Genomic DNA, 55,571 nt, shown 5'->3' on the forward strand with positions numbered 1-55,571 from the left:
ATCTTTTCGATCTCAACACAGTCACAAAATCTTTTATACCTTGCTGGCGAGTTTCGGATATACCTCACTACTCCTCTAATTCAAGAGATAGCTAAATGTTCGTCTTTCCCTTTCAGACCATCCTGCACAATTCAAAATTCTCTTTTGCAAAGTACATTCATCATCAATGAAATGAGCAGTTAGACACATATAGTTCACTTTTTGTATTGATGTCCATGTGTCTGTAGTTATAGAAATTCTTGGACCATGTCGTTTCATAAAAGACATCAACTGCACTTTTTCATTCATGTACAAATTATAAACATCCTTGGTTGTTGTCCTTCGAGATGGAATGTTAAACATTGGACATGCAATTGACATGAAGTGTCTAAAACCTTTGTTCTCAACTGTTTTGAAAGGAAGTTCATCGACAATCAACCAATAAGTTAGTGCCTTTCTTAATTTGTTCTGATCAAATTTCCAAGTACCAATTTGTGCTTCTGTCGGATCATCTTTTGATGGTTGAAAAGAAATCCGAGCTTGATTAGTTGCAACTTCATGAGGTTTTTTTTTACAAGAAGCGAAGTGATTCTGCAAAGGTCGAGTCCCATGTATTTTTGGATCTGCCTTAATCTCTCTACAACAATATTTGCACCTACCTTTTTGCACCTTGTCATTTTCACAATAGAATTTTTCAAAGTGTTCCCAATATTGTGATCTAGAGGTCATATCTTTCCTAGCTCTCTTTTTAGACTCGGGTTTCACTTCATCATTATCACCATCGTGATCTAAATTTTCCACCAAATCAGCATCATCGTTCTTGTTCTCATCAGCATTATCAGCTTCTTCTATTAGATGATCTATTACACTCTCCATTTATACAATAAATTTCTGAAATCCAAAATATTCAATATGATAAGCCAAACAAGTAATTCACATAATTGAATTTATTTGTTAACTCACAAGTAATTCACATTAACAAATCCATTTACACGATAATAATTGCACATGAACAAATCCATATTCAATGAAAAATTCCAGTAATTTACACGATAATAATTGTATTGGAATAAATTGAAACATGAACAATTGCACATTCGCAGAAAAACTTGGCGTGAGAACTGGTCCAATGAAACATATTTTCAGCAAACAAATATATTAAGTTGTAAATTGTATACACACATATTAAAGAGGAAACAAATCCATTTATTTACTCTCCAACTGCTGAAAAATAAAAACTTGAAGGCATATTGGAAACAAGCCAAACAAACTTGAACATCAATGCACCTACAGTTTATCACACCAGACAAGCCACAAATTTCTTCATAATCCTAAAGAGTGATTTCGGGAGGGGAGAGAAGAGCAAAGACTCCTAAATATCAGTTAATTCCCAACAACTAATAATATTTCATCACCCCCAACAAATAATAATATTAGTTTTCGGGAAGAGCATATCAGTCCATGAACTGCTTCAGTTTTCGGGAGGGAATGAGAGAAGGAGGGAAGAGCAACTACAGCAGTTCATCACGATTCACGCCCAACAAAAAATAATATTTCACAATCCTAATAAAACTGAAGCAATTCATTCCCACGTACCAGAAATCATTACACCATGAACAAATGTATACTCACTTTTTCAGTAGGGGTGGCCGACTGAGGGGTGATCGGCTGAGGCGCAGCGTCGGGAAGGAAGACGAGGCGCATCGTCGGGAGGGAAGACTGGAAGAGGGAAGAGTTGAACAGCCGAAGAGTGATTTAGGGAAGGAATACTGAATAGGGATCAACGAAGAGTGATTTAGCCTTTAGGGATTTAGTTTTTTTATTTCTTAATTTAAAATATAAAACAATATAAATATATATATAATATATGTATATATGGAATTTCGGGTACCCGTTTTTTATTTCGGGTAGAAGACTACTACCCGAGACCAACCCGACTTTTTAATATCGGGTTCGGGTTTCTACACGAACAAAAAATTGAGAAAAAAAACCGACCCGATCGGGTAATAACCGATCGGGTCGGGTACCCGATACCCGATCACAAACGCCCACCCCTAACCGTGGGTGCCCTCCAGTATCTCACCATCACAAGACCAGATATTGCATATAGTGTGAATAAAGCTTGTCAGTTCATGCAAAGTCCTTGTCTCTCTCACTAGAAGGCTGTTAAGCGAATTCTTCGATATCTCAATGGAACCTCAAACCATGGGATTCATCTTACAGCTGATTCTCAGCTTTCACTTCATGGCTTTTGTGATGCAGATTGGGCCAATGATCCAGATGACAGACGTTCCACCTCTGGATTCTGCTGGTTTTTAGGAAACTCCCCCATCACTTGGTGTTCTAAGAAACAACCAGTTGTTTCTCGATCGAGTACTGAAGCAGAATATCATAGTCTCGCTAATGCAACTTCATAATTACTTTGGCTTCAGTCTCTACTCACCGAACTTCATGTTTACAGTCGTCCTTCACCCATACTATGGTGTGACAATATCAGTACAATCTCGTTGAGTGCCAATCTTGTCTTACATTCTAAATCTAAGCACTTTGAGTTAGATCTCTTTTTTGTTCGAGAGAAAGTTCTGGCTAAGAAACTCGATGTTCAATTTGTTCCCTCCTCTGATCAAATTGCAGATGTCTTCACAAAACCGTTATCTTCTCCAAACTTTCAAAGGTTTCGATCCAAGCTCAGCATTATGGAAAAATCGATGCTGACCTTGCGGGGGGATGTTAAGTGAAGTCATCAAACTCAAGTGCACAAGAAGCTACATGTTCACATATGCAGTAGATCACATACTCACCATCTAGAAGGCCCTGGATTCTTCTTCTTGCTGTTGCAACAATATAACAAACTATATTCTTATTTTACCTTTTTATCCTTAATGATTGTAAGTATAAATACTTTTGTATTGATCCATTGTAAACAGGGAGATTGGAATATAATTCTACTGAGCTTTTCTTTCCTTCACCGTCTCTTTTATTTTTTCTAACTCAGATTGTCACAAATATGTCGAAAGTATTTCCAAAGGATACTGAAGCTCCTCCTGGAGGTGTCGATGACATGACTAAGTTTTCATATTTGCACGAGCCTGGAGTTCTGCAAAAACTTGTATCAAGATATGAACTTAATGAAATCTATGTGAGTTCTCTATGTCCCTTGTACAATACATGCAAAGATTTGTTTTTTAATAATTCAGTTGACTGACCTTTCTTATATAAACTGACAAATTGACATATTAATTGTAACAAAACATATTTATCATACATAAATATTTTGATTGCAATAAATTCTTTTCAAAGATTGCTTCATCTATATGATACTCACATGATGGAACAATACAAAGGGGCATCACTTGGAGATCTTAGTCCTCACGTTTTTGCAATTGCAGGTGTTTCTTACCGGCGAGTTTGCTGGAAATGTAGACTTAGTTTTTTGTTGGTACCTTGTGGCGGTGGAGCAGCCTAGAGGTTGAGTTATGTTGAGGAACATACATATTTACCTTTTAGGTTTTTCAATCAGGGCAATGATTAATGATGGTAAAAACAACTCATTTCGGTTAGTGGAGAAAGTGGTGCTGGTAAAACAGAGACAACAAAAATGCTAATGCGATAGTTGGCACACTTGGGTGGTCGGTCTGGAGTTGAAGGGCGAACCGTTTTACAAGAAGTTTTAGAAGTAAGATTGAAGTTTATATATATACTGGTTAAATTAATTTTGTTCAGAATAAACAATCTAATACGAAATCTAATGGTCACAAGCTTTTGCTCACCTTGTTTTTCTTTTGGTGATAACTGACAGTCAAACCCGTACTTGAAGCATTTGGAAATGCCAAAACTATCAGGAACAACTACTCTAGGTGAGAGCCTATTTGATCTCCTTTGATGAAAAGTATTTATTGGTACATTTTTGTTTGATCACACTTGGATTTGACCATTTTATTTGTGAGAGTTTAAAGTTAAAAAATGCATGTGCATTGTTTAAGGTTTCTGTGACTTTAAGTATTCGATGGTATTTTACCTATGCAGTCGCTTTGGTAAATTTGTTGATATCCAGTTTGAAAAAAGTGGTAGGATATCTTGAGCAGCTATAAAAACTTTAATAAAAAGTGATTTATGGATTCGGATTTTGTCCTCTCATATGTTGTGTGTGCATCTATATATGCTGATATACCGGTTTGGAAATTAACGCTTAATGGTTTATTGCTGTTGTATATACCAGTTTGGAAACAAATTGATGTTTTTTTGGTGGATGGTGTGAATGTCTACTATCTTACTGCTGTTGTAAATGAATATGGGTGGCGGTTCCACTGCCAATAGGCGGCGGCAGCAGAAGCTCCATGGTGCAACAGTCCTATGTTTGATGTTTTTTTTTTGGATGGTGTGAATGTCGACTATCTTATTGCTGTTGTAAATGAATATGGGTGGTGGTTTCACTGCCAATAGGCGGCAGCAGCAGAAGCTCCATGGTGTAATTCAATCATCGAATATAATGAATTAAAAATCTAAAAACTTACAGTAATCGATTGTTGCTGTTTTTCATAATTATATATCAATTATGGTTGAATCCTTCCCTGAGTTTTTTAATTCTTTGTAAAAAAAAAAAAGCAAAGAGATTAGTCATTAGAGAATAAAACATAATCACTAAGAATAAATATAGAAAATTAAAGAGAGAAAAAATATGCCTTTCTCAAGTATTTCGATTTCAGCCAAATCCTCCTCCACGCATATTGGCTTAGAATCCAACCTTAGCCAATCTTGGCTACATACCAAAGCTTGAACTATTCTAGGAGACAATGAACTTCTAAAACCATCCAAAACACGACCACCTGTGCTAAATGCTGATTCCGAAGCAACAGTGGAGACAGGAATAGCGAAGATATCACGTGCCAATCGAGAAAGAATAGGAAATCTGGGAGAATTGACTTTCCACCACTGAAGGATGTCAAAATTTTCATCATAATCCTCAGGATCCTCACCTAGATATTTCTCCAATTCTGACTTCATATATTGTTTCTTCCCACCAAGTTTGTATTTTCTAAACTCATCTTTCAAGTATGTTCGAGAAGTCATTGAATTGTTAGATTGAGAATCTTTTGAAAATGATGTAGAACCTAATCCAGAACGTACCGGACTTCCTGGAGTTCCATGTGTCACTTTATATTCGAAAAATATTTCTTGCATTCCACTCTTCACTTTTTGCTTCATCATCGCGCTCTTTGTGATATCATCATACATTGTATCAAATGAAAACTCAACAAACTCTAATTTGTGACGAGGATCAAGAATCACTGCATAATACAACATCATGTTCATTTTTTCAATCGAACCCCAATACTTGTCAAACTTATCTTTCATTTTTCTTGACATTTCACTTAGTTGAAAATCATTGCTTACTAACCACTGTTTTAGAAGCATGTCAACGGCACTTATTTCATGAAATATGATGTTCGAAGTGACATATAAAGAGCCAGAAATTGCCAAATTGAGCTTGTATAAGTGTCCAAGAAACTTGACCAACAAACTAGCCCTTTCCCAATCATATTCCGATGGAATCCCATCATACGGTGGTTTCAAGAGATCATTCACGTAGGCAAGATCTAAATTGGCATATGAATCAAATGCTCTTTTCAAAGATATTGCTGACTCTAACATTAGATATGTTGAGTTCCATCTTGTAGGTACATCAAGACTTAACAATTTCTTTGTATCTATCTTTTCGATCTCAACACAGTCACAAAATCTTTTATACCTTGCTGGCGAGTTTCGGATATACCTCACTACTCCTCTAATTCAAGAGATAGCTAAATGTTCGTCTTTCCCTTTCAGACCATCCTGCACAATTCAAAATTCTCTTTTGCAAAGTACATTCATCATCAATGAAATGAGCAGTTAGACACATATAGTTCACTTTTTGTATTGATGTCCATGTGTCTGTAGTTATAGAAATTCTTGGACCATGTCGTTTCATAAAAGACATCAACTGCACTTTTTCATTCATGTACAAATTATAAACATCCTTGGTTGTTGTCCTTCGAGATGGAATGTTAAACATTGGACATGCAATTGACATGAAGTGTCTAAAACCTTTGTTCTCAACTGTTTTGAAAGGAAGTTCATCGACAATCAACCAATAAGTTAGTGCCTTTCTTAATTTGTTCTGATCAAATTTCCAAGTACCAATTTGTGCTTCTGTCGGATCATCTTTTGATGGTTGAAAAGAAATCCGAGCTTGATTAGTTGCAACTTCATGAGGTTTTTTTTTACAAGAAGCGAAGTGATTCTGCAAAGGTCGAGTCCCATGTATTTTTGGATCTGCCTTAATCTCTCTACAACAATATTTGCACCTACCTTTTTGCACCTTGTCATTTTCACAATAGAATTTTTCAAAGTGTTCCCAATATTGTGATCTAGAGGTCATATCTTTCCTAGCTCTCTTTTTAGACTCGGGTTTCACTTCATCATTATCACCATCGTGATCTAAATTTTCCACCAAATCAGCATCATCGTTCTTGTTCTCATCAGCATTATCAGCTTCTTCTATTAGATGATCTATTACACTCTCCATTTATACAATAAATTTCTGAAATCCAAAATATTCAATATGATAAGCCAAACAAGTAATTCACATAATTGAATTTATTTGTTAACTCACAAGTAATTCACATTAACAAATCCATTTACACGATAATAATTGCACATGAACAAATCCATATTCAATGAAAAATTCCAGTAATTTACACGATAATAATTGTATTGGAATAAATTGAAACATGAACAATTGCACATTCGCAGAAAAACTTGGCGTGAGAACTGGTCCAATGAAACATATTTTCAGCAAACAAATATATTAAGTTGTAAATTGTATACACACATATTAAAGAGGAAACAAATCCATTTATTTACTCTCCAACTGCTGAAAAATAAAAACTTGAAGGCATATTGGAAACAAGCCAAACAAACTTGAACATCAATGCACCTACAGTTTATCACACCAGACAAGCCACAAATTTCTTCATAATCCTAAAGAGTGATTTCGGGAGGGGAGAGAAGAGCAAAGACTCCTAAATATCAGTTAATTCCCAACAACTAATAATATTTCATCACCCCCAACAAATAATAATATTAGTTTTCGGGAAGAGCATATCAGTCCATGAACTGCTTCAGTTTTCGGGAGGGAATGAGAGAAGGAGGGAAGAGCAACTACAGCAGTTCATCACGATTCACGCCCAACAAAAAATAATATTTCACAATCCTAATAAAACTGAAGCAATTCATTCCCACGTACCAGAAATCATTACACCATGAACAAATGTATACTCACTTTTTCAGTAGGGGTGGCCGACTGAGGGGTGATCGGCTGAGGCGCAGCGTCGGGAAGGAAGACGAGGCGCATCGTCGGGAGGGAAGACTGGAAGAGGGAAGAGTTGAACAGCCGAAGAGTGATTTAGGGAAGGAATACTGAATAGGGATCAACGAAGAGTGATTTAGCCTTTAGGGATTTAGTTTTTTTATTTCTTAATTTAAAATATAAAACAATATAAATATATATATAATATATGTATATATGGAATTTCGGGTACCCGTTTTTTATTTCGGGTAGAAGACTACTACCCGAGACCAACCCGACTTTTTAATATCGGGTTCGGGTTTCTACACGAACAAAAAATTGAGAAAAAAAACCGACCCGATCGGGTAATAACCGATCGGGTCGGGTACCCGATACCCGATCACAAACGCCCACCCCTAACCGTGGGTGCCCTCCAGTATCTCACCATCACAAGACCAGATATTGCATATAGTGTGAATAAAGCTTGTCAGTTCATGCAAAGTCCTTGTCTCTCTCACTAGAAGGCTGTTAAGCGAATTCTTCGATATCTCAATGGAACCTCAAACCATGGGATTCATCTTACAGCTGCTTCTCGGCTTTCACTTCATGGCTTTTGTGATGCAGATTGGGCCAATGATCCAGATGACAGACGTTCCACCTCTGGATTCTGCTGGTTTTTAGGAAACTCCCCCATCACTTGGTGTTCTAAGAAACAACCAGTTGTTTCTCGATCGAGTACTGAAGCAGAATATCATAGTCTCGCTAATGCAACTTCATAATTACTTTGGCTTCAGTCTCTACTCACCGAACTTCATGTTTACAGTCGTCCTTCACCCATACTATGGTGTGACAATATCAGTACAATCTCGTTGAGTGCCAATCTTGTCTTACATTCTAAATCTAAGCACTTTGAGTTAGATCTCTTTTTTGTTCGAGAGAAAGTTCTGGCTAAGAAACTCGATGTTCAATTTGTTCCCTCCTCTGATCAAATTGCAGATGTCTTCACAAAACCGTTATCTTCTCCAAACTTTCAAAGGTTTCGATCCAAGCTCAGCATTATGGAAAAATCGATGCTGACCTTGCGGGGGGATGTTAAGTGAAGTCATCAAACTCAAGTGCACAAGAAGCTACATGTTCACATATGCAGTAGATCACATACTCACCATCTAGAAGGCCCTGGATTCTTCTTCTTGCTGTTGCAACAATATAACAAACTATATTCTTATTTTACCTTTTTATCCTTAATGATTGTAAGTATAAATACTTTTGTATTGATCCATTGTAAACAGGGAGATTGGAATATAATTCTACTGAGCTTTTCTTTCCTTCACCGTCTCTTTTATTTTTTCTAACTCAGATTGTCACAAATATGTCGAAAGTATTTCCAAAGGATACTGAAGCTCCTCCTGGAGGTGTCGATGACATGACTAAGTTTTCATATTTGCACGAGCCTGGAGTTCTGCAAAAACTTGTATCAAGATATGAACTTAATGAAATCTATGTGAGTTCTCTATGTCCCTTGTACAATACATGCAAAGATTTGTTTTTTAATAATTCAGTTGACTGACCTTTCTTATATAAACTGACAAATTGACATATTAATTGTAACAAAACATATTTATCATACATAAATATTTTGATTGCAATAAATTCTTTTCAAAGATTGCTTCATCTATATGATACTCACATGATGGAACAATACAAAGGGGCATCACTTGGAGATCTTAGTCCTCACGTTTTTGCAATTGCAGGTGTTTCTTACCGGCGAGTTTGCTGGAAATGTAGACTTAGTTTTTTGTTGGTACCTTGTGGCGGTGGAGCCGCCTAGAGGTTGAGTTATGTTGAGGAACATACATATTTACCTTTTAGGTTTTTCAATCAGGGCAATGATTAATGATGGTAAAAACAACTCATTTCGGTTAGTGGAGAAAGTGGTGCTGGTAAAACAGAGACAACAAAAATGCTAATGCGATAGTTGGCACACTTGGGTGGTCGGTCTGGAGTTGAAGGGCGAACCGTTTTACAAGAAGTTTTAGAAGTAAGATTGAAGTTTATATAGATACTGGTTAAATTAATTTTGTTCAGAATAAACAATCTAATACGAAATCTAATGGTCACAAGCTTTTGCTCACCTTGTTTTTCTTTTGGTGATAACTGACAGTCAAACCCGTACTTGAAGCATTTGGAAATGCCAAAACTATCAGGAACAACTACTCTAGGTGAGAGCCTATTTGATCTCCTTTGATGAAAAGTATTTATTGGTACATTTTTGTTTGATCACACTTGGATTTGACCATTTTATTTGTGAGAGTTTAAAGTTAAAAAATGCATGTGCATTGTTTAAGGTTTCTGTGACTTTAAGTATTCGATGGTATTTTACCTAAAGTCGCTTTGGTAAATTTGTTGATATCCAGTTTGAAAAAAGTGGTAGGATATCTTGAGCAGCTATAAAAACTTTAATAAAAAGTGATTTATGGATTCGGATTTTGTCCTCTCATATGTTGTGTGTGCATCTATATATGCTGATATACCGGTTTGGAAATTAACGCTTAATGGTTTATTGCTGTTGTATATACCAGTTTGGAAACAAATTGATGTTTTTTTGTTGGATGGTGTGAATGTCTACTATCTTACTGCTGTTGTAAATGAATATGGGTGGCGGTTCCACTGCCAATAGGCGGCGGCAGCAGAAGCTCCATGGTGCAACAGTCCTATGTTTGATGTTTTTTTTTTGGATGGTGTGAATGTCGACTATCTTATTGCTGTTGTAAATGAATATGGGTGGTGGTTTCACTGCCAATAGGCGGCAGCAGCAAAAGCTCCATGGTGCAACAGTCCTATGTTTGATGATTTTTTATATGACAGATTAGTGGTTTTATGGTTATGTGAGATTACTACTATGATTTTGTTTATTCTGTTATTATAAATCACCTTAATGCATATTAGATAGTTGAGCTTTAACATTGAATATTTTATATTTCATATCAATAAAGAATCAATATTACAGTCAAACTCATTATAATGAAGTAAGAAGTGAATGGAGCGAGTTTGTCTACTCCTACGTGGTTGCTTAGCTGATAATCTACATTATGATAATTTTGTGGGTTGTTCTTGCGGATAAACTTAAGATAAATTCGAGGTTGCCAAACAAGTCTTTAGATAAATTAGTAATTGATACATTTCAATGATTTGATATGATTGATTTTGGATGTACCTATACTATATTTTGGTATGAATGTTTTTGGATGACTAGTACCTATATCATGTCTTGGTTGAATGATTTAATAAATCTAATTCATTTGTATATTTGTTCATTTTGGTGAGGTGGAAAATAATTTTTTAATTCATTAATTTATTTAAAATTGAGTTGTAATCAACAATTATTTCATTAACTTAAATTTTGTTGAAATAAAATATTATCTATTTCTATACTATAATAAATGGTGAAGTAATAAAATAAATATAATTAGCCAAATAAACATTGTTCAAATAATATACAATTAATTATTTCGTTATTTGACAAAAAAAATCGAAGTAAATGCAACTTTTTACTTCACCATAATAACAAAACTGCGAAGTCATGCAACTACGCTATTTCTATAATTGAGTTAAACTTTGAAGTCGTATATATAAATTGCGTTATTAAGTGACGCCACAGAAGTAATAAAGATATATTTTACTTCGTCAATCTATGTTACTTTTCAAGTAATATAATTTATAAAATTCATGAGGTAAAAGATGGATTTACTTCGTTAATCAATGTTATATGTGAAATACTATATAGTCATTCACTTTAATAATTTATAAAATCGACGAAATAAAAGACGTTTTTTACTTCGAAATATGTCCAATTTGAATCAGTTTTGACTTGTTGGCCCGGTTAAATACTTTGGTTTCTTATTGCCTACTACTTCGGTTTTTAGACAAAATAAAAAAAAATACACTTTTACTTCGTGTGCATCTATTCAAGTAATTAGATGTGTACTACTTCCGATAATGTCTGAAGTACATTGCCGAATTTATAAATTAAATTCTTATAAATAAATTAATTGAATCGCCTCCCTCAACTTAAATTTCACCGGCACGACCAAGTAAAGTATTTGCGAGTCCCATACATACAATGTACAGGGTGCATGCACGTTAGCCAATGCAATAAATGAACAAAAAAGAAGGGCATCCAAATCCAATCCTGTACAGCCATACTCCTCCCCCATCCCATTCCACTGCCAAACAAACCTACATTAAGAATGAAAGGCTTTTGTCATTAATATCAAATAAAGCCTTTCCCCCTACATTCTACCATCACCCAACTTGATCTTTTTTCCTACAAAACTATCACAGGATCGAAGATGAATATAATTTGCTATCGATGCTGATTCATTTGCCCGTCTTTAACCCTATAAATGTTGATGATACGGCTAAAAACCCGTCTCACGTTTTGATCGACAATAAGGCCCTGATATCTACGGAAACGCCTAGGATGGTCGGCCAAATCAAAATTATTTATTGAACTCAAGTGGCAAACTCTATATGCGTTGGAATCGTAGTTATTAACAGAGAAGCTGACTGTATCTTCTGGACAGGTCCACTCTTACACCCACCCAAGTAGGAAATATACCCAATTTGCATGAGCTTTTTCAAGAACTTTCTTTCTTGTATTCAATGAACAGTGGTTGTTAATATCTCTTAGCTGTGGTTTTCCAACCCATATGCCCCCATAAAAGTTCGACCAACCATCTCTTTATATCTCTTTACAATACATCACAATGTACCCAAGATATTCTTCACGAACCAAAAAACAATGAAGATTCTATGTGATGTTTGCTGGAAAGAAGAAGCCTCTGCCTTTTGCCCTGCAGATGAGGCTGCCATGTGTCAAAACTGTGATATTCGAGTCCACAGAGCCAACAAACTAGCCGAAAAACACCCTCGGTTCTCTCTTCTCCATTCTCAGTTTCAAGACTCGCCATTATGTGACATATGCCAGGTAACAAACGTGCACATGTTTCATACTTAATAATGTCCATCATTTCATCTAAAAGTTTCAATACTGGAGAAAATAAATGATAATTACATGGTTAGCCTCTAACGTTTACCATTAACTGGTTTTGGTTAGCATGCTTAGCAAATAATAATTTCAGTCTCTTGACTTTTGAAAACAAAACTAATCTGATAGCATGATTTTTCATCGATAATCATTCCCACACTAAACATTTGCCAGAGAAAGAGAGGATATTCTCCCAAATCAGAAATATATTCCTCCTGAGTTTGCTTACTATCACGTATGTATTGGTTCAACAAACAAATTAAGGAAATTGGAAATAATCTGGGAGAATATCTCTTTTCTTGGGCAACAGCAGTCCAGTTATGGTTTTGGGGTAAAATTAGAGCAAAAATAAAACCCAAAGGTTCAATTTCAGGGAAAATAAGGTGGCGCATGTGAAGCATATGACAATAGACAGTACCCATGAAAAAACTAGATCTAGTTTCTTTTATAAGTTGAGGACCAAATCTATAAACCATTAACATGGATGACAAATATACTTAAATGACAAATTTTAGAGACTAAAATGTAAATATCACAAAAATAAACAAGCTAGTTAATATCTTCCCACATTTTCTTGATTGGTTTTCACAGGAAAAGAGAGCACTATTCTTCTGTCAAGAAGACAGAGCATTGCTTTGCAAAGAGTGTGATAGTTCAATACACAGAGCCAATGAACATACAAAGAAGCACAGTAGATTTCTATTTACCGGGGTTAAGCTTTCTGCAGCTGCTGCTTCATTTAATGAGCAAGCCTCATCCAGTGAATCAGGATCAGAAACAAAGATGAAGAATTCAATTACAAGTAAAACTAATTTCCAGCAAAATCTGATGACCGATTGCTCAGAATCATCATCAAATCCTTGGGGAGATAACAATGACTCGAGCAAAGCAGCAAGCATGACAGATCATTTAATGGATACTTTACCCAGTTGGCATGTTGGAGATTTGATGTATCCTTCATCTCATTATGGTTTCTGCAAGGTTTGTAGCATGTTTCTCGGTTTTTGTTTTTATATTTACCAATCCTCAGTTCCTCACTAAGTAAGAGACTAAATCATCTTTACTTGAAGGAGCAAAGGAATTCAAATGGCACATGAACTTTTCAAATCAACCACAATAATATTCAATTAATATTCAAAAATTTCAAACTCAATCTAAATTTGTGTGTGTGCACGCACATTTATTAAAATATTTAAAAAAGAACTTACAACCTCAAGCTTATACATTATAAAACTTGATAATTAAGTTCATACCAAACAAGTCTCATTAGAATTCTAGCTCTCAATCAAACATAAATTATTTCAAATTTCCAGATTCAATGCTGCTAAAAAATTCATGCTCGAGAGGGAATAAGAATATGCGAGTAGGTATTTCTGTATCTAAATCTTAATAACTAATAAGATTAGATATGTAAAAGACTCAACTTCCTATAACCACTTACATTATATAGCGTATCAATTGCAGAAATTATGTGTTGAAGTGCTAATAAATGATACTGAAGTCCCATAAGTTATGATACTAGCAGGAAACAAATCTTTATTATTTTCACTAGTTTATGATACTATATAATCCTTCTATTAAAGTGCTCGTATACTAATTTTGGAGCTAATTGCAGATTTATGACCAGATGTCCCTCTTTACAAACGAAGAATTTGAAGGAAATTTTGATCATTATGCATCCAAAGATTATACTCCAGCTCAAGAACAAAGTTTGGCCAAAGTCACTGAGAAAAAGAAAGTGGTGAAATGTAGGAGTAGTAAATGATGAAAAGAAGGTTTAGCTTGGCGATTGTAGGCTACTGCTCTAATAACTGAACAATTTTTATTACAATCTATTTAAATTGTAATTTCTCCCATTTTTCGACCCGTGAATGAACGTTCTTACCTGTATACTTCATAGAGACCCTCAACTTGGGTGGTAAAAAACCATCTTCTAATAATAATGTGGAGTTACTCCTCAAGAAATACAATTAAAAAAATAATATGATTCTTACATGTTTTCGATAACACAAATCCAGTACACTATGCTCCTTGAAAGTAAAGTATTACTACTACATGCTGGAGAAGATGTTATTGGATCATCGATAGGGGGTGATTAGCTTTTTAGTCCCTCATGCCTGTTTTCAAAACTCATAAAAATTGGCAAAAATCTTGGCTGATTTTAGAAAGCAGAATCGCTGTTCCTGCTCTTTCCAAGAATAACGTCTTTAGCTTCGTTAATTTTAGAAGCAAGATAATGGCTCCCACCTGCATCGGGATGGTTTGCTACCATCACCCGTCTGTGCGCTTCCTTAACCTTATCCGCTGGAGTGCTTTCCCTGAATCGAGTTAAACTGATGTTAAAAATGGGGGGAAAAAATCACACATTATCTTGTTAATATTGGACAGTGGTTGATATATTCATATTACATTGAACCCAGTGCGAATAAAAGGTCAAAGATAAAACAAAGGCTTTAAAACCAACAATAAGAAAAATGCCCATCAATTATTAACCAACTTGAGATAAGGCATATAGTAACATAAAAGAATATAAAATAGAAATCTAATTGGGTCATAGTTAATTGCCAAACGTAACATACTTATGAAATTTAAGTCGCAATATCAATGAAGGTTTTGAATTACCTGACTCCAAGAATAAGAGCTGCTTCCCTCCTAGTCATTTTTGACTGGAAACCTCCTTCATAAAATTTTCGCATTCTAACAGTTGGCGGCCTTGCCTTGAATGCTTGCCAGGCTTGAATTCCATATCTACCAGCATAAGCAGTAGCAGCGACGGCTATTCCTAAAATTAAGGGTGAAGTCTGCTGCGAATTTCAGATTTCAATTTTTTACAAAGTGTGCAATTATTACTTCAAACACCAATAAAAGTATTCGCTATAGATAACCGACCTATTAGTATTTACAAGTGATAAAGTCAAGCGATTGATGATGCAGGAGGTAAAGCAGAGTGATGTGATCCTGACTAAGAATGATGAGCAAATTAATGGAGGATTACTCGCCCACTTTGATGCTAATGAGTGAGGCGAAAACAAGATAACTGGATTTCATTAGAATAAGAAATTAAAATTTCAAGAAAGTAAAGATGTGGAAAGACCGTGCTTGCATATTTAAACTGGAGAAACCAAATTAAAATCCGAGACTGATTTCATTATTAACGGCTGGCTTTTCTCATCCTAACATAAATAGGCAGTTACTCACCATCCAGATTTCTTAGAGATTAAAAGATTTACTCCCACAAGCATTGCATCAATAGCCTCATTCCATAGTATCAGACAATAGAAAATGGTCAGTATAATTGTATAACTTATTCTCATCGATTCATAATGCATATACTCATTTTTACACGTCTTATTTACAAACAAACAAACATCAATAGGAGCATGTTGCATGCATCACTCAAACACAAATCAAGAACCAACCAAGATTCTACATCAAATATGGGTGCACACGGATTTTTTTAGACGTATCCACTTGTAACTTCTAAAAACCTACAAATCAAGTATGCAATTAGAAAAATAAAACGAAAACAAGCACTTGATTCATGAAATGGAGAACGGAAAAACGCAGAATGCTTCTCAATACCCTGTTCTTTCATTCACGATCCTTATACAAAAATATATCGATTCAGTAGCGAAAAAATAGTAAAATGGGCGGCGGCATGCATGGACACAATCACATCGATTTTCCTCAAATTTTAGATGTAAATTATGATGAAATAAAGAATTTCAACGGCAAACTCACCATTTTTACTTGAAGACGACTCAGTAATAAAGGTTCAACGCTGTGTGATATCCTGTTCCGGAGTTCAGATACGCTGCCGTGTGGCCCCCCTTTAAACAAAAATTAGGGTTTCGAACTCTGGAGGAACGATATTTCTGTGATTGGAAAAATTATCGAAACATTAATTAATTAATTAATTAAAAATCTTTTAAAAATTATTTTTAAAAAATTTCAGAATATTTTTACAAATCTATTTAAAATATTTAGGTTTTTGTAATTATTAATATAAAACTTTAATTTCGAAAAATTCTCTTATTAATTTATACAAATAGAAGTAGATAAATTATAATAGATAATTAACGAGGAATAAATTAAGAATAATATAATTTTGGTAATATGAATAATAAGGAAGAGGAATATGAATATGGAGTGGTTGTTACATAGATATTTGTGTTTGCATAGGTCTGTCCCGAAATTTGATAAACCAAAAGAATCAATTGTAACGGAAAAATGTAACGTGGAATAGTCTCACCTATTAATTTTGTGAGACAGATCTTCAATCTGATCTGATTATGAAAAAAAATTACGTTACTTTTTAATTTAAATATGAATCAAGATGACCCGTCTCACGAAAAAAATCAATGACACCGTCTTACAAGAGAAATACAACAATTTTAATGAGTTATATTGATTTTGGTGTTGATGTGTTATTTACTATTTACTACTGTTAGTTCAGAGTATGGATATACAATTAAGGCAAAAACTTGTGTGAGACAGGTCACACGGATAGTATTTTGTGAGACAGATCTCTTATTTAGGTCATCCATAAAAAAATAATACTCGTATTACTTTTTATGCTAAGAGTATTACTTTTTATTGTGAATATCGGTATAGTTGACTTGTCTCACAGATAAAGATTCGTGAGACCGAACCTACTCTACAATTAAACGCATTAATTATTTGTAAATTTTATAATAACTCAAAAATTATTTATGATCTTGGTATCATAAAATTCATTCCGATAAAAAAGAAAATTTCATCATTCCTTAAAAAACATTTTATTATTATATTTTATTAATTTTAAAATATTTAATATATCATTAAAAATTAAAATTTTGTAAAAAGTTGTACTTTCTCGTCATTACGATAATCACGAACAGATATATAGTGTATACTATTTTGTCCAAACTTTGGCATCATTAAATGGACCACATAAATAATTAATAACTAGTCGTCGAGGTACACGCGCTGCGTAGTATTATGAATATATTGAACTAATATATTAAACATTCATGATATTACAACATCATGACACCGAAATATTTTGTACTTGAATCATGAAAGACAGTGGAGTCCAAATCTTAAATAAATCTTTCAAACTCAATTTGTTACCATACATGATATAGATTTCGATCATAACTCAAAGACGATTATCTTGGTAGATAATAATAATATATAAATACGCCCCCACTGAAAACTTGGTAGCATGTCAATTGAATTTCATTTATTCTTTTGAACTTATTAAAATATGATAGCTTCCATAAGTCATCAATCCTTAAGAAAATGAGAGTCATCCATGGAATCATAACAAAATTTTTGTTTACCAAAGTAATTAATTGTAATAAATGAAATAAAGAACTTACGAACAATTAGCTCGTACAAGGATTTCTATGTACACACATTCCGGTTCGTCAGTTCGATTTTCGACTATTTCGCCAAATTTAAGTCCTCTGCGATTGTTTATCAGTATAACAATCATGAAACCAGTAAAAGAAGGAAGCCAAAAAAATTTATATGTAACAAATGTGTGTAGCAAGACTGAAGAATAAAATCAACACCAAACCAAGCCCACAAAGCAATGAAATAAATAAATAATTGTATGGAAGAAGACATGTGAAATGGACCTGTTTACTCTTACTTTTATTCAATGGTGCATTCTCGTAAGATGTGGTTGAATTAATTGATAACTCCATCTACTTTACTGCCACCAATGGAGCTAGTGTCGATTTGCGAGGGCCCTGACTGCCTCCCTGTTCTGGCAGGCGAAGGTGGATAAGAAAGCCGTTTCATGGCGGTTCCGGCTGAACCCTTTTCAGGTGTGTTGCCATTGTTGATTCCTAATGGGCTTGGGAGCATCGACTTAGCTTTTGCCGACTTAGTGGAAGCCATGAAACTCGGAACCGACATGGAACTCGCCAAGCTCTCGTCGTCCCTAACTGTTGAACCAGAAATACTATGCCTCCTGTTTCGCTCAGATTGTGCACTTTTAGTACTTTTTGAATCATCATCTTGAGTTATTGCACTCACTTTTGGGCTTGCAGACTTCACTTTTCTTGCAGATATTGAAGACTTAATGGTCTTGGAAGGGGGCGTGGCAGGGGACTGGCGGCCAGAAGGCGTTTTTTTGTTGGATGGCGAAGATGGATTTTCAGGATTTAGCTGATGACGAGCAAAAGATTTCGTAATTTCTCCTCCTGGAGCACTTCCAAGGTTAACACTTTTGATGGATACATTATCCGTGTTGAGATCTTTGTCCACCGAGCTTTGTGTCTCCCACGACCGATCAGCCATCCATCGTTCTAACCAGCTCCAACCCCAGTGATGATTAGTTGGGTCCATGAAAAGTAAGTTCGAAGACCTCGCCGATTTCTTCCAAATTTGCTGTTTTCAGTTTAAATGTAGATAATGGAAAACGATCAATTAAACATCAAGAGAAGGGTATAATTTTAAATTTTCAAACCGTTTCTTTGTACATTGCTGTGCTTTCTTGTATACGCTGGATACCAATGAAGACTCAACTCAATTTTACCTGATGAGTGTATGAATAAGCTAGTGCTCTTTCTCGCCTCATTGTTGCTCCGTACTTCTGAAGCAAGCTCGCCTCGATTTGCTCTTTAGATTGTAAACTGTCATCCCATTCCTCTCCCATCTATAAATGAAGCCTCGAATTAAAAATTGTTGATAATCAAATAATGGATAAATAAAGCTACTCAATGTACAAGGATTTTGCAATGACCCATTGTTTTCAATACATAACCTTATGCATTGTACGTTTAGATGAAAACAACCAACAATTTACGAACATGACCCAAGAAAGAAGAATTAAAATCATAACCAACGAGCTAAATTGCTAAACATTAATCCATAACAGAAAGCTGACTTTAACTTCGTTCTTATTGTAGGACAGAGAAGTGTTTGTTTATTAATAACAGTGCTCCTCAAGTATTTTACAGCATACAGCAGTCGCGATACTAAGCTTTGAACGTTGTGCCATGTTTGACAGCAGGACACTTGTACTTCCCAACGACACCTCCCAAGACTTGCAAATGCGAAATAACACATGATTGTAACTATTATACCAAGCATAAAAAGAAGCTACAGTAGCAGGTGTAAGTTCCTACACTTATTTTTTTCCTGAAATTACCAATGTCGGACTTGTTTATAAAGAAAATGCTGGCATTAGTAAGAGAACTAACTCTCAAGCTATCCAGTTCCTTAGCACGTTTCTGCAAGAGCTGTCTCTGAAGTGCTCGATTCTCATCTAACATTCTGAGCCGCCTTGCTTGAATCTGAGATTGCACACGAGATAAACTTTGCATGCATTTTAGAGTGTTTGCGGTTTGGCGTTTCACAATCGGTCCGTCAACAAGTGATTTCAGTCTTACAAGCCCTCTTAGAGCTCTTAATGCCCTCCTCGCCTGAAAAATAAAAAGACCAATAAAATTTCATAGCAAACTTTGTTACACTCTGATGAACAACAATTCTTTAAGATAAGATAAGATAAGATAAAAAATGAAATGAAATATAAATGATGCTTACACAATTATATAATCTGCCAATCAGAATAATCGTCTAGGACTATGACGAAATGATTCATGCGAATGCTTGAATGCATGAAGTCAGTATCGCTGAGTAATTTGCGACGTTAAATATACTAACAAAATTTATATACATATATATGACTACAAAATTATTAAATGCTAGTATTTCAGGTTTGGGATAAATTAATCTCAAGTTCTATACAAAAATGAAACCATTTTCAGCCTTCTTGCCGGCACCGCCCACTTTTTATCCTTATGTTTAAGGCTAAATCAACTTCACTTTGAACTATTCTCTAGAAAATATTCGTATCACGTCAATATCCCATAAACTACCATACCAGATAACCACGGAATGCGGTCTGAACTTTGATAGCTGCCACTTCCTCCTCCGATTTTCCTGCAAACCGTGACACTGTTTGGGGCTGGACAACCTCTTCAGCTGCTACATCTTCAACATCTGCATCAACCGAGGCAGTATAAGCATTGTTTAACTCATTCTCTGCCTCTGTTGGCTTCTCATCTTCCAATGGCGGAAGAGGGTGAGGATGAGATGCTTCAACAGTCTCGGGGATCGGAAAACTAGATTCCAATGGCTTTTCTTTCCCGAACCATTTTCGCTTTGACTTATTTGCACTCTGAATACAGAAACCAGAACAGAAATTAATGAAAACAACCAATCATCAAAGTTTTATCACAATACACTGAATCCAATCTGCTTTGCGCACCTTAGCTTTCTTTTCCTCACTATCTGAGCTGAGGGCCTTTTTCACCGACAAAAACCAACCTTTTGTCTTGCCCATCTTCGCTTATTAATCCTCAATCTGTCTATTCTGTAAACAAAGAAACCAATTTATTTCCAAGATTTCATCTCTCCCAAGGGTCAAGATTGTACATGCAAGAGCACAAAAACCTTGATAAGCAATCCAAATAACCAAAAAAACAAACAAATGACGGTTCTTTATAACAAACAAGCATTCAATATGCGACGCCCCAAAGCCAGACAGATGAATTTTCCAGGAGAAAAAAAGCTCAAAATTCTTGGAAAATCATGGGATTCGCAAATTTTACACCAAGAACCTTGCTTTATTAAAATCTCAAGAAAATAAAAGCAGAAAGTCACCTGAAACTGTATCTGCTCAGATCTCATACAATTGCTTCACCCTCCCAATAGATACAGTCGATTTAAGTCTCAGTTCACGCCTGAACTTAAGAAAATCAAGAAAAATACAAAAGATAAGAAATTGGACTCTTCCATTCTTTGTCTAACGACCCAATTGAGCATACGAATTTTGGCAAATGTGTCGAAGATTGGAACCAGATCTTGGTAAACTGAACATTTCGTTAGAGGAAGGAACTTCTAGTGGGGCCCACATTTCCACAATAATACAGGACAGCCAATTTTATTACTTTTAATACTAACATTATTTCTTGTTAATTGCCCTTTTCCTTAAATTTTTTTTCCCCATTTTATTCCATGTTTCGGTTACATGCCAAATTATTTCTAAATTTATTATATATATATATATCTCGTTTTCATTAAATTCTATGACTGGATTAACATAGTTTTAGCTTGAACTTTTTTATGTTGTGTTTAGGATTCCGCATTAGATTTTTGTTTTAACGTATTACCAAAAACGAACCTACGTCTTTCTGTTATTAAAAGAAGTTTATGTATGCGCATCACTAGATCGTTGGCTGATATTAGTTAGACATAGACTAAAATGGTAAAGCAATTAATGCTCTAAACTTATATTTTTTATAAAAATTTGTGTGAGACGGTTTCACGGGTCATATTTTGTGAGACGGATCTCTTATTTGGGTCATTCATGAAAAAATATTACTTTTTATGCTAAGAATATTACTTTTTATTGTGAATATCGGTAGGGTTTAATCATCTCATAGATAAAGATTCGTGAGACCGTCTTACAAGAGACCTACTCTATATTTTTTTGGTAGAGATAAATGAGTAATATTTAGGGGGAGAAAAATTATAGAGAGATATTTGTTGGGTATAATTCCACCTTCGAATTTTCTTACAACTAGTTACTCTGCACACACGTGCGTGTGTACAGTCTTTTTTATAATTATCGAATGACTAAGGTATTATTTGAATTGTTTAAATTAAAATGAAAAAAATAAAAATAAAAATGTCTGTTGAAATTAATTATAAAAAAAACAAAAACGTAATATTTGTATCACATAAGTGCAAAGTTTGAAGAACAAGTTAGTGTCCATTTTTGTATTCATTAGGCCCAACATGTATATATAGTCTAGATAATTGTTGCACACACAACCTATTTACTGCTAATTATACGGAGGAAATAAATAATTGCTGCATTATCAAATATTCAAAATTCAGAAGGCTCTCCCGTTGTATGTATTTTCATTGCGTAAATAATGGGAAAACCTCCATAATTAAAAGAAATGAGATTTGAATGTCAGAAAAAACTATTCACCAATGATGGCATTTATGTAATTTCATCCATTCATCATTTTCAAACCATTGGCAGCTCTCTCATAATTGCAGCAGCTTGGACAAAATCTTCAATTATTGACGTATAATTTAATTTTAAGGCAAAACCGCGTACAATGATAATGAGACGCATCCAATGTAACAACACAAAAATTTATATGAAAATGTGATTATGAAACGCATCCAATGTACAAATAGACAACACAAAAGTTATATGAGATTGTTTTGCTCGTCAATTTTACGAGATATATATTCTATTTGAGTTAAATATAAAAAAAATTTATTTTTATATCGAAAATAATATTTTTTTTATTGTAAATACGATAAAAATATAATGACTTGTTAAAATTCATGCCCGACCAATCCTTGGTAGTGCGAGGAGATCAAGTGATCGACGGGGGAGTCACGGCAAAGTCAAGTCCATTGCCGGCTCCCCAGGGACAGAGGGGATATATTAAGGTGGATAGGATTGGATATGATTAAAAAAAAAAAGAAGAAGTTTGATTGTTAAATTATGAATATTATTTTTTTATTAATAATTAATAAATATATAAAAGATTATCTTTAAATTATGATTTGATTCATACAAAATAATTAATTAATTATTTGATTGAGATGTGATAAAATAAAAATGATAAATAATTTCAACCAAATATTTGATAAAATTGATTTATTTTGACAATTAATCCCATCAAATTACCGAACATATCCTTATAGTTAACTTATGAATCCCATATTTATTAATTTATTATAAAAAAATTATATAAAGCCGAATTTAAATAACAAAAACTCTTATGTGTCTGTTTTACAAGTCAATTTTGTGAGACGGACCTTCTATCTGATCCAAACTATGAAAAAATTTATTTATTTTTATTTCAAATATCTTATTTTTTACTGCATATATAGATCACGTGAACCAGTCTCATGAATATAAATTCGTGAAAACGTCTAATAAAATACTTACTCTATTTAAATATATTTCTAATCACATGAGGAACAAAAACACTATTAGAGCGTGTACAATGGGCGTAGAAATCCTCGCAAAGCGGCAAGAATGTCGCACTAGAGCACCAACAATGGAGGTGTTAAATGGGCATTACCCCTCTCTATTATGAGTGGGCATTATATAGAGAGAGAGGTCTCTCATTTTTATTTTTATTTTTTGGAATTGTTGGCACGCGCCAGATACAAAAGTGCGCCACAAAACGCGTGGGGCAGCCGCCCACGAAGGCCCCATGCGTTTTTTATTTTTATTTTTATTTTTTTCACACGTGCCCCATGCGTATTTGAAATAAACTTTTTTAATTTTTTTAATAGAATTTTCCTTTTTCTTAACGGTTGGATTTGTTTTTTTAAAAAATAATTTTAATTTTTTTTCATTTATAATCATTGCAAATTTTCTATTTTTAATTTTTTTAAAAAATATTTAATTAAATTCGAAATAAATTATAAAAAATCCAAAAAATTTATAACTGCTATTTAACGACTAGTTTCAATTTTATTCTATAAATACCCACAAATGTGCACATATTTTTATTTCAACTCACTACACTCTTCAATTCTACTCACTAATATTCTCCCATCTATTTTTTTTAAGTTCCAAAAATCTTATTTTCTATCCGAAATGGATGAAAATAATAAGACATTTTTTACAAATTTCTTGAATTCTACAAACAACCCGCAAGAATATTCATCTTCCCAAAATCCACAAATTCCATCAAATTATCAATACACACATTCATTTCCAAATATGATGTTTCCTACTCAAAATCTTCAAAATTTCCAAGGTTTTGGAAATTCTATGAATCATCCGAATTATTCCCCTCGAGGTCCATATCAACCGCTTCCAGCCGAATATTGGCAAAACATGAGTCATCTGTATTTTGTGCCGCCGGTTGTTCATGGATATAGTACCCCGCACACAAATGTTATGTCTTTCACATCTCCGATGTCGAATGAACCTGCAACTCTGACTTTTGTCCCGGAGACGCAAATTTCCGATCTTGAATCCCCGATTGAGGTGGTCAATTTAGAAAAAGCGGTTTCAAATGTTGAGGGTTCAAGAAAGCGTTCACGTTAGAGAAAGATTGAAGACGAGGTCTTAACGAGAAGTTTTGTCTCTATCAACGATGATCCAATAATCGGCAATGATCAAAAGGCGGAAGCTTTTTGGGGACGTGTTGCAAGCTACTACAATTAGAATCGTCCCCCAAGTTCAAACACTAGAAATACAAATGTTATACAATCACACTTGCACAATACAATCCAAAAGAAAGAATATCGATTCAATGCAAATTATAATAGTTTTTACAGTTCATATCGAAGTAGTCACATTGACGAAGATACTGAGGTTTGCGTATGAAAAATATCGATCTAAAAACAATGGTGTTGCATTCAATCTCGAGCATGTGTGGAGAATTTTCGAATACCGTCCAATGTTTACTCCACAGTCCACTGATCACTATGTGGCCACAAAGAAGACGAAGACTTCAGAGTCCGGAGCAAACAAGACCTCCTCTAACCAAGAGGTGAGCATAGACCTGGACGATGAAGATACTCGTCCAATGGGACAAAAGGTAGCAAAAAGAAAGGGAAAAGACTGAGTCAAATCGACCATAGAAGATCTGGCAGTAAACTACAGCAATATTTTTGCAAAGTTCACCGAGTATACAAGCATGAAGAAGTCCGAAGTCAATCTGAAACAAAAACAACTCGAAGTAGAGTAGATTAAGGCAAAAGCTGCCATGTCCAGATCTGAAGCTAAGAATTGACGCTTGAAATTGAAGGACTACGAAATCTTGAACAAAGACACCTCGCAGATGACAGAGGATCAGCTTATCATACATGAATGTCTATGCCAGGATATTAGGTCGAGATAGAATATCTAAACTATTTACTCAACGTTCATTTCGACTATTATTATTATATTTTCAAGTGATTGTAATTTTTAATTATTATATTTCTCATTTCGATTAATGTGATTTTCAATTATTATCATTATTTCAAAATTGTTATTGTCAAATATCCGTTAGAAACTAGCCGTTGCAAAGTAGTCGTTGCAAAGTAGCCGGCAAGTAGCCATTGGAAACTACCGTTGCATAAGAAAAACAATATATATAGACACATTGTGCTACGAGAGTTTCATTCGACTAACATATCTTTTTGCAAACACATATAGTAAAACGTGTTTCCTCCAAAAAATTCTCTTTCTACAGGCAGCTCTAGCTCAAATTCTAGCTCGACAAGCGAAGACGAAGTCCATGTTGAAATCGATGAGCAAGCTTATTATCCGGTTGAAGAAATGATGTCATTGGTACTTCAACAACACCAACAACTTATGGAATCATATCAGAGGAGGGAAACACGCAGAAAAATAAGGTTCATCCAAAGAATCGTGAGACCACTAATGAGATGCTCGTCAATGATTATTTCTCTATGAACCCGGTGTATCACGATGAAATATTTCGAAGACGATTTCGAATGCGAAAGAGTTATTCCTCAGCATAGTGAATGCATTAGAGATTCATTCAACGTTTTTTCAACAGAGGGACGATGCTGTGCGAAGAAAAGGGTTCTCACCACTACAAAAATGCACAGCTGCGATTCGTCAACTGGCTTACGGAGTCCCCGCCGACAATCTTGACGAGTACCTACGTATGGGTGAATCAACTGTCATCAAGTGTCTTTTCATGTTCTGCGAATACGTGGTTCAAATATTTGGTGATAGGTACTTGAGAAGACCTAATGCTGATGATGTTCAACGTCTTCTTCAAATGCATGATGATAGACACGACTTCCCTGGCATGTTAGGTAGCCTTGATTGTATGCAATGGAAATGGAAAAATTGTCCAGTTGCTTGGAAAGGTCAATTTACAAGGGGACATGGGTCACCAACAATCGTGCTTGATGCGGTCGCGTCTCATGACTTGTGGATATGGCATGCATTCTTTGGGGTCGTCAGTTCACATAACGATATTAACGTGTTATATGAATCTCCCATATTCAACAACGTCTTGCAAGGAAATGCGCCACAAATTAATTTCACGGTGAACGACACTGCATATACGAAGGGTTGTTATCTAACATATGGAATATATCCTGAGTGGGCTACTTTCGTTAAGGCTTTTCCTTGCCCAGAGGATCCCAAGAGGAAGTTGTTTAAGGAAAGACAGGAGTTCGCAAGAAAAGATGTCGAACGGGCATTTGGAGTGCTTCAATCTCGATGGGCGATTGTCAGAGATCCAGCTCGTTATTGGTATAGGAAAACGTTAAAACAAATCATGTTAGCATGCGTTATTTTGCATAACATGATCGTTGAGAATGATGGAGGTCACGTGACAAATTGGATGAAGGTGACGAACCCGCACAACCTATCCATGGCTCAAATCGAGGATTTCAGGATTATCTTCGGACAAATTCTGAGCTACGTGACACTCAAGTTCATCATCAACTTCGTGCAGACTTAGTTGAGCATATCTGGGGGCAATACAACAACAATCCGTGAATTAGTATTTCACGTCTTGTTTAAATTCTTCTTCCGTCGTGGTATTTCTTTCGAACATTTACTTTATTTAATAAATATATTTAAAAAAACATTTATATTATTTTTTAAAATTAATAAAATTATTTTATTAAAAAATAATATTATTTTAAAAATTAGAATAATGATTAAATAATGTAAAATATATTTAAAACATATTTATTTAATATGAAAAAATTTAAGATAATTGAGTTGACTATAAGACCTATAAATAATGAGTTTTAATATTAAAAGGAATGTGGGTAAAAAAGATATGTTGTTATAATGAGTATGTAGCAATGGACCCCACGATTTTTGATGAGTTGATGGGTGTTATAACACACACCCATTGCGGATGCTCTTACCCACATTGGTGCATTAATGGGTGATTATTAACACCCATTAATATTTATGCACCAATGTGGGTGCATGAATTATTAATCTTGGCTGCCATGTCAGCCAAGAAATTCATCAGAATGAACGGCATTATTTCGCAAATAGCGACGGTTTTTCGTAAACCGTCGCAAATTGAAAAACGTCGCTACTAAAACCGTCACAAATTGAAAAACGTCGCTACTTGCGACGGTTTTTGAAAAAACGTCGCTAGTCAAAACCGTCGCTATGTGCGACGGTTGCGTTAAAACCGTCGCTAAGCGAGGCAAAATAATGTAGAATATAACGGCTAGTTAAATAAAATAATAATAAAAATCACTATAAATACAATTCAATTTCTACAAATTTATTCATTCATCTAACACATTTCTACTCATCAACCACACTAAATATATATTCTCTACCATTCTCATACTTCCAGTTGTAGGTTCAATATTTATTTCTTTAATACTTATTTGTATACAATGTCTCATTCTTCGAGCAGCTCCAGCTCTAGCCCAACAAGCGAAGACGAAGTACAAGTTGAAGTTAATGACGAAATTTATGATCCGGGAGAAGAAATGATGTTATGCATGCTTGAACTAAACAGAAAAATACATGAATCTTCTGAAAGTAGTAACGAGATTCGACGAAGAAGAAGGTTTATCCAAAGAAATCGTAAAGCCGATCACTTGCGGCTCGTCAATGATTATTTTTCCGCGAGCCCAGTGTATGAAGATCATATATTTCGAAGAAGATTTTGTATGCGAAGAGAGTTATTCCTTCACATTGTGAATGCACTTGAGGCTAATTCAATGTATTTTCAACTGAGGAACGATGGTGCTAGAAGGAAAGGATTGTCGCCACTACAAAAATGCACAGCTGGTATACGTCAATTGGCTTATGGAGTCCCTGCCGACCATCTTGATGAGTACCTACGTATAGGTGAATCAACTGCCATCAAGTGTCTTTTCAAATTCAGCCAAAATGTGGTTGAATTATTTGGTGATCGATACCTGAGAAGGCCGAATGCTGATGATATTCAATGTCTTCTTCAAATGCACGAAGAGAAGCACAAATTCCCTGGCATGTTGGGTAGCCTTGATTGTATGCACTGGCAGTGGAAAAATTGTCCAGTTGCTTGGAAAGGGCAGTTTACTAGAGGCCATGGGTCGCCGACAATCGTACTTGAAGCAGTCGCATCTCAAGATCTGTGGATATGGCACGCATTCTTCGGGGTCGCGGGTTCACGTAATGATATTAACATGTTACGAATCTCCCATATTCAACAATATCTTGCAAGGAAATGCCCCGGAGATCAATTTCACAGTTAATGGCACTCATTATACGAAGGGTAACTATCTAACGGATGGAATATATCCGGAATGGGCTACTTTCGTGAAGGCTTTTCCTTGTCCGGAGGATCCTAAGAGGAGGTTGTTAAATGAAAGACAAGAGTCTTCTGCAAGAAAATATGTTGAACGGGCATTTGGAGTGCTCCAATCTAGATGGGCGATTGTTAGAGGTCCAGCTCGTTATTGGTACAGAAAAAAATTAAAATATATTATGTTAACATGCATTATTTTGCACAACATGATTGTTGAGGATGAGGGGTGTAACGTGACAAATTGGTCTAACGACGAAGGTGACGAACCCACACAACCTGTCGAGGGCTCAAACCGAGGATTTCATGATTATCTCCGTAGAAATTCCGAACTACGTGACTCTCAAGTACATCACCAACTTCGTGCCGACTTAGTTGAGCATATTTGGACAGAGTACAACAACAATTAGTGAAGTCAGTTTATTACAAATTTCAAAATGTTTGATTTATATGTTGTTTTTAATTATATTCAACTGTTGTTTCCTATGTGTATGCTTTCAGTCAAATTTGTAATAAATTTTTAAATTTACATAAATGAAACTCGTAAAATAATCAATAAAACTATTAAACATTTGATTTTTCATATTTTAAATAAAAAAGTCCAACATTTTTTTCATTTTTTAATAATATTTTAATGAATATTGAAATTAAGTTATTTTAAAAATAATAATACTATTTATTTTTAATAATATTTGTTGTAAAATTTTAACAAAATTAGAAAGATAATGAATTAATTAAAATTAAAAAAAAGGAGTAAGTGTAATGAAAGTTGATATTAAATGAATGTGAGTGTGTGTTAATAATAAGAAAGTGTTAATGTAATAAATATGTGGCTCGTGGATCCCATAATTTTTGAAGAGATGGAAAGTTAATAACATAGATTAATGTGCACGGATGCGGATGCTCCTAGAATTACTCATCGTGCGTTAATCCAGGCGGGCCCCACGAAAACTCTTTCCGAGCGGTCAAGTTCACTTGCAACATTTAATTTTTTTAATTTTTAATTTTTTAAAAAAAAATTGATTAAATCCAACTAACAAATTAATCTGAACATTTTAAATTATTGAAATTAATAATAAAAAAATTTAGAATAAAATAATCTTAGCTTTTTAAAATAAAAATAGAAAATAGAAAAAAATTGCATAGAAATCTCCAACGGCTATATTCTTCAATCTCATATAAATTCACTTCATTATAGTTTCAAAAAATCAACCTTCTTCCACTTTCATTCTAAAAACAATCCAATTTCTTTCAAACAATTAACAAAATTTCACCAACAATTTGTTTCTAATATCGTACAAGAGTTCTTCTTCATCATCACCATCATTAGATGATAAAATTTTCGATCACATGATTAATCGATTTTTATTTACGACAAGACGACAACCAAACTATAGATTTTTAGAGCGTTACACCGTTTTTTTTTTTTTTTGCATCAAGTGGGAGAGTCAAGCTGCAAACGTGTCTACAAAAAGACGCAAAAAGATTGAGAATGTATTGTCGGGATTGAGAGATTATATAAAAATTACTTCGATGATAGTCTCGTCTACATCGAAAAAGATTTTCGAATGTGATTCGAAAAAATAGATCTTTATTTTTTAGAAATATTGAAGCTTTACAAACCAATGTGCCTTGCTTTGTCCTATGGAGGGGTACAATCAGTATGCTTAAGTTGTCATTACTTCATAAGGTTACAGCTGTAGTTCAATTGCTTGCACTTGATGTAGTGGACAGTGTTGTTGACGACTACTTGAGAATATGTGCATGACAGTGTTGGAATGTTTGAAAACATTTTGCAAGTTGGTATATGATATATTTTTTGAGCAAAAATTTTCATAATATACTTCAAAAAGACTTAATCGAACATACTTGGAGTTTACATAAAAATGAGTAACTAATTACATATTCTCTTAATTATGTGTTTTTTTTATATTCGAGTGTTATTTTTTAATTATATTTTTAAAATTACGTGTAAGGTTCTAAATTTTAATTCTGTGTAATTTTATTTTTTTAAATTATATTCAATTTTATTTTATATCTAGATACTCATATATTTAATAAACCATGTCGTCATTGACATCGACAAACAATGAAGTCACACGAACATTCTCACACCATTTAACATACTCTCATTGAATCATCCCTATATCGTATCAAAAACTATAATAGAGCATAACAAAACATTTCAATTATTACATACATGATATTTTAATAGTTCTGCCAATATTTGCAATTATTTATTTTCAACAATCTTTCCTAATGATTATACCCATTTTCAAATCAACATAGGGAAGAATTTCAACCATACCGTAGTTTTGCAGAATATTCAATTGCAGCATCGATATATTTGATTTGACAATGAATTGTTTTAAGCATATTTATATAGATGCATTACAACATGGAAGAAAATAGCACGCAACTGGGAACACATTCTCTTCTTCCCTCTTTCACAAACACCCCATTTTCTTCTGTGGCTGCGTCTCACAGCGTCCCTATGGGAATGATAAAGATGACACTTACATACATACAATTTTAACTAATTAAAGAATGGCACCTGCCATTTGAGGAAAATAACGAGCAGGTAATTGACGGAGGTACGGTCTCAAATCCCTGCAAAAACAGGTAGAAATGCAAGAAATATTCAGATCACATGAATTGAGACAGCTCCGAATATTTTGAAACCCAAAATTTCAAACTATTTTCAGGACGAATAACAATCAAAATAATTTCGACAAGAGATTACAATTGTCTAGTGTGAGATAAAATTTGCAGAATGAAGCAGGAGCAATGGGATTCACTAGGAGATATCTTCACCTTGAGTTTGAAGGGGAGTCAAGTAAAAGCAAAAATCCTATCTGCGATCTTTGTTCGGCAAATTGGACATTCAGAACATGCAAGAGAACATGATTTACACACTGCAACAAATAAAACTTAGTCGGTACTGTTACAAATGAATTGAAGAGGATTTTATTACATCAAATAAAAAAGGAAACACATTAGGATCCAATAAGGAGTGGAACGTACAGCAAAAATGACGACACGGAAGAAGCATTGCAGCTGTAGGTGATTCAAAACAGACTTTACACACATGATAATTTGCATCTCCATTCCCAGTGTACCTATGTTCTTTGTCCTTCATCTCCTGCATTCGAGCCTGAAGGGTTTTGAAGGAAAGGATAAGAGCATGTAGTTTTTCTTGCCTAATGAATAGCTTGTTAGTAAATCAATTATTCGACTTTTTTTCAAACCTCTCTTTAACTGATAACTAAGAGTGTCAACGTTTACTGAGTCAAGCTAATAAAATTTCACCGTCGGCGGCTTTTAAGTTACTCATTATTTACTAGTATGACCCGACAAAAATAAATCCAAGAAGATAGCTAAAAATAGTGAAAGCTAGTTTCAGGCCACCTCAAGATAACGAGCAACAACATAAAGTAGTAAAAACACAACACCAACAACAAAGATGTTAATGGAGAAGTCAAATGAACAGTTTAAAAAGTGAGGGAGTTACTTTTAACCGGACAACAAGAGGTTCTTCTTTGGGAAAGTCAGAAGCGGGTGTTAAATTATCTTGAGCTTGCCGTTCCTTGAGAACTCGATCCTCACAGTCAACATCATCAACTTCTAGATCTTTTACTTGATTTATATCCCCATTCTGCGTGTCATTAATCTTTGACACTTGAGTAACACTCCCCTCTTTCTTTAGCTGTGCAACCAGCACCCACATGTTTGCCAAATCATTTTCTAGAGCCACCTCCCTCTTCTTTGCCTCTTCAATCATTCTCCGGTATTCATCTTCCTTTACTTCCTTCTCACCCAAGGCAGCATCAAGAGCGGCTTCCCGCTGTTTTCTAGCTTGCAACTCCATTTTCAGATCATCGAGATCAAGATTCCACAGGTCAAAATCGTCATTACCCATACCAGGAACATCATTTGATCGACTAGAAAATCGACCTCTCCGACCAGTTCTTTGGACGTCATTGTGCTTTCGGTTCCCACCATTAACAGCATGAATGTTGAAACTTCTAGGGCTCAAGTCCCTGGCAGCCTGTAATTCTTTTTCTAATTTGGAATTTTGTAATGACAACTTTGTAACCTCACCAGCTAAATTCTTTAGCTCAACCGCAGCGGCAGATGCTAGTTCCTTAGCATAAGAAGCTTCCTCGGATAATTTCTGATTTTGTGAAAGTAACCCACTATGCTCCTCTAGAATCTGAACACGTTCTAGCTTTAGTTTCTGATTCTCAACTTCCTGTTCAGCAGAAAAAAACTTGAATCCAAATTCCAAAAGCGACAGGGAGCACTAGAATGTTGCTCTTTACAAATAAATAAATAATCAATGTTTTGACAAAAAACGAAGACATCTATCAGAAGAAGATGATAGCACATAAACATCAACAGTTGAACAAAGCAACACCATATCATCAAAACCAAGTGTGAGAAATCTTCGCCTGTAATGCTTCAAACATCAATAAACATTCAATCTTAAACTCCAAAAGCGACATGCGAGTGTGAAGAATCAAACAAGCGGAAAAAAAAAGAGAGCTACATTATGATATCCCATCTAACGTGGAATCAAATGGAAAGGACCATTTTATGAACGTTGGTTAAGGAATGCATGCACAACCAAATGATTGAACTATTGGAACTAGTGGGTTAAAGACCTCAATTCAGGTTGCAATAGCTATGTCGCGCAGCAATTTAAGTGTGACTACCAGTATCCTGGTATAAAGTCTGACCGTTGGGAAACATTTGGCATTGAGCTGCAACAGTATTCTAGGGAGGTCCAAAATACTTAAAATAGAGCTACAAAGCCATTATAGTGCAACGAGTGCTGGTTATAACCGTGTCGGTTGTGGGGCTAGATTTGACTCAGTTAATAACCACATTCATAGGACATTTTACCAACCGTGAACTAATTTTCAATAGCAATGAGAAATGTGAACCAAAAGCGACTTGGGTTCATATATGTGGCTTTTAAGCTAATAAATTCAAAAGATAGCTTGTATCAAATACTCTTTCAGAGATTCTTGAGCATCTAATGTTCTCATAAAAGGAACAATTAATGTTGCAGATTTATAATGAAAACTATTTATAATAGATCTAGACGTTCAACTGCAAAACCCACATCACATGATCAAAAGTACACCACTGTCTCATTTGCCAAACAGAAAATTTTCAATAATAATTTAAGCCTTTCCCGACATGACATCAAGCTTGCCATTATTGACATCCAAAATATAGAATACCACAATTATTGCACACACAAAAAAAAATCAAGGAGCATTTTACCTTTGAATGAATTTCCATTCTCAATTCCTCAGCATATTCATCAGATACACCTGGATAAGAGGGGGGTGGAATCTTTTCCACTGAGACAGAAGCTAGTTGCTGCTCTAGGTTTTTAATTTTCTCTAGCAATTCCTCATTTTCGGCACACTGGCAGTAAGAATAGAACCAACTTCATTGAAGGGTACAGAAAAAAGTATTGGTATAACCATCACGGAAGCAATCACAACTAAGTAAAAATAGTTCAAATTTTTTTATGTTTGACCTTGTTCTGCAGCTGCTCTTGAAGCACACGGTTGTCTGCGGATTTAATCTGGCATTTCAAGATTATTAGAGCTTAAGGATTAAGATAATTCGTTGCTCTTGTACAGTAATAAAAGGAAACTGTAAAACAGATATTTCCAGGGAAGAAACAGTAAGAGCAAATGCCAGATGATAGGTGACTACAAAATACATTGCAAAGACAAAATATGATGAAACAGTAAAAAATAATGCAAACCTCTAGCTCAAAACCCTTTTCACTACACTGAGCCATCAACTTCATGACTGTCTGTTAAAGAAAAACAAGCAAATAAATTCGCAATGATATCCAAAAATATAATCAGAGAGTTAAATGGTATGATTCTTTTGAAAGGGGATAATAACCTGCTGCATTTCAACCATCGATGCATTAGCAACAGAAGCCTCACCACTCTCAACTATACGCTGTTCCAAGACCCTCATCTGCTTTCTCTTTTCTTGGATTTCACACTCCAAGTTCTGAATCTGTCCATTAGAAGAAGAAAGTGAAAATTATGTATGCTCCACATCTCATTATCAATCATTATAAAAAAATCCCGCAGGGAATCAAAACAGTGAAACCTCCAAATTGAAGGTGGAATCTACTGAAACGATATTAATCATAATTTTAAAGAATGAGAGAATACCTGAGCTTTTGAACTTTCAGGATCATTAATGGACTGTTCCACCAGCCGCTTTAGGGAACTGGTGCTGAATGCAATTTCTCCAGCAAGCATCTTAACTTGCTCAACAATGAGGTCCATCTGATCTGACATTGTCACTCCATCCTACAAACAATAGGGACAAAAACATCTGCTGAGAAAGTATCAGATTTATCAAGATTTCCTTAATAAACTGCAAAGTCTAACAATGAACTTTAGATGTGAGACAATCATCATTTAATGGTAAAATAAAAAACCAGAATGTCAAAAAGCAATGTGAGACCAAAAGAACAGCTATCGAACAAGTATTGCATGTTATAAATTTAGAAACATAATTACCCGTAGCGACACCACATAAATATATTATACTAATGTAGAAGAAAAAAGTTGGAACATACTATGGGTAGTTTAGTCGCACAGGAAAAACCACTGATTAGTTCACCCGCCTGAGTTGTTTCAGTTATGGTGCTGCCAGCTTGCGATATATCATCGTTCCACTTGCTGGATGATCTTCTGTGTTTATTATCATAAGCATCTGATGTGATAGTTAAAGCAGAAGGTGATAATACACGATTCTGGCTCTGCCCTTCAAGTGTTAAAGACCCATCACGCAGAATATCCAACTTCTGCTAGATAACAACCAGAAAAAGATGTATGAACCATGATACAGAAGCTAATAGTTTTCTTTTATGTTAAGCAGGTGAAGCACTTGGATGCATTGAATTACAGGTTCAAGTCAGTAGTACTCACTGCTACACGTCAAGGATGAACTAGAGACTATTAACTCAGGATTATATTAGAATCACACAGAAGATTATTTGAAACTGTAACATGGTAATCTGGCAAACAGGCCAATATTTATAAATGCTTCGATATGACAGTGGTTTGATGGAAAAATCGAATCAATAACATTACATGAACTGATAAACATGCCTAGAAAAATTCAAACGAGAAAAGCAGAGAAGGCAATGTACGTCATCTTCAGAAGCAGAATGACTTCTTTGATGTGAGGGCATGTCATTCAAGTATACCGGTATACTGTTTTTGGAGGAAACAAGTATTAATTTGGTTAGCCTTTGAATTCTGCTCATTAAAGCAGCTTTGGCATCTTCTTCCTCCTCCAATCTCGATTGCATTTTGACTTGCCCTGCTTCCAACTATAAAGAAAACAAAGATTGCGTAATAATGCAAGTTGTCCAAAAGGTCACACTAAACGCATACTAAAAATCAAGAATACAAATATAAGGCATTAAATTTGCAGGCTGCTCCTAAACCATTCAACTTCCTACCATTTTAAAAGGTAAGAGTCGTAATACCTGTTGTCTTAAGACAATAATTTCTTCATGGTCGACACCAACGAGCACTCCCCTCTTGAGTTGATCGAGTTCTTCTTTGAGACATGATATTTCTCTTTGATACTTCTTGATCAGTGATTTTTCATCAATTATCTAAACATAGAAACAAATATGATTTTATCGAACTTTATTTTTTGTCTAAAATAGGACCAACTACTAAGCAGACAGGTAATATACGCACCCTATTACGTGAGGCGTATATTTCTACACGTTTTGCCCTGCTGGCAAATTTTAACGTGTTGTGGGTTTCCTCCAAATTACTTGAAGCCGGAGTAATAGTACATATAAGCTGGAAAATACAAATAAGAATTAAGATCTCAACGAATAAATAAGTTAAGCTAAGTTTCCCACGAGCATATTCCCATTATAGAAATTTCAAAATAATCGATTGGTTGAGACAACTCATGTACATAAGAAACCATAAGGCGTAAGAAGAAAAGTGTCAAAAAAACATAGTTTCAAAGTAATGAAAACATGAACTAAATAAATGTCACGCGATTCAAACAAAATTAGAATCTGGTTCGGGAAAGAAGTAATACAAAGTCAATTGTTTACTATGCTCACCGATACATGTCCATGACCACTTAGTGAAGATTGTAGAAGTCTTGTAAGCTTTGAATCCCGATAAGGAACGTGTGATGCCCTCCCTTCACTAAGTTTTCCAATTACCTACACATCAGATAAGGCATCAAAACATCAGAGCTTGAGATTGGGAAATTTAAATGTGCAAATATCGTAATTCAGAGGACAAAAATTTTGATGCAGAAATACATGGTTGATGAAAGATTGCTTGTTTGAGTCAGTTGTGTATCAACAAGTGTAGATGTGGTAGAAAAGAGAAAAGTGGAGGTCGAGTTCAGATACTCACGGTTCCAAGAGTCAAAAGACTTTTATTGATGTATGATCCTTCCTTTCTACGTAAGCCGGTTGTTTCAGTTTTTGAGCTTTCAGATCCGGCTAAATCGATGAGGTTCTAAACAAAATAGAACAAACCACTTATACATGAGAAATTTAAGAATCCTCCCGGGCGATATCCCAGACAATGAACATACACATACCAACTGAGAGAATATTACACCATCATACTCATCTCCATGTGCACCACTTTCAATCATCTGCAAGGAAGATAGGTGATTGAAAATTGAACGTCATTCATGAATGTAAATTGCCCCCTTACTGTTATGGGGATATTTGAGTTAAACCACTGATCTCAAAGAAATAAACACCCTTACCAATGTAAAAATTGTATGACTCCTGCTGCTGAACAGATTAAAATTATTTGATCCAACATGTCGATGCTCTGTAATTACATCCGATAAAGGTCAAATAACTTATTAACCATTCAAACAAGCCGTATGTGCTCTAAAGATGTAAAAGAGAGGCAAAAAGAAAAGAAAAAAGAAAATAAATAAGTAACAATGAAAAGAAAACCCTAGTTTTAATTTAAGCCTAAAACTACATTAGAGAAAACACTCTAATGGACTGTCCGTGAAAAAGAAATTATAAAAACAAAAAAACTGTAATAATCACCTTCTCCTGCAGCAATGAATGAAAGAACATGTCCAGGGGACAAAACAACTTCTTCTTTTATACCTTCAACGTAAGTTCCCTGAGCAAATACAACATTATGATAAAAGTCTAAACAAAACTGAGAATTGAGAAAATGCAGATTAATGACCATGGGATAGAGCTATCAGATAAGTGTGAGTTCAAAAGAATCATGTGCTCAAAGCTTCCAAAAATGAATTCGAGCAGATCAAGAAATTCAGGCATAACAAAAAAAAGAAAAGGAAAGAAATTCATGCTTAAGGCAAATAATTCCAAAAGATCATTGGCATCATGTCAAGGATTTATGAAAGTTACACAGAGAGCACTCAAAATAACCATAATGGAAGAGGAGAGACGAGAGCTGTGAAAAGAACCTGTGAATCTTCTCTAACACGCAAATTCTGGCCGGTTGGGTCCAACAAGTCATTAATAACCTAGCACCGGAAAAATGTGAGAAATTTATCATTGGACATGAAGAAACCATATAAAATGTAATTAACCTAACTTAGAACTGATTATTGGATTGTACTCCTCAATGTTGAAATTGACGAGAATGACAAATCTGCACTTCTAGTGTAACATTTACCAATGGTGACAATCATCGCACTAACCTCATTGTAGATTTCAAGATATGACACACGGAGTAAGAATTCACGGCCTGGAGTCTGAAGAAAAATCAATGTCAGCCATCAACTAATAAGGGAATTTCATTGTTTATCAAAAATGGGGCACATGTCGGTGGTATCTCAAATGAAATTAACAGAGTAAAATGTCTAAATATGGTAGCAAGGAAACTTACGTCTTGGATGATGCTGAATACATCCTTTATAGCCAATGGTATGATCCCAGGAGAATTTTGATCTCCCTGACAATAATATTTTTAAAAAATAATGAAATACATAGGAGTGCGTTCAGTCATTCTGTTTTCATAGGTTGAAAATTGTAAAATTTCATTAAGAGACTAGAAAAGCAAACAAAAGAAGACAGATAAAAATATATAAATCGGTAATCATAACCAATGAAGTTTTGTCCCTCATCGAACATCTCATGCTCCTTATTCTAGATGGTAAGACCTTTACACTCATCTACCTATCCATTATAATGACTGGTTCTATGCAGCTTTAAATATATCACACGCCATTTGTTCATCCAGTAAAATCTCAAAAGTCGAACATGAATGAGTGGACAAATGATCAATATAACTAATCGCTATAGTATCACATTGAAATACAGATAAATCAGTGTGACCAGATCACCAGAACAATAAGTGCCAGTTTTGAATTTTATTTCATTCAAATTTTGAGTGGTGAATATAAAGTTTAGAACTCATTATATGGGAGGATACAACTTACATGCATAGTATGGGTCTTTCCACTACTGGTAACACCATAAGCAAACACGGTTCCTGCATATTGACTCAACCAATATTAGATGGAAACAGAACTTGCTACTGCAAGCAGACATCATTTGACACAGAAGAGTACAATAAAGAAGATAATTTAACAATATAAATGTGAACTCTAGCTTATCGTTGATCAATCACCGGTATGGAGTTGTCATCAAAGAAAAAGTATTGACAAGCGCTAGCCCGTTAGTCAACTTACCAATTCATAGTTCAACTTTTAATCAGGAAATTTCAATTTGCAAAAGTAAAATCAAGTTGAACATACCATTCACACCCTCCATCGCAGCCTTAACTACAGGTCGAGCAGCTATATCATACACATCTGGGGTTGCTGTATCAGGCCCGAAGACTTTATCTGTAACAAGAATAATAGAAAAACTTCAGGGGCTCATATTCTCATTAGTTGGACAACAAATATTCCATTCTGAAACTGGTAATTAGTGTTTAGGGTTAACAAATAGGGACAAAATCCCACGCGCCGAGACTTCAAAAAGAAATACTATTCAAGGCTATTGATTTAGCATCATTTCAACTTGAGCATGCCTATGATGATACACTATGTAATGAATGGTTTTGCAGCTCCTAAAAATTCAAATGCAACTTGAAACCATAATCAGACATCAGATTCTGAACAACGTTATCATAATAATTTAAAACGAAAGGAATAATAGCAAAGAAGTTTACCAAATCCATATGCAGTAATGGGATTATATTCATTCCTCACGATTTTGTCGTCATCTGCATACCAAGCGACCTCCTCACCTCTCTGATGTTCTCGTTCACTGCAACGGAAAAAGAAATTCAGACAAATCCAAGTCAATCTCATTTCTCACAAAGGAAAGCAGGCTCTCAATATTTCTTGAAATCCAATGGAACATGCTAGAACTAAATTCAAGTTAGATCTATCGTTTAATTCAAATTCACCTCATAGGCCGAAATCTTATCGTCACCAAAATGCTATCCCCCGATCTTGAAGCATTCTCCAGTGGCTCCCCAATCATCTGCTCTTCCATCGACGGATAGCTAACCGGCGTCCTACTTTGAGAATAATCTCTAGTATTTTGGCTAGGCGTCGTGGATCTGGATCCATATCCACCACCTCCTCCACCACCGTAAAGCGACGTCGCGGAGGAGGAGCTCGATTTCGGTATAAAACGACCATTCATCATTGACGAAGATGAAGATGTAGAGGAGTACGGGCTCGAATGTTTCCCATAATGGAAAGGCGAACTGCTCCTCCCTCTAGAAGTCGACGCCGCCATTCTTGAACGGATCAAAATCGAAAACCAATTCCCCAATCTACAACTCCAATACACACATCCTGATACAGAACCCTTCAAAAATCACATAACGCATACGCGCAAGTCGAGAACACTGCCCGCATTTCAAAATCTTTGATCCACTTCCAGCATAATCCACCGCGCGAAAGAATCTCCACTGCGTCAGAGCGCGTAGTTACACATATTCATCCATGTATGTGTACATTCTGTTGTGTGCGTGTATTCTGTACACACACACGCACGCACACGCGCGCGCGTTTGTGTGAAGAGCTGCGGCTGGAGAGAGAAGCGATGAGAAAACCGGTGACAAGTGAGAACGATGGGTTTTGAATTTAAATGCATTTCGAATTATTAAAAATAGTGGGGGATTTTGAATTGGCAAAATTATTTTAAATTAAGTTACTTTGCCAGAGAATTTTTGCTTCTGTCAGAGTGAATTATTAAAATTTGATATTATGTGTACTGATTATGTTTCCTGTGTTTTTATCGATGAAGTGACACTCATTTATTATATGTGATAAAAATATATCAAAATTGTACATTCATTATGTGAGTTTCATCTCACCATTTGATGGAGAGGGGACAATATATCAAAATTGTGTCTGTATATAGAGTAGGTCTTTTGTGATACGGTCTTTTGTGATACGGTCTCATAAATCTTTATATGTGAGATGGGTCAACCCTACCGACATTCACAATAAAAAATAATATTTTTCGCATAAAAAGTAATATTTGTTCATGGATGACCCAAATAAGAGATATATCTCACAAAATACGATCTGTGAGATCGTCTCACACAAGTTTTTGTCATGTATATATATATATATATATACACATACATAATTAATATATATACACAGGAAATTTTAAATTGTTTTTGTAGCATCAAGTGTGAGTTGTTGGAATTGGCATGATCTTAGAAATGATTTGGGTAACATATTAGACATGTCTAAAAACTTTAATATAAGTTTGATGGTTTATGATTCATTTGGCATCAATATTCCAACTTTGAAATCTCTAAATCCAATTGAAACAAAAAATCTTTCAAACTCAAAAAAATAAATATAATAATGACTTTAATATAAGAATCACTCAAAAAAATATTATACTATCTCATATTGGACACGATCACTCATTGTAAAACACAAACGCAAGGGAGCGACACGACCAAAAACTGGATTTGGTGTAACTCAAGCCTTTACTCAAATTTAGTTCAAATTTTAGTTATTTATCCTCAGTAACCACATTTAAAAAAAAAACAGCAACAATGGTTATGAAATTCAATAGATAATTTGTCAATGCATACCTAAAAATTTCAACCTTAATTATTTTTAAAAATGTGCTAATTCGAGTAGTCTGACATGTACGTGAGTCAAACTCGAACTTGAAATTATTACTCGATCAAGTTCGAGCAGACAAGTTTTAAATCGAATAGTAACACCCGTGATAAAAAGTTAATTTCATAAAATAATGTATCCTATTAAATTAATTGTTCTTAATAATGTATATGTTAGGTACAAATAATTGCAAAGTTTTACCTTTGAACGCATATTTGAAATAGTACGTCTTTTGTTAGACGGTTTCACGAATCTTTATCTGTGAGACGGGTCAATTCTACCGATATTCACAATAAAAAGTAATACTTTTAGCATAAAAAGTGATATTTTTTCATGGATGATCCAAATAAGATATATGTATCACAAAATACGACTTTTGAGACTGTCTCACACAAATTTTTAATGGTACAGGACAACAATAATACAAAAAATGAATTCGACCACATCTAACAAGACAAGTACGATAAAGGTTGTAAAAAGGTGAGAAGTAATTATGAGCTAATAATTGGCATTTTGGGAGGCTATGTTTCCCTTCTGGGAGCCCAAACATAAGCACCTAACTTGTTTTTAGCATAGAAAGCTAAAAGTATTTATTACGGATCGGAGTGTATTGAATTGTAAAAAATTTTATCGAGTATTTTTTTTAAAAAAAAATAGAGATCGTATTAAGGGTATAAACTGTGATTTTTTTAATAAAAATACTAAATTTTGGGATGAGAAATGACATGATTGTTTAAATTTGGATAAAGTTTAGATAGTTTTGTGTACTAATTAATTTACAATTACATAGTTTTTTATCTATGATTTTTATAATGAATAAAATAAGGGTATTTTTTAATTAAATAAAAATACAGACTTATACATTTTAATTTGAAAATTGGCATATTTTTCAATTCATCGCAAATACGATTAAGATACTTATGTGAGATTATCTTATATCCATGAGACATGTCGAAGCTACCGTGTCAAAATCTTATCGTCACCAAAATGGTATCCTCCGATATTGAATAAAATATTTTAAATCATATATATGATATTGCAGAACAATTTGTTTTAGATTTAATACAAAATATAAAACTTTGAGTTTAAAACTAGAACGACTATATTAATATCAATAATTACTACACTTATTTGTATGCTCAAATATTATATATTAGTACCCGATTTATAAGAGTTTATATTTAAAAAATTTTACACATGTTTGGTGACTCATAAATCTCATATTACTAACATATCTGAAACATTCAGTACTCAAATATCATATATTATTATCTGTTTTTCAAGGTTTTGTACCAAATTTTCATCTAAAGAGATGTGTCATTAATATCAAAATTTGTTATACATGTTTGAGTACTCAAAAATTATATATTAGTATCAGATCTAAAACATTTCATTCTGAAATATCATATATTTGTTGAAAGTTTTGTACCGAATTTTCATCCGAAAAAGATGCGTAATTAATATCAAAATTTTTTTATACATGTTTGGTATTAAAAAATCATATATTAGTGTCAAACTTAAAATATTTCGTTCTGAAATATCATATATTTGTTCCAAATTTTCAATATTTTATATCAAATTTCATCTAAAAAACACATGTCAACCCAAGGAGTAGAGAAACATTTTTTGAAGTAATAAGAGATTGCGGAAAAAAAAATCGATCTAACACATAATGAACATATATTTAACCCTTTAGAGTGAGGATGCATAGATCATTTTCTCTTAATTCAAACGAATGATTGCATCAAAATATATTATTAACACACACTGACACACACATATATATATATATACATACACACAAAATATAATATTTAAAAGGGGTACTCTTCTTTATTCATACACCCAAATGCATAAATTTTCAGTCTCAACTATGATTCTTTTACAAAAAAATAAATGTCATATTTACACACAACAAAATCCACATAGATCTCTTTATTTTACAATCTAATTAACTCCTCTTTTTGCCTCAAAATTCATCAGCCCTCCTCCCCATTTTATACTCATATATAAATTTATAAAAAAATAAATTAAAATTAACTTTTATCAGAAAAACCAAATGGTGGATGAGTAGAAGGCAAGAATAGATCCAAATTAATGATTGACATAAATCACTTTTTTTTTTTTTTTGCTTATGAGAGAATGGTCCTATCCGCACGCCATCTACACTAATATATACTCTCTTCTTGTCAATTATAAATTTTTTTTATCTCAAATATATAATTCAATTTCTACATTTAATTACATTATTTGTATTTTATTAATATTAATTAAGTGTTGAAAAACATTTAAATATTTATTCAATAAATTAAATAGAGATAAAATAGGAAGTTTGTATGTAATATGAAAAACGAATGAGCATTTATATTTAGGACAGATGAGTATATATTTTCATTTCGAAATATATATATTTTCTTTCTTTTTTTGGTTATCTCAAATATGCAGTACAGTTTCTATATTCATTAGTATTTTTTCTTGTTTTCTTATTAATATACTCATATTAACTAAGTTTTAGAAAACGCGCAGCTATTTTTTTTAGTGAACCATAGAAGTACAAAATATGAAGTTCATAGTTTTTGTACAAATTCTCGTGAAAAATCAAACAATTTTCTCAATAGTGTGAAGTGGTCACAGTCAATAATATAGTAAGGCTGGGGGCTGAATTTATTACCCTTTTGCCTCAACGAGCGTGCGCTTCCAAGGAGTTCCTTTTTTACACTCCATTTGTGACGTAGGGATTCGAATATAAAAAGTCTTCCAAGTTCATCAAGGAGTATTTTATATGATGGCCATTTTTTTGAAAAGAGACATCAATTTAGCTCTTTAAAATTTGAGTAGGTGTTGTGTGAGAAGGTCTCACGAATCTTTATTTGTGAGACGGGTCAACCCTGCCGATATTCATAATAAAAAGTAATACTCTTAGCATAAAAAGTAATACTCTTTCATTGATGATCCAAATAAGATATATGTATCACAAAATACGACCCGTGAGACTGTCTCACACAAGTTTTTAACTTAAAATTTAATACTCTCCATAAGTCAAGGACCAAAAATAAAGGGATAGAGTAGGAACAACCTCTTGAATGAATAATAATTTTTATCTTGTACTATTTTATACAAAATAAGATGACATCTAACCAACTTTTTTGATCTAATATGATAATGTAATTGTACATAAATATCTCCAAACATCACTGTGAAAGTCACATATTGAAGGGTCAAAATGATAACAAAAAATTGTGCACTTTCTCCACTATTCTTACAAGCCGTAATGAAGTATTTTCTATTATTAAACTCCCCTCAACTTCGGTTTTTCATGTTTTTTTTTTTTAGTCTTCTTCCATTGTACTTATTTTGAAAAATTAGAGTATTTGCAGAAAGTTTAATTAGGTAATTCCGAATTTTTTGTCCAATTTATGCGTAAAATCTTTGTATACGCATGTTACTCTGCCGATCGAAGACTTGAATGTAGCAGTAGAGGAGCGGCTCAAAATATTTGATCTTAGGTGCATTTTGTGAAAGAGATCATTCTTACGCAGATATAGTTGCCTCTTGACCTTACCGACGATCCCAGTTATTTGGAGCAACGCGCGAGGAGTTAACGACCGGACGTACACGCTCCACTGTTACTTGTTATTATTAAAAATTGAAGTTCAGTGTCTCCTAATTTGGTCCACTTCATTTTGGGGTTCGATAAAATGTTTGTTGCCAATTCTTTGTTCGATGAGCCCAATCAGTGGAAAATCGTCCGGACCATAAGTTGTAAAAGCCCAATATAGAAAAACCAAATATTTCTAAACCACATTTTTGTATTCAGTATGCACTCCTATATCAAATAACGACCACTCAGTACTCTCCTCGTGACGGCACTTGAGTTGACTTTACATAATTGAAACCAAACAATGTTAACCACAATACAATATCGTATTGGTAATTGAATCTTGCCATAAACGTAGAAGTAGGTATCTTGTGAGACGGTCTCACAAATCTTGATATGTGAGATTAATCAACCCTAACCGATATTTACAATAAAAAATAATACTCTTAGCATAAAAAGTAATATTTTTTCATGGATGACCCAAATAAGAGATTCATCTCACAAAATACGACCCGTGAAATCGTCTTACATAAGTTTTTGCCTAAGCCTAGATATTGGTATGTCTGTAAGTTTATTTTGGCAAAAACCTCTTGACCTCATGACATGATTTTTTCTTTTACCGAAGAATTAATGTGTTGTAATTTATATTAGCCAATGTATGTATAGAAAAAATACGATAGTATATTTAACCTACCCTACGATAATATATTTAATTTTCACAATTGTACCAAAAAAAATTATACAGTTAAAACACGAACCTCGCATATTTGATTCAATGATATCTATTGAATCCACGAGGGTATTTATCCCAGCGTCGGTACTTAGTAACCACTTTTAGGGTCTCATTCAATTTGGGTTTCCGATTCTGGAGTGAAATCTAGGACAAACAGATATCAATTTACCCTGGAAACGCATGAAATTATCAAGGTTGAATTCACACACATTGAGAACCAATGTCCAAAAATTATGATGAAATTGCGGATTACTATAGTTCAGAGAAGAAAATTTCATGTTATAGAATATCACACATTTTTGCTAAAAAGTGACAGTGAGAGAGCCATGGCTCAAGTCGCCATTTTTTTTTACACATATGAGAATCGAATTCCTGCGCGCTAAGCAACTAACTACAAAAGCTAGCAAAGAAAAGTATAAACCATTTATGAACTACAACCAACCTTCATATTTTTAGTCTAGTATTTAAATTACAGCAATTTCGGGATGCTTCAAGAACTGAGATTGAATTTTGATGGAAACATGATTTGTTTACCATTTATCAACGAGAATTTATGAACCAGTGTGCAAGTTGACAAAGTTACAAACTAATGGGCTATTGACTTCCAATTTACGCAGTTTTCACCTCACCAAGTGGATATCGACTCATATCCTCGGAATAAAGCACACCCTCTGGTGTGGTGAGCCTTCGAAGGGCAATAAGAAACCGAGACTGCCCAGAAACAGGTATTATATCAATTATATGATTTCAATATTTGAGCAATTGGAATGTAATCAGGTTGTAACTTGTAAACTTACCCATTGAAATGCCACAAGTGCGAACCAACACCCCGTCAAACCGTAGCCGCTATTGCGTACGATCTAATGAAATGAGATAAACCATGTGGTCAATGGATTGATTAACTCCGTAAACTGGACAAAAGACTAATCTATAAATGCAACAGACGAAGAAAAGTTTGTATGAACTGCTAGAAGCCACTGGAGAGCTTGCTACATACCAGAAGAAGAAGAGTCCCTGAACAAAAGATCCCAGTCATAGACATGCTGATGAACTTCAAGTCTCTCCCCGCCTACGCAATTTGGAAAAACCTTATAGTGATAAATAACAAAGGGCTAAAACTCCTGAATATATATATTCAACACATTTTAAGTTATTCCGTCGTAAAACTTCAGAGAATAAATAAAAGCAGCTTTCTTATCTCTGATTTTTTTAACAAAAAAAGCCTCCAGCATTTTAAGTTTTCCTATGCGAACAAGACACATTGGGATACCGTACACACATGATAAAATATATAAAAACTAAAAAGAAGAAGTTAAAATAGAGTCAACTTACCAACAATGTACCTTCAAGGCTGTGAGTACTGGGTGTGATGCATAGAGCAATGAAGTAAGGGATCAATACCTTGTGCATCTGCACCAGAGAAGATAAGACAAAAAAGTGACGTTTTCTAAAGCATTTTCACGGAGATTGACTGCGTGATTGCTTCTTAAGAACAATTCTGGATCGAGATTTGACTGAAATCATTCATTGCCACTTAAGCACAATAAAGTGGAGTTATAACCATAAAGCATAACAAACAGAAACAGCATTTAGTTTTTTTATGCAACAAGCGCCATTAAAAAAACGAAATGAATAAATAAAGAATATCTGACCTCCTGTATGACCACAGGATCTGAGGAAAAAATTTTAGGGAATAGCCAGGGAACTAACGTCCCAATAATTCCCAATATCACGCCAGTTACCACGCCGATGATGAACAGTGACTTAAGTAACGTTCGAGCCTGTTCTTCATGGAAAATTTTAGAAAGTAAAGTAAGAGAATGAACAGCAAGAATAATAGAAAAATTGCAGATGGCTTGAGTTTAACTACAAATATTTCACATAGACTGGACTGTGGGAAAAAAGGCCAAAGAGCAGCACCCATTCTGATTTCTGAAAATAAAAACTTCTATACCTGTCACTAGCAACTTGCTGAATGCTCTTCAATATTGTAGCAATCAAAATAATCAACAGAATTAACCTGATGATGATAGGTCTATATCTTCAGAACCACAAACCTTTGCTAAACTTCTATTGGTTCCATACAAAAGCTCGGGCATAAATGACTGGGCTGTTTGAGAAAGTGGTTCACCCCATACAGTGCACATACAGTATACTTGTATCATGACCTAAAAAAAATAGAAAGTTGATTAGGGTCGGCTGGTTTTTGTAAATTTGCAACTATGAGGTGAACTATAAAATACAGTATGACGCCCAACCTGATGAGCAGCAACCGCTTGTGTACCTAATGATGTAGCAAAGTAGACAAGTAGAGAGTAAAAAGCCACCTAAAAAGTCAAACAAACAGAAAAATCATAAGTGAGCAGATGAAGCGGAACACAGAATCACCGAAGGCACCACAAACCTTTGATGTCATTGTCACGAACACTGGTGCTGCGAGCATGAATATCTGAAGGAGTTCGTCAGGTTTTGGAATAGAGATGGAAAATCCATTATAGCCTTTCTTGCTCAAAGCCTCGATCATCATATAAGCAGCGACAACCTACAACACAACCCACAAGTGTGAAATATATACAGAAAGAAGTGATTCAACATGAAATTGAAAATCAATTATATAGTTTTTATTTCCTTTGCATCGAGTTTTTAGGATAACAAATGCTGGATCATCAAACCTGTGACACCATCGTTGCCCATGCTGCTCCAGCGATACCATATCCTAGGAATCTACATAAAACTATATCACCTACGCCATTTACAACAGTTGCAACAGCCAAAGCCTTCAATGGTCCCCATGAATCTTTCATTCCCAAACTGTGAACCAAGAATTGAGACCAAGGCAAGCATATTCAAGGAACTGGTCAATATCAGGGAATAAGTTTGATCAAATAGATTTTCCACCACAGCTTTTCCAAACGAGTGAGTAGATTAGAAGATACAAAATCGATTCAAAAATTCAATATCAACCTAAGTACAGCTCTTCTATTCAAATTGAAGGCTCTCAACACCTGATCCTCTATTTAATGTTTATTTCACCAAGTACAAAGTCATCGTAGGAAAATTATTATAGTTAGAACATAAAATCACCAGGAGAATGATTAAAGGATAATCCACTACCAGCCATAGGGATTAGTATCTTTGTAATCTAGGCTATATTTAGCATGCGTATATTTTATTCTAGGTAAGTTAGCAGTTCCTAATTTTATGGTCTATCAATTAGGGCTAAACTTTATGAGTCAGCTTTTATCCTTCCTGCCAATCTCTGTGTATATATATTCTCTTGGTTTAATCAAAAAAGTAGTAGAAGATTTCCTGATAATTTAAATCTTCATGGTATCAGAGCTACGGCTCTTCTCTCTCAAATCGCAATCTCCTCCCCTATAGCCTCATTCTCGTGTAGCCATCCTCAACCATGGTGAAACATGGCCTGGCTACCGAAACCTCAAAATCAAAAACTCTAAACCCTAGCCCCACCGAAAACAATTCCCTTGTCATCACAAGCCACAAATTAAATGGCCACAATTATCTTCAGTGGTCTAAGTCGGTTAGAATGTTTATTTGCGGTAGAGGGAAGGAGGAGTACTTGATGAGCGAGTCGGCCATCCCAGAGAAGACGGATCCAGGCTTCAAGAAGTGGAACATCGAGAATCACATGATTATGGCGTGTCTTATCAATTCTATGACAGTGGAAATTGGAGAGAATTTCCTGTTATATGAAACAGCCCTTGAGATGTGGCAGGCCGCAAGGGAAACATACTCTAGCTCAGATAATACCTCAGAGCTATTCGCTGTAGAATCGGTACTATATGACTTGCGGCAAGGAGATCAGCCAGTCACTCTATATTACAACGCCCTTGTCCGACAGTGGCAGCAGCTCGATGCATTTGAAAGCCATGAATGGAAGTGTGCCGAGGAAAGTCAGCGATTCCTCAAAATTCAGGAGCAGAAGAGGACATTCAAGTTCTTACTAGGTCTCAACAAAGACTTAGATGAAGTCCGAGGCAGAATAATGGGTGGAAAGCCATTCCTGAACCTGAGAGAAGCATTTGCTGAGGTTCGAAGGGAAGAGAGTAGAAAGCGGGTGATGATGGGCACTCAGAATAGCTCGGTCAGCGTAGAAGGATCTGCACTTGCATCATACGGTGCACATCCTGCCAGCCAACAGGATACTCGTTCTCAGCGCAAAACTCGACCATACTGCGATCATTGTGCCAAGCCAGGCCATACAAAAGACACATGTTGGAAGATTCACGGGAAACCTGCTGATTGGAAGCCTTCTAGATCGTTCAATGAGCGAAACAGCCGAGCAAATTCAGCCACTTCCACGGAAGTCACTTCATTCTCAAAGGAGCAGATCGAGGCCTTACAGAAGGCATTAGCCACCACTCTAACACACCACGATACCACGAGCCAACCTGTCAGTTTGCATGCAAATAAAGGTAACAAGTATTATGCTTTGTCTACTTGGAATACTCTATCTCGTCATTGGATTATTGACTCAGGAGCATCAGACCATATGACGGGAGACCGGTCCCTGTTTCAAGAATACCAACCGAGCCAAACCCAAGTGACCGTGCGGATTGCTGACGGTTCTAAATCCCGAGTTGCCGGGATTGGAAAAATCTGCCTAACCTCAACTCTCACCCTACAATCTGTGTTGCATGTTCCGAAATTAGATTGCAACTTGTTATCAATAAATAAGTTAACATCTGATCATAATTGCTCCGCTGAATTTTTCCAAAATATGTGCATTTTTCAGGAATTGGGATCGAGGAAGATGATTGGCAGTGCTAGGGTGTGCTCAGGACTCTACTTGCTTAACTCGCCAACGGAATCCACATCAAGCCATGTCACCCTTAGTCAGCCTAATCATGAGTCAATCAAATCCAAGGTTTCAAAATCTGTTTTAGTTTCTAGAGTCAATAAGGATACTGAAGTCATGTGTTGGCACTATCGACTAGGACATCCAAGTTTTTATTATCTTGAAAAGTTATTCCCTCAATTGTTTATGAATAAAAGACCACAACATTTTCATTGTGAAATTTGTCAACTTGCAAAGCACACACGCTCAGTTTATCGAAGCATTCCTTACAATCCATCGCAACCCTTCACTTTAATCCATAGTGACATATGGGGAGCATCAAGGATAGCTAATATAAATGGTGCCAAATGGTTTGTCACTTTTATCGATGACCACACTAGGCTCACATGGGTATTTCTCATGAAAGAAAAATCAGAACTTGAAAAAGTTTTTCTAGCATTCGAAGCCATGGTTCAAACTCAGTTTATGTCAAAAATCCGGGTACTAAAATCTGACAATGCCAGGGAATATTTCAACCTAAATCTAGGAGACTATTTCTCTAAACATGGGATAGTTCAAATCAGTTCATGTGTAAATACACCCCAACAAAATGGTATAGCCGAACGAAAAAATCGTCACCTATTAGAAGTTGCCCGATCCATTATGTTTTCAACTGGTGTCCCAAAATATTTATGGGGTGAGGCGGTGTTGACTGCTGCCTACCTTATAAATAGGATGCCATCCCGAGTCTTGAAGTTTGCTACGCCATATCAAACCCTAATCAAAGCTTATCCCCATGCAGCCATCCTATCCTCCAACTTACCAACAAAAATCTTCGGATGCTCCGCATTTGTTCACATCTATCCACACGACCGTAGCAAACTCGATCCTCGATCCACTAAGTGTGTCTTTATCGGCTATTCTTCCAATAAGAAAGGGTATAAGTGTTTTTGTCCTAGGACTAGAAAGATCTTTAACACTATGGATGTTACTTTTCTCGAAGAGACTCCCTATTTCACCAAAACTGTTCTTCAGGGGGAGAACTCGAGGGAAGTACAACCTTGGTCTTGGGATTCTCTCCTCATTACTACACCAAATATGCCACAAAATGACTCGAATCCACCTCCTACACTTGTTGATGACCAGGTCCAATCCCCACAACCCCAGCCAGACATACAAGTATACACCCGTCGGCCGAGACCCACTCCAAGAATAAGTGAGCCACTGACACATCCTACTGTTGAGCCGTCATCAAACTCGGTTCCGATTCCAAGCACGGAGCCACACACACCGGAACTTCCACCTCTCGAAGAGTCCGAAGAGTTACCTATTGCTCTACGAAAAGGTACCCGGAGTTGCATTAATCATCCAATACAGAGGTTTGTTTCCTATGGTGGTTTGTCACAGAAATACAGGGCTTACATCACAAATCTTGACACGGTACCTATTCCGGGATCAATACAAGAAGCTTTGAAGCACCCGGGATGGACTCAGGCGGTTCAAGAAGAATTGAGGGCTATGGAAAAGAATGACACGTGGACTATCACAGATTTACCTCCCGGGAAGAAAACCGTGAGTTGTAAGTGGTTATTCACCGTTAAATGCAAGGCGGATGGAAGTGTTGAACGGTTAAAGGCCCGACTAGTGGCTCGTGGATTTACTCAATCCTACGGAATCGACTATCAGGAGACATTCGCACCTGTAGCTAAACTTAACACCGTGCGAATTCTCTTGTCCGTGGCTGCGAATCTAGATTGGAAGCTGCAACAACTTGATATTAAGAATGCATTTCTTAATGGGGAATTGGAGGAAGAAGTCTACATGGATATTCCAACCGGGCTTTCTGTCAATGAGAGTAGCAATAAGGTGTGTAAGTTGCTGAAATCGATTTATGGGCTGAAACAATCACCAAGGGTATGGTTCGGGAGGTTCTCTACTGTGGAAGGAACAAGGGTTTCAGCAATGTCAATCCGATCACACCCTCTTTGTCAAACGATCTACCGATCATAGAGTTGCCATCCTCATTGTCTATGTGGATGACATTATCTTGACCGGGGACTATGAAGAGGCGATTGTGAATATTAAACGGTCATTGGCTCAGTCATTTGAGGTGAAAGACCTTGGGTTGCTGCGGTACTTCTTGGGTATCGAAGTATCAAGGTCAAAGAAGGGAATTGTTTTGTCACAACGCAAACATGTCTTGGATTTACTCAGTGAGACAGGGATGCTTGGCTGTAAACCAGCAAGTACTCCCATGGAAGCTATCAAACCAAGTGGAAAAAAAGATGAAGAGATCTTGTCCGACAAAGGGAGGTATCAACGGCTCGTAGGGAGGCTTATTTATTTGTCTCATACACGGCCAGACATCGGGTTCGCAGTGAGTTATGTGAGCCAATTCATGAACTGTCCCACTCAGAAACACATGGAAGGCGTATATCGAATTCTCCGATACTTGAAGAAGTGCCCGGGTGAAGGAATCTTATTTGGGAAACACGAAGATAGAAGTGTTGTATTGTATTCCGACGCGGATTGGGCTGGAAGCCACACGGACCGAAGATCAACAACGGGGTATTGTTCATTTGTATGGGGAAATCTTGTAACTTGGAGAAGCAAGAAACAATCGGTGGTCTCCCGAAGCAGTGCAGAAGCTGAACTTAGGGCTCTAGCATTAGCTATTTGTGAAGGAATATGGATACGTCGTGTCTTGGAAGATTTGGGAATAAAACAGGAAGGATCAGTAACCCACAGATGTGACAACCAAGCTACCATTAGCATGGCGAAAGACCCGGTTCATCATGACCGTACAAAACACGTCGAAATAGACCGACATTTCATTGCCGAGAAGCTCAAGAACTCCGATGTTCAGATTCTCTACACACCTACTCGAGAGCAACTTGCAGATGTTCTCACTAAAGCCGTTCTAGGTCCTAACTTTGATGAAATATGTAACAATTTGGGCATGTACGATATGTACTACCCAACTTGAGGGGAGTGTCGATTATATCACTAGAAGTTAGGGATTAGTATCTTTGTAATCTAGGCTATATTTAGCATGCGTATATTTTATTCTAGGTAAGTTAGCAGTTCCTAATTTTATGGTCTATCATTTAGGGCTAAACTTTAGGAGTCAGCTTTTATCCTTCCTGTCAATCTCTGTGTATATATATTCTCTTGGTTTAATCAAAAAAGTAGTAGAAGATTTCCTGATAATTTAAATCTTCATATTCAATGAATAATAAGGACAACATAATATAACTGCCTCTACAAATAAAAAGGAACACAATAAAGGCGCCCTAAATAGCTCCAAATACCGACACAAAAAAGTCCACGATGGCCAGTAGGAACAAAAATAGAGTAAAGAACATGTATATCATATCCAACAATAAAGATGTATAAAGGGTAGTAGTGGACCTTGCACTTTGCGCAACCCATCCTATAAGAACTGCTGGCCATGCTAATCCCCGAATCTGGAAAATACAGTGATTATAAACCAACAAAAGGGAAAATGAATAAAGAAAAAGAAAATTATATGCATTTGTTTGGTTTTGTTTTCATCCTCACTCACCTTCCCAAAATAAAAACACAAATTATCATTCATTTTCAATCTCTATTCACAAAACATATTTTTCCCACCTTTTCATATCTCCCAACATGATCGTTACATTACTTTTAAATCAAGTTCTATTATTATCAACTTAATTTTAATCCAAAGCAGTGAAGCACAAAATTATCAAAATTCTAAACATAATTTTATATTATGGCGTGGTACCACTATGATATAAATTTTGACACTACATGACATTTACAAAAAAAAATAAAAATGTCTCTATTAGGTATAAACCCAAGAGTGTTTTATCTCTAAAAGCTTGTCTAATGGGTCGTACAACCTCATGGGTTTATAAGCTACTCTTTATTAGTTTTTAATAATTGAGAGGTAACATTGCCGACCCCTTGAGATGCCGTCATCCGCAACGGCCTACTCTAGACGACTTTCACACACTTTTCAAATCTATAATGTCTTTTTTTCACTTATCGAAATTGATCTGATTGTAACCATTTTCTAGGTCGTCCTTTCCTCCATGACGACTCTCAATGAGAGCACCAATGTTAGGTTATAAATCAAGAGGCGTTTCATCCCAAAAAGTTTGTCTAATGAGTGGTATAAGCTCGTGAGTTTACAAACTACTCTTTATTAGTTTTTAACTAGCGGATAGTGTTCCGTAAAAAAATAATGAATGAAGAAGTTTTTTAAATTTTAAAATAAAAGTTATAAATTTTTAAAATTGAAATGGTAAGAGATAAAATAAAATATAAAGAAAAATGCTATTGTTATAATATAGTAAAAACATGGTAGTTTGATAAGACGAAGGGTATTTTAAGTACACCCAAAATTACACCACGAGCTCATATATACTAAAAGTTATTTGATGTGGTATATTTGAAACATCATCGACTCATTGAGAAGACGATATTGCGGTGGCCTACTCTAGACGGCTTTCACATCTTTAAATATTCAATGCATGCATCATGCAACTTAATCCAATTTATATTATATATTTTTTTGCAATTATCAACACTAATCCGATGGTAACCCTTTTCTAGATCCGCCTCTTCTGCCACGCCAACTCTCAATGAGAGCTCCAAT

At 35.2% G+C, this 55,571-nt stretch overlaps 7 protein-coding genes and 2 long non-coding RNA genes across 12 annotated transcripts in view; 3 read left to right on the forward strand and 6 right to left on the reverse strand.

Moving 5' to 3' along the window:
• Positions 1–4,620: 4,620 nt before the first annotated feature.
• On the reverse strand, positions 4,621–5,631 carry LOC142519820 (zinc finger BED domain-containing protein RICESLEEPER 2-like). The gene has a single exon (XM_075622843.1). It carries the CDS (start codon positions 5,629–5,631, stop codon positions 4,621–4,623), a length of 1,011 nt encoding a protein of 336 aa, XP_075478958.1.
• Positions 5,632–8,421: 2,790 nt separating this feature from the next.
• LOC142517867 (uncharacterized) lies at positions 8,422–10,188 on the forward strand. Of its 3 annotated transcripts, none has more exons than XR_012813413.1 (4): positions 8,422–8,556; positions 8,664–8,807; positions 9,058–9,344; positions 9,468–9,679. It is a non-coding gene; the product is annotated as an uncharacterized LOC142517867 (long non-coding RNA). The 3 variants fall into 3 exon arrangements; XR_012813412.1 differs by lacking the exon at positions 8,422–8,556 and adding an exon at positions 9,886–10,188 and having other exon boundaries at positions 8,671–8,807; positions 9,468–9,525; XR_012813411.1 differs by lacking the exon at positions 8,422–8,556 and adding an exon at positions 9,984–10,188 and having other exon boundaries at positions 8,671–8,807; positions 9,468–9,525.
• A 1,149-nt stretch (positions 10,189–11,337) lies between these two features.
• On the reverse strand, positions 11,338–13,183 carry LOC142518731 (uncharacterized). Its single transcript, XR_012813632.1, has 2 exons — positions 13,061–13,183; positions 11,338–12,159 (listed from the first exon to the last, which is right to left on the reverse strand). It is a non-coding gene; the product is annotated as an uncharacterized LOC142518731 (long non-coding RNA).
• On the forward strand, positions 12,101–14,209 carry LOC142518728 (B-box zinc finger protein 21-like). Its single transcript, XM_075621539.1, has 3 exons — positions 12,101–12,293; positions 12,945–13,334; positions 13,969–14,209. Exons 1-3 carry the CDS (start codon positions 12,108–12,110, stop codon positions 14,116–14,118), a joined length of 726 nt encoding a protein of 241 aa, XP_075477654.1. The 5' UTR covers positions 12,101–12,107; the 3' UTR covers positions 14,119–14,209.
• A 60-nt stretch (positions 14,210–14,269) lies between these two features.
• On the reverse strand, positions 14,270–16,273 carry LOC142518729 (mitochondrial import inner membrane translocase subunit TIM14-3-like). 2 transcript variants are annotated; one of them, XM_075621541.1, is made up of 3 exons: positions 16,095–16,273; positions 14,976–15,154; positions 14,270–14,671 (listed from the first exon to the last, which is right to left on the reverse strand). In XM_075621541.1, the coding sequence occupies exons 1-3, from the start codon at positions 16,095–16,097 to the stop codon at positions 14,515–14,517; spliced, it is 339 nt and encodes a 112-aa protein (XP_075477656.1). In that variant the 5' UTR covers positions 16,098–16,273; the 3' UTR covers positions 14,270–14,514. The 2 variants fall into 2 exon arrangements, with proteins under 2 accessions (XP_075477656.1, XP_075477655.1); XM_075621540.1 differs by having other exon boundaries at positions 14,976–15,157; positions 16,095–16,252.
• A 1,552-nt stretch (positions 16,274–17,825) lies between these two features.
• On the reverse strand, positions 17,826–21,279 carry LOC142518411 (protein IQ-DOMAIN 2-like). The gene is made up of 6 exons (XM_075621194.1): positions 21,015–21,279; positions 20,620–20,724; positions 20,233–20,529; positions 19,550–19,771; positions 18,883–19,002; positions 17,826–18,734 (listed from the first exon to the last, which is right to left on the reverse strand). Exons 2-6 carry the CDS (start codon positions 20,692–20,694, stop codon positions 18,030–18,032), a joined length of 1,419 nt encoding a protein of 472 aa, XP_075477309.1. The 5' UTR covers positions 20,695–20,724; positions 21,015–21,279; the 3' UTR covers positions 17,826–18,029.
• Positions 21,280–27,743: 6,464 nt separating this feature from the next.
• On the forward strand, positions 27,744–29,052 carry LOC142519821 (protein ANTAGONIST OF LIKE HETEROCHROMATIN PROTEIN 1-like). The gene is made up of 2 exons (XM_075622844.1): positions 27,744–28,509; positions 28,562–29,052. Exons 1-2 carry the CDS (start codon positions 27,744–27,746, stop codon positions 29,050–29,052), a joined length of 1,257 nt encoding a protein of 418 aa, XP_075478959.1.
• Positions 29,053–30,935: 1,883 nt separating this feature from the next.
• LOC142517678 (kinesin-like protein KIN-7D, mitochondrial) lies at positions 30,936–40,794 on the reverse strand. Its single transcript, XM_075620056.1, has 25 exons — positions 40,105–40,794; positions 39,865–39,962; positions 39,446–39,535; positions 39,128–39,180; positions 38,575–38,640; positions 38,387–38,440; positions 38,150–38,209; positions 37,758–37,836; positions 37,460–37,527; positions 37,286–37,342; positions 37,096–37,200; positions 36,792–36,896; positions 36,409–36,516; positions 36,189–36,320; positions 35,847–36,029; positions 35,271–35,498; positions 34,858–34,998; positions 34,577–34,696; positions 34,431–34,481; positions 34,197–34,244; positions 33,935–34,081; positions 32,154–32,894; positions 31,667–31,796; positions 31,457–31,557; positions 30,936–31,252 (listed from the first exon to the last, which is right to left on the reverse strand). Exons 1-24 carry the CDS (start codon positions 40,440–40,442, stop codon positions 31,475–31,477), a joined length of 3,285 nt encoding a protein of 1,094 aa, XP_075476171.1. The 5' UTR covers positions 40,443–40,794; the 3' UTR covers positions 30,936–31,252; positions 31,457–31,474.
• A 5,592-nt stretch (positions 40,795–46,386) lies between these two features.
• The window catches only part of LOC142519506 (protein DETOXIFICATION 46, chloroplastic-like), a 16,296-nt gene continuing 7,111 nt past the window's right edge, over positions 46,387–55,571 (reverse strand). Inside the window, exons 5-14 of the mRNA XM_075622541.1 lie at positions 54,338–54,393; positions 48,801–48,939; positions 48,533–48,670; positions 48,387–48,455; positions 48,186–48,296; positions 47,781–47,909; positions 47,461–47,538; positions 47,126–47,197; positions 46,926–46,988; positions 46,387–46,839 (exon numbers count right to left, since the gene is read on the reverse strand). Coding sequence (XP_075478656.1) covers positions 46,738–46,839; positions 46,926–46,988; positions 47,126–47,197; positions 47,461–47,538; positions 47,781–47,909; positions 48,186–48,296; positions 48,387–48,455; positions 48,533–48,670; positions 48,801–48,939; positions 54,338–54,393 — 957 coding nt within the window. The 3' untranslated portion in view covers positions 46,387–46,737. The remainder of the gene's footprint in view (positions 46,840–46,925; positions 46,989–47,125; positions 47,198–47,460; positions 47,539–47,780; positions 47,910–48,185; positions 48,297–48,386; positions 48,456–48,532; positions 48,671–48,800; positions 48,940–54,337; positions 54,394–55,571) is intronic.

The sequence above is a fragment of the Primulina tabacum genome, chromosome 11 (genome assembly GCF_025594145.1).
Source record: "Primulina tabacum isolate GXHZ01 chromosome 11, ASM2559414v2, whole genome shotgun sequence".
Taxonomy (NCBI): Eukaryota; Viridiplantae; Streptophyta; class Magnoliopsida; order Lamiales; family Gesneriaceae; genus Primulina; species Primulina tabacum.

What these genes read in the sequence shown, in the direction of transcription:
- LOC142519821 (XM_075622844.1), top strand. Translation starts at nt 27,744, where the DNA reads ATGTCTCATTCTTCGAGCAGCTCCAGCTCTAGCCCAACAAGCGAAGAC. An exon ending in CTTCGGGGTCGCGGGTTCAC is followed by an intron (nt 28,510 to 28,561) that starts GTAATGATATTA and finishes ATATCTTGCAAG; the next exon opens with GAAATGCCCCGGAGATCAAT.
- LOC142517678 (XM_075620056.1), bottom strand. Translation starts at nt 40,442, where the DNA reads ATGGCGGCGTCGACTTCTAGAGGGAGGAGCAGTTCGCCTTTCCATTAT. An exon ending in GTGCGACTAAACTACCCATA is followed by an intron (nt 34,999 to 35,270) that starts GTATGTTCCAAC and finishes TATTGTTTGTAG; the next exon opens with GATGGAGTGACAATGTCAGA. An exon ending in CGATGGTTGAAATGCAGCAG is followed by an intron (nt 34,482 to 34,576) that starts GTTATTATCCCC and finishes TTTCTTTAACAG; the next exon opens with ACAGTCATGAAGTTGATGGC.
- LOC142518411 (XM_075621194.1), bottom strand. Translation starts at nt 20,694, where the DNA reads ATGGGCAAGACAAAAGGTTGGTTTTTGTCGGTGAAAAAGGCCCTCAGC. An exon ending in CCGCATTCCGTGGTTATCTG is followed by an intron (nt 19,772 to 20,232) that starts GTATGGTAGTTT and finishes TTTATTTTTCAG; the next exon opens with GCGAGGAGGGCATTAAGAGC. An exon ending in CTTATTCATACACTCATCAG is followed by an intron (nt 18,735 to 18,882) that starts GTAAAATTGAGT and finishes AACTGAAAACAG; the next exon opens with CAAATTTGGAAGAAATCGGC.
- LOC142518728 (XM_075621539.1), top strand. Translation starts at nt 12,108, where the DNA reads ATGAAGATTCTATGTGATGTTTGCTGGAAAGAAGAAGCCTCTGCCTTT. An exon ending in CATTATGTGACATATGCCAG is followed by an intron (nt 12,294 to 12,944) that starts GTAACAAACGTG and finishes TGGTTTTCACAG; the next exon opens with GAAAAGAGAGCACTATTCTT. An exon ending in CTCATTATGGTTTCTGCAAG is followed by an intron (nt 13,335 to 13,968) that starts GTTTGTAGCATG and finishes AGCTAATTGCAG; the next exon opens with ATTTATGACCAGATGTCCCT.
- LOC142519820 (XM_075622843.1), bottom strand. Translation starts at nt 5,631, where the DNA reads ATGTTAGAGTCAGCAATATCTTTGAAAAGAGCATTTGATTCATATGCC.
- LOC142518729 (XM_075621540.1), bottom strand. An exon ending in GCTCTTATTCTTGGAGTCAG is followed by an intron (nt 14,672 to 14,975) that starts GTAATTCAAAAC and finishes AACTCGATTCAG; the next exon opens with GGAAAGCACTCCAGCGGATA.